Raw genomic sequence first — 60,948 nt, forward strand, 5'->3', positions numbered from 1 at the left:
TGCGAATGGAGTGTTAGCCCTAAAAATTCTGTCAGAAACTTAGAAAAATGGGACATTTTTCTGTGATGAGCATATCTGACACTTTGGAGGTTAGAAGGTATTCCAGGCTAGAATAAAAGTAGCACGTGAAGTGTCATGGAGTCTGCTAACTGGAAGAAATGTTGGATTAAAGGCCTTATGCCACTAGTCCCACCAGTAAGTACACATCATAGCTATGAAATATGGTAATATATTTTTAAATACTTCAAACTGCTCCTTTTGAAAATTTTTTTCAAACAAATCCGTATGTTTGACAAGTCAGTTCATTAGGGGAAGTGGGTCTCTACATTAGGAATGCTAAAGGCTTAAATACAAGAGGCCTTGGCAAGAAGAACCCTTGCAGATGGTTTCAGAAGACTAACACCAAGAAAGAAAAAAAGAACAGATAAGACCATTAACAGCTCTAGTGTCTCCCAGTACATTCCCCTGTATAAACACTGGAAAATAAGCACATGGAAAGAAACAAGGAAATGCTCACAAAGTCTGTGCTAGTTTCACGTCAAGAATGAGAGAGATATTCAGCGGAGATCTGGATTTTCCTGCGTCCTTTAAGTCAGCCCTATGAGACTCCGTTTTCGTTTCTTTTTCAGATTTAATAGGTTTCCGAGGGACAGCCTCGGGAAACCTTCTGTAAAAAATAAGGACTTTGATTACATTACTGTCAATATTTTAGGTTTAAAAGACAGACATGGGAGCTCACTCAACCTTACTACAAATGAATACCACAATTTAAACTGCGCTGTCAACATTGCAATATCCCTTTTAAAAAACTAAACACCAACAGTATAACTTTTTGATCTCTAAGACACATACATATATATACATATTGTATTTAGGATAGGACTTTTTTTTAAATTCAAATCCACTTTAATTCAAAGGTAAAGTTTCATTACTTCAATAAGAGCAAGATCAGATGATCAAACTAGCATTTAATCAAGTTGTGCGTGGTTACATCACTAAGTGCTTCTTTACAGCTGTAGTCTAACGTTACATTGACAGATGAAACAAACCCCATTAACATGCTCTAGAACCAAAGCTACAGCCTGACTGCCTATTCTCAGCAGCTCTAAGACAAGGATGCCCAGAAATCAAACTAAAATCAAGACCCTAAATTTTCATTTTGCAAATTCCTCTGTGAAGACATCAGGCAATGCCTTTGATTTGAGCACCCAACTAACTTTTGAGCACTCAGACTGCAGATTAATCCTGTATCTCAAGTCAGTTTACTTAAGAGCATGAAATGCTTTGGAAGAAAGGCATTTATACCAACACACGCACAGGGTTCCCACAGTCATATCATTGCGCAGTGCCTTGCGTCAGCATGTGTGAAGAAATGCACGTTATATGGGTGTAAACACCTAATGAAATGACACCACTCCTATTTTGTCTATACCAGCAAGGCAGCCACAGGTAACTTTTAACGTAAGTCCTCGCATTCACACAAGTAGCCACCATGGGCTACTTGCTTCTAACACAGCGCCCATTTCCACAGCAAGTATTACAGTAGCACACCTACATCCTGCTGTAGATAAAGTTATGTACAGAGCTCCTGGCACAGCTAAAACAAGCACAGCACAGAGCGGAAATAAAACAATGAGATTTTACAGAGCGTTTCTTATACTCTGGTCTACCTCAATATATTAAATCTGCTTCTTAGTGTTTAAATGGACAGCAACACACCATCCCCCGTGGCCCACGGGAACCAAAGGTCATTTGGTATGTCAGGGAAAAGGCACATTTTGAACATTTACAGTAATTGGGACCTTGAAGCTGCAAGTACTACATTAGTCATCTCCATACTGGAAGACCTTTCCCATGCAGCACGACATTGAAAACACGGAAATGGCAATTAGAGCTAACACTAGGCCAACCTCACAGCATCACGAGGTTTGCAACCACTCTTTACAATGTGCTCCTGTTGATGAGTAAGAGTTTGGCTTTGTTTTCTGTAAATTTAAACATACTTCACCTTCCCCACCTCAACAGTATCAGATTTTAGATTATTTTCAAAACACCTGTCATCTTTTTTAAGCAATGGAGAAATAAGTAAACCTGTGAATTATATGTATCGACTGCCTCTGAAATAGTACTTAGACCTGAAGATAAATATCGACTTTAGAAGCAAAGCATCCCTTTTCCTCCTTTACCTCCCTTTCATCCCTTTTCCTTCCCCTCACCCCTCTCAATTATCCTAAAATGAATACACATTGAATGGATAAAGCAGTTGAATTCATTAACATTTAAGTTAGTTCTTCCAGATAGTTATGCCTTATATAGCACAAGCGATGAAGTGAGAGTATTTCAAATACGAACTGCTACAAGCCTGAGAGTCTTTTTTTTTTTTTGAGAACAGCATAATATGCAAATATGGCATTGCGAAGGACTCCATTTCAGTAAAAAACTCATCACCTTGTGTCAAATCAAAGCTTTTTTCCTCCTCATCCTCTCAGTTCTTCATGTGAACGTGTGATCTAGCTAAAATGTCTTGCATTTTTTACAATAAGGGGTAAAAAAAAAGTTATATAAATGCACTTTAAAGCTGAATAAGGTCTTGTAACACAAAATTAGAGCTGCCAGTGTTCACAGTGCTCAAAACCTACAAAATTTATTGAATCATCAAAACAACCTTCCAATTTGTTATTGCTATTCCTTCACCTTCCCACACTACATTTCACATTATCATCTTTTAAGTGCTTACATTGGTCTGTGGTTTTTTGTAGGACATGAAGGAATCAAGGGGTTATGTTTAAAATTTAATGCAGGGAGGTTGATACTAGAATCACCTGTAGCCTGAAAAAGGTACCAAAATCCAAACTCTGCTCAGCTCTGGACTGCAATCTGACACAGACTTCCTACGTGCAGCTGGGGAAGTCATTGAACCTCTCTGCCCCATTTATGCCACCTACTATTTTACTTCTTTTCTAATGCTGCAAGTTACTGACATTTAAAGGGGAAAATCTGCATTACTGGAAATGTTCAAAGTTAAAAGTACTCCTCCATCTTTCAATTCTCTGAAGAGCTATAAAGTCTGGACTGAAAAAAGGGATATTCCGGAAGCAGTCGAATGAGACTGCCTCTACAGGTGAGACTTCTGCAAATAAATGGGAGTGCTGCGAGAAAAAGAAACCTAGGCAATGGAAGACACCAGACATTAGGTGCAATACATATCCTAAAGATTGCTGTAAAAATAGCAGCTTATCATGCCGTCCCTTTGGGAAGTCGCCACGGTGTTGGTGAAAAAGGCCACTCTGGGACCAGTTTTACCCATAATACACGTCTGTAGTTCCTTTACCTGATGAATCTAAATTATACAGCCTCTCCCCTGTGATCTCAGCCTCTTTCAAGTAATCCTGATTAGTCTTCCCAGCACTTCTTATTTAATGGTTCAGACTGGCAGCACCTAACTCAAGGGGTTAGTAATGGTGTCAAGTCACCCAGTGCATACCTGAGAGAAATAATTAGACACAGTCCCTTGGCACAAAGGCCAGACACTAAGTGAAGCAAACACAGTGACAAAGATAGAGGGGGGGAAAAAAACCCAAAGTCTACTGCTTTCGTGTTAGCATAATTGATAGGAGAAGCTCGCTTGCCAGAATCTAACAGGTAATTCTGGCATGGACAATGGAAATGAAAAACTGCAGAAAAAGACAATATATACCCAGCAACGCTTACAGTACGCAGTTTTATTTGCCAAAGAAATTTAGTGTTCCATAGCAACTGTCTAAAATAATTTCCTTGCACTACTGAAAACGTTAGCTTTCTCATTTGTAATTACAGCACACCAATACTATTTTTAGTTTGATTTGATGATCCCTATATTTCTAGAAAGGACTGCTTTGACCAATAATGCAGATATTTCTTTTTTTTGCAAGAGGTGAAAGGATTGTTTTAAAATAACCCTTTCACACGTAAGTAGACAAAATAATTGAAATAAAAACCAGTTATATAAGACTACTAATTAACCCATTTGTCACCAACCCATCTGTTACCAACCAATTTGGTCAATTCATTAAAACGAATTGCCTCATTACATTTAGCACAAATTATGAGAAGTACGAAGCTTTAACACTGTAAGGCAACAGAAAACCTACCTTCCTTGCGGAAAAGTTCCTTGTTGCCTAGAAAATCAATTAGCAGCACAGGCTGTTCAGTAGATCGTTTACTCCATCTTTTGGCAGAAGAAAGGACTGCAGTGCTATTGGGTTCCCTCTTCCTCCCTGACTCTTACCAACTGTTGGAAACCTAGACTGCTATAGGTACACAAGGCCTTATGGCATTGCTTGTCCCACAAGCTGAAAGCTTATCATTGAACATCTCACATTTAGAAAATAAGATTAGGTGTCCAATAGTGATGCCTCGCATAAAACGATGCTGCTCAAGAGCACCAAGTCTCAGCTAAGAACTTCATGCAATAGTGACCTGGCAGCGACTGCAAGTTTCCTGGCCCCAGCCCAATAGGTCTCCAGAGGTCTCCATCCTTATTGAAGTAGCCAAAAGTTATTGCTGACTTAATTCATTTGAATAACAAGATCCATACCAAAAAGTAAGTCAGAATTGCTTTAAAGGTACCTTGAAAAGAAATGTAAATGAAGTAATACTTTGACAAACATTAAAATGTTATTACAGATGAAGGAAGCAGCCTCTTTCATTATTCACTGATAATATTTCCTGGGGGCAAGAGGGGGAATGTATCTTTTGCTACCAAGTCCTTCAGTAACAGCCACACAAAACCAAAACAATAAACAAAAATGTAGAATTATTAAAAATAAACATGCAACATGCTTTTTCTTTTTAAGCTGTAGAAAAATAAATAGAAGGCTGACTGAACAAGCAAACAGTTAACACAATGTTTTGAACACACGCTTATAAACAGCTTTAAATAATGACAATACCCAGCTGTGTAAACATCCAAAAAGCTACACCATGGATCACCACAGAAGAAAATAAAATCATCTAAGGTAAGTATCATTTCTCTTTGTTATGGGAAATACTCTCATATAACTGTTAACAGGACATTGCTATTATACTGTATCGCTTTAGGCCATATCAACATTATGTGCAGTAATATAACCCATGATTACAGAAAGCAGATAAATGGGCTTACATGGAGTGTTTCCCGGTATTCTTCATTTGAATAACACCCACTTTTTTCAGTTACCGTAAGACAAAAACATTAAGTCTTATTCACAAATCCATTTATGGAAATATAAAAATTGAATGCTTCAGTAAGAAGCTAAATTTTTGTTAAATGTGTTCTCAGAACCCCTGATTCTCTCAATTAAAGCAGCCCTAATTCTGCAATACAGAAACCTGGGACAGAAATACCCAAGACAGGAGGCAGAAGCCTCACCATTTATCTGAATTCCAATATTCACTTGATCCCTGACTACACCTCACACTCCTGACAGGAAGGAAGAATTTGGGGAGGCCAAATTTTGATTAGAGTTTCTAAAATTACGGGTAAACAAAAAGTCTATAGAGAAATTCTTAATTGACTGAAAGCTGTTTATACAAAAACAGTGTGGGGGAGAAGAAATGCTTTGTACTTCACAGCTATATATCAGATCACATAAATGGAAAAAAAATGCACAGCCTCACAGGTATTGCCAGTAAGTAGCAAAGCATACTTTTACAAATGGAGGTCACAAGTAAGAGCTTAGTTCAATCACTCAGCTATGATCACAATTTGAATCAAATAAAAAATTGTATCTTCATACTGAGAAGTAAATGAGATAATGATAAGCAAGTTAATAAACTCTTCATTACTATAAGAAGTCAAACATTAATTAACAAAATTAATTTCACATTTCTATGCTGGAGGACATAGCCAGTAAAATCTTGTACAACTGGAGTAAAAGAGAACCCAGTACCTGGGAGAGAAACATCCAGAGAACAAAGGAATCTAACGGCCAGCAGTCGGGTTCAGTGCCAAGCAAATGCAACTGTTGAAAGGGCAGCATATGCAGGCAGAGATGAGGGGACAGGTATAGAAGACGTGGTGGGGAAAAAAAAGCAGAAATCAATACACTGTGTGGAGAGGAACAAAAGTGTATCAGATTAAAGCCATTAAAAAAACACAACAGTTGTGATAAATGTCACAGAGATGTTACTTGATTACAAACAGGCAAGGAGATACTCTCAAATTCACAGTTCATGAAGTGAAATGCCTCCAGTTGGGAAAGATCAACACAATTTCAAAACACACAGATGCCTAAGGGAAAGTCAGACACCCCACACACACGCACACAAGCGTTGTTTAGTTTTTACTGTTAGGAATCATTGGTCTTTATTAAAAAGGCTGAGCCATGTACTTCACAAAGCCTTTTTGCAGGTTACTTAGGTTAAAAGGAAACTCAGTGAAAGCGTCCCCATTCCACTGTGTGTAGAATCAGAAAGTTCATCTGTTGACTGTGAGAAATACTTCTATCATGCCTCAACTTTGCATTTCATTTCAAATTAGGAGCACCAAAGGGCAGGTTTAATCGGAAAGCCTGAGTGGCAGCATCTGCCAAGACAATACATCTTTATGGAGCCAGTGAATCATCCCTGTCCCTTTTAATTTGGGTTTAAGCATCAGAAGAATTTTGGAGAATATCTATACCATGTTAAAATCCTTCTGGTATTGGCTTCAGCACCTCTTCCATCTTCCATTTTGGGAAAGCAGTGATTGTCATTAGGGATCCTGGATGTGGTCTAGGAAAGCAGAAACACATCTCTTCATCCAAGGACCAAATAATTTCATGTCAGTCAAAAATGTATTAGCTACCTAATACATAGGAGGGAGAAACACACTTTTAGGAAAGCCGGTATACATTACATACAAGGTCCAAAACCATGCCTTTAAGCAGCCAGACTTGCACTAGGGGAAGCAACATGAAGGTGCAGATGTGTAGCCAAACAAGGTGGTAATGAACACAGACTTTTAAAAGAAACAAGACCAGGAAACAAAGCAAACTTCCCCGAGACAGAAGCAGTGATATGTTACAAAAGGGTATCAAACACATAAAAAGAAAAACTAATTTTTTCACCTAGGTTCAAAATCCTTCTTTTATAACTATCTTTTTGTACCTGATGACTGTCAGTTTGGCTCTTCAAATAACAAATATCCTCGGGAAAAGACACTCTTGTCTAATTCATAAATTCTATGAAAATAATAAAAAGTTTGTAGCTGAATTTGAAGATAAGGAACTAATCTTTGTTCCCTAATACATATATACAAAAAAGTATGAAGTCAGTGCAACTGCTCTTAAGTAGTTGTGATACAGCAATAGTCCTGCTTTATAATTTCAAAAAGATTTTAAAAGTTAGAAGAAAGCTGCCAGGGAAAAGAGAAATTATTAAACATTTTGGCATCCACACCCTACTTCTATAACATAAATCAGCCACGAGTCACACTTTCAGAAAGAAAAAAAACTCGAGAGAAACCAAATACTTAATGGGAGAGATACTTTTCATGATGAATGCCCAAGCCATCAAACCAAAGTTCAGAAGAAATATTTTGGGTTGACAACTGGAATTGAATACTGAGCTATATATTCCTTTCCTCTCTACATATATAAATACAAAGTACAGTGAAAGTGCAATTGTGCAAAACAAGGACAAGCTATTCTAAGCGTACAGAAAGTGTCAGGATGATAAACCACATAAGCACAGAATTAAATCAAAGTTAATGGCCACTAGCTGGTATTTAACTTACTTTCATTTCTCTTTTCTTTCCATTTTTCCACCTAGCCTGCTCGGTTAATAAAATTGCCATTATAAGTGAGAAGCAAAGGCACGATTCAATGCTACATCAATTATTATGACTTTATTGTGACATACTGGTATTCAGCTGATCCCAGAAGGCTATACTGATGCCTTGGATGCAATTAATTTTTGATTGATCTAACTCACTCCAGTACTGCATGTAAAATGTTCATAGACATTTGAATAATTCTATTATATGTAGGAGATTACTGCACAGAGATCATTTGAAATTAATTGCCAAGTTATTTTAGAAAATGTAATACACCATCCCAGTCCTATTGTGGTAACAGTTATGTAATTGCTTTACAAAGTAAACTAATGAAATAAATGAACTCTGACTAATATGTGGCACAACAGGGCTGAAAAAGTGAAATCACGCTGTAGATTTCTTATCTACCTCTATAAGGTTGGAGTTGGTGAGTTAACTTTACCATTGCAGAACTGAATACGAGAACGACCTCATAAAAAGGATTTTGTATCACTTGCTGAAGGTGACCCTAAAGGGGGGGCGACTTTTAAAAGAATTGATAGAAGATGACCACTCAATACCTTAAGTGTTTGCAAATCCTGAGGACAAAGAAACCATCATTATCACAAGGGGTTGAAAGAGTTTGGTTTGGTTTGTGTGTGATGAGTTTTTCTCAGGGCTAAGTATCATTTAGCACAATCTGCTACACACAGAAATTGAATTTTACATTGTGAGCTGATGGCTATCACCCAGTTAAGTCACACAACACATGCAGTTTACAGGACAGAGCTGACTGACAGCTGACACTTTCAAGTGAGTCAGTTAATGTAAAGATTGAAGAGTTGGCTCTTAGTGAGCAGGGTAAGAGTCTGAAGCTATGCAAGTCAGGACCTGGGGAAAGCAACAGCAAAGTTAAAGCAAACCAGGCACAAGAGGGGTTTTTACTAGCGCAGGACAAAAGTGCTCATTTCTGGAGGCTGGCTGCAACTGCAGTCTCCGACTCTCCCCTGGGAGCACTGCATCCATATTTCAAATCATTACTCCAAAGAAACCTGATACTGTGATACTTTCAGTAGGGTCCGTAGCCCAGAGAGCCACAGGTGTCAATACAATCATCATAAAACATTTCTCTTAACTCTGAACCTTGCCTCCAAGGATGTTAGAACACCTCCTCTCCGCAGCAAATGTTCACAAGAAATTACAATTTTAAATTGTTATTAAAAATACAAGAAAAGACATAATGGATCGGAAAAGAAATACTTCATATTTATGTATCTTTTTTATTGTAGAGAAATTCTTTTTATAGATTAAGTTACATGATAATGATCTTATAATTTAATATCAAATCCTTTTTCAATGTTAAGAGTGGTTGGATCTGCTGAAGTCCCACGTGACAAACACACACATACTAACTCATAAAGAACAACAGAAGCAATAGAATCTACAAAATGCTGACCTCTACTTTTATGCTTACCAAAGAACAGACAGGTACAGCAAACTGTCTTAGCAACTGCTCCAAGACCTGACAACTTGCACCAGCGTAAGATTGCTTAGGGAATTTATTTCAGCTATACTACAGTAGATTGTATTTTGGAAAGCATAACTAGACTTCTATTTTTTAAAAAAGCAGGAAGAAAAGAAGGAATAAGCAGCAGCACTCTTTGGAGTGGAAAGGAAAAAATGAAGCAACAAAAGGGAAGCAAGTCTCACTTCTGAGATTGTTTTAGCAAAACCCAGGAAAATGAGGATCATCATTTGGATTCTTTATCTAGGCTGGGATACACAGATCACCTCTGTTAAAATCAAACACAGCAGCAGCACTGTGACTCCCAGCAGATGCTACCAGGTAAAAACAAATGAATAGCCTGTTCCCCCATTAACTCTACTCTGGGTTTGCAAGACTAGAACTTACATATTTGCTGTATCATGTACCAGTTTTCAAAAGGAAGGTATTCTTTACATGTTTCTTCTCAAAAACCTTTCTAATGTGAATTAATTTTGGGTAGACAGTGTGAAGATTTTAACCACAATCCAGACCGTGTAATCTACAGGGAACCACTGCTCCCGCAGACTGCCAGAAGCTGTGGTTTGTGTGAAATCAATAGTGCTTACAGCTGATTAACAAACTTGTTATGTTTCATGTGTGACTTATTACTATTTAACACATTTTTAAATTAAAAAACTAGCAGCAAACTATCCACAGGAAAACACCCTTAATATCTTTTCCAAGTCCTCCAACATACCAGGGCTACAGATAAATATCTTTTTTCTTAAAAATGTAAGTTACTAGTTATATTAGGAAGTAAATTTGACTCTGACTCTGCAGCAGGCATGATAGTCTCCATATTCCGGTGGCAAAAGCACTTTTGTCCTGTTTACCCAAAGAACGATAGCTCCAAAGAAACCAGAGTAAAAATGATAACGTACATGGCAGGCTTCTTCAGAGAGTCTGGACTACCTGGAAATGACACTGAAGACCAGGATGGGCAGACAATAATTGTCGTTCTAGGAAAAAAATATTTGTTCAATTGCTTTACTGTTACTGGGGCACTAACATTTTTGTTAGAAAAACCTAGCAAGTGGTGGTGTATCGAGTAAAAATAATGTCATCGGGAAGAATGACAAACCAATCAGCTGTCTGGATACCCACACTGGCCTGTCAGTGATCCGATCTACCAGGTAGCCCAGGGCAAAGCACTATTTTTCTGGCCAATTTTATTCCTATGTAAAATGGGCCACCCCCCTTACAAGCATCAGTGCAGGAAGAATTACCCATGCTGTCATTGTGGCACATTGCATAGAACCATAGAATATCTCAAGTTGGAAGGCACCCAACAATCATCAAGTCCAACTCCCTGCTCCTCACAGGACTACCTAAAACAATCATATGACTAAGAGCGTCATCCAAACACTCCTTGAATTTTGACACGCATATTAAGACTAATAGAAATAAGAACTTCTAGCTAGTAGTTGCTAGCACTTCTTGTTTTATGGGATTTGTAAATTTATAAAAGCCTTTATCTGAGGCTGGAATTCTCTTTGTCTGGCTTTAGAAGATATGAAAAGTTAGTCAGGATCCAAATAGGTAAAGCAAGTGTCCAATCCTGTCAATGCTTTAAACATCCAAGTTAAATATGAGCTTTTCCTACTTATTTGAATGCTTTGTCTGCAAAAAGAATCAGCACAAAGGAACAAATTTGTATTGTGGTACAGTCAAAAAACTGAAAAAACCCAGAGACTCCTGTGTGCGCCACACAAAGAAATCACCCCAAGGAATTGGTAAGAAGTTGTTACCACAGTTACTACTAGCCCAAGGAAGCACGGTACAGGAATCAAAGTCAGTTCAGATTAGCAATAGGGTGAGGGGGATTAACCAAAGCTAAGTACAGAGTGAGACCCCTTAATGTCTCATATGGATTGTATTAGCTAAAAAGGAAAGCTAAGAGCAAATGTAAATCATTACAGGAGTTCAAGGAACCTTAGTCACATGCCTGCAGAATACTGCCTGTAAAATCACCGGCAACACTGAAAACATGGTAAGGAAAAAAAGAAAGAGTGGTGGAGATCGTGAGGTGGAAATTCTATCACAAAGAAACAGCTCCATCGTATGTCTGAGCAGCATGAGTATTTTGTTCAAACTTACCTTCCAAACATACATGTATGGGAAATCCAGCTAACACAATCCATAGAGCCATGGTCAAAAAGGCATCATGACAGCATCTCTGCTCCGGAGTTATTTTTTCCACTCCAGTATTCACAGTATTACTGGTGGTAATAACTATGCTCTCCACAAAACAGATGTTGTGTCATGACCTCTCTACTTTTCCAGACTGAATTCAATGCCAGCAGTGAATTTTCTAGTGACAAAACGACGTTACATTCAGCTGCAGTATTTTTCCACCTAATTCACAGCTGCGGGGGAAAAAAAAAAAAGATATGCAAACAACCAGTCAGAACCCGTCATAAATTGCTTAAAGTTACCAGGGAACTAGTTTTAGGTACTATATTTCAATTCAGGTGACAGAATCCATTTGTTATTGGAAAAGTAGATTTGCTTAACACCTCCTGGCTTTGATCCTTTCTTTTTCAGACTTTACTTCAGCACCAGATGATTTGTAAAACTTATGAACTGAAATTCATGCCCAAAACAGGAAGGTATTTTTACAAGAATTAGTTTTTGCTTTTTCTTTGCTGTGACCAGATGAACACCTCCCTACCTGGAAGACAAACATTTCAGTCCAGAATTAGGTAGTGAAGAGCAATTGACTGTGTCTAAACCTTTGTTTGAACTGTTATACACAGGCTTTGCTCAAATTATATGCTACTCAGCTGAAGGATAAATTGGAACATGCATGTAAACATTTCACAGTTCAGAGCACAAAGAAAGATCCCCTTGGGGTTCCATGGCCCATACAGCAAAAGGACTTGAAGGAAAACGTAGATGGCATCAAGAGAGAGCAGAGTGGGAACAATGAGATATAATACACAGGGGGGTTAATTTTTTTTGTTGTTGTAGTTTTGCCAAGATGATGCTGTTGGCAAGGGTTGGCAGTCAGTGTATCAAAGAACCAGTGTGTACCACTCTGGAGGCAGTCTGGGGGGGGGAAAAAGAAAAAAGGGACATGCAATGAATTATTTCACTGATACAGCAATTAAGAAACCTGTAGCACTCTTTAAAAATCAGTCTCAATTTGCCAAAAACAATACTGTTCAGCAAAGGCACTCTATCTAGAGCCTTATACAATATCTCTAAAAAGAAGCAAGAAAACAGTTAAGTGACTCCATACACATATCAAAGAACAGCACATTTTACATATAACCAGTGTGCCATGGCCATCAGGAGCAGCAGAGCACTATTCCTTTGGCCAAAGGTTACCACAGTGCCTTTGGCTAATCCTGACTTTGTAAAAGTTGTCACAGTCACAAAGATCCTGTGCACCCTGCCACAGAGAACACACAAGGAAACCTAAAATAAACCAAACAGCTTTACAAGTTAGTTCAGAGCTCAATTTGCAAGCTCCCCCTGGCCTTCCACAAGGAATGGTCTCCAGAAGGTTTTTAGCAGAACTGCTACTTTAATAAATATTTATGAATACAGCAGCGCAAACTGGATTTCACTGACATTTAATGCTTGCTGTGTAGTAACAGAAACATTTCCTTTGGTCTGTGATGTTCTAACACATATACATAGTTGTTTGACATACATGCTTACATTCATCTGTGTGAAATGGATTTGGCAGGCATTCCATGTTGTCATGACCTATACAAACATCAGTAGTTTGTGATGGCAACAAATGGTATAGAAACTTTTCAAGGTTTTGACATTTGGAAACAATTATTCTTGTTAGTGGCCAATGTGATTTATTGATAACTGAGATATGGCACCAAAACATTTATTAATTGCAGTGCCAAAGATTAACAGTAATTGCCTGTAATGACTTGCTCAAGTTCTGCATGAGCAACTTACATTTGTACATGTTTTCTTTCTAAGACTGTAAAGCTCATTTAACTTTTTTTTTCTTTTGTAAAGCTTGTTTGTAGCCAAGGGCTAATATTCCATAGCAGTGACATTCTTTAACACTAAGTTTGTATGCCATCACTGTTGCTTGTCACTTCTAATGACAGAGAAATACTATGTTATCATTGAAGAAAAATTAGAGTATTATCCGTATTATTTTTTCATTTGATGAAGTTATCCATTGAGCAAGCCTCCCACCTTTGTAAGGCATTAATCGTATCCAGACAGCAAATGTCTACCTTTTTTTTTGCTGATATTCTAGCCACTAAGCTTGAATAATATTGTGATCTACTTATGTCTGTTCTCCATTTGCCCGATACCCACTGGTTCTACTTTTCACCTTCCAATAAGCAGATAAGCTTTGTATTTAGTACAAATAATTGCTATGGCAGTGTTGTAATACAGCAGGCAATGAACAACAGTAACTAGCAAGAATCCTCATGTTTTCTTGGCACAGACTGCTTGCACAGAAAAATTTTCTTCATGGTTAAGACACCTGATATTGTACTGGACTACAGGCAACTCTACCATGCTTCCCTTTATTCTAAGAAGAGGTATGAGTTTTCCAGTCAGATTTATCAATAGCAATCATGTTTATCAACTGAAATAATGGTTAACATTGAAAATATTACACAGATAAGGGGAGGGAACTTTGGTTACCAGACACATACAAGCCTCCTCTAATACTAATCCGTACAATCTTCCTTTAATGTTACCTCTATCCCAGTTTGATTGCACCGCTTCATTAGTAATTTTTCCTTCATTATGTATGTTACATCCCACAATTCTCTGAACTCCATACTAAAGTACTGTCAGTATTTCATGTTCCTCTGTTTCAAACCTTCTCGCATCTGATTTATTGCCCCCTCCTGGAGTCCCTCTATAGTTACACACTTGCTTGAAGGGACATTAATGAAGTCAACACCAACGCTAAGCTACTTCTCTTCAAGCCAATAATGCTGGTAGCATCATCCTGGAAAATAAACTGTAAGAACTTACAACAGATAGTAAGTTACTGTGTTTTTCATTCACTCTTTCAAAGCTTTAACTGAAATTGATTAAATCACTTCTTCCAAGATTGGTTTATCTTTGTATTTTGGTCTGTTCTTCATTCTATTATTTCTTCCTGATACACTGCACATCCAGCTTTTTCTACAATGACAGCTGGGCTGTGCCCTTTCACGCACAGTCAGTGCTCTATAATCCCTGGGGACTGAGCCACATGTTCCCAAGGTGTGATACACGTTGGTGTTTTACCTTCCCTGAGTGCGTGCCTTTCTTTCCCCATATTGCTCACCAATTAGCAACACCTTGTCAAGCCAATTCCAAATCTGAAAAGTGATTTTTCTCAGTCATCTTCTATTACTTTTTTAATGGCTGAAGTTTAAACTCCTCAAGCAGAAGGGACACCCCTTTTCTTTCATTTCAGTTTCTTCATTTACCCAAATTTCTGTAAATCATATGTGCATCCCCTTGTTTAAAGTAAGTGGATCTGTAAGCAATATTTGCCAATTTCCTTTCTTTGCTCATTCAAGATCGAGTCCATACTTAATAAATCAATTTTTCTACTATTTAAATAGTGAACATTAATACTCATACACTTCTATTTGCAATCCATACATTACTGGTGCAAAAGTCTTGTATTTTTCCACTTCTGTTCCCCAATTCATTAAACCTAGGATCCACTGTACTAACTGCGGGCTTGCTATAGGTCTATTCCAAGTTCCTTCAAGTGTGTGTATCTTGTTGGGGAAAGCATGGTCTGCACCACAACTTGATCCTTCACTGCCATGTACACCCTGTGTCCTATGACCCTTACTAGAGATAAACGTTCTCGTTCACATGGTGTGTGACAGCTGCTTCTGGGAGTGTCAGAGTTTTTGATCTTTCTCCCATTCTTTTGCATTAGGGCTGCCCATGCAGCCTGGTTAGAAGAGAACTGGCCTAAGTCTTGATGCAAAGCACAAGCTGAGGAAAGGAATGTGTTCTCCAGGTAACTAGTATATTTGCATCGGTGGTCTGGATTCTACCAACTGTCTCCACTTCAGTCCCAAGAGTTGAGGTCTTCCAGGCTAAATTCTGCACTGATGAATCCAACCACACCTTGCTCTTCCTGCAATGCTCTTTTCAAAGACCAAGCAAGTCCCCTAGCAAGCTGAATGATCCAATCCACAATATTGCTTCTAACTACCACCCAGAAGATACTTAAGCTTTTTTCAACTGTCTAACTCCTCAGCTCGAGTTTTTATTGTCTAGCCTTTTACATGTCCTTCATCACACGCCGTCTGGATGCACTTCATCACAGACGCCAAACACAGCCTTTTGCAGCACAGGCACGCTACTCTGCACTACTCTTCCTCTGCTCCTCCACTCTGATTCCACTCCCATTCCTTCAATAATTCAATCTCTGATTTCAAATCCACCTTTTCTTATCCTACAGAGACTAATCTTCCTTTTCCTAACTGTAATAGACTAGTCAAATTGGTTGCAGCTCTCCACAAGGCCCATACTGCAGCAACTTCTACATAGCCTTAGATGTAAAGCTCCCCTGACAGATTGTAAATGCTTTTCCAGCCTTCCTCAATGCATCTTCAGCTATGAAAGCTTCCTGCTCCCATACCAGAATATCTTTCAGATGACCTACATCCCTAAATTTTCCTCTGGATGGGGACAAAGTTCTTCCCTCTTCTCCCCACCCAGTGAGCAGTCAGCCCTGGTAGAATCCTAAGTACACTGAATGCCCAGTTACCAAACCTTTACGCTGTCCATTTGTTTTCAGGTTTTCTTATTCTGCCCTCACAGTCTCTGGCTTTCATTCCAGAAAACCTAGTTCACCTGCACTCGCCATCAATTTGCAATCCTCCCTCTGGGGCATTTCATTCAGGCAATGTTTGGCAATTGCAGATAGACTCCACAAGCAGGATATATCCAACTTTGAAAGGATACATCATATATTGGCTTACATGCACAAAAACAGTGGAACTTAACAAGCCACCCAACACTCAGTAAAACTCAGAACATCTCTACTAGCAGACAGTTTGGCAGGGAATCTTTGCAGCTCCCTGAAACGGACCTTTGGTTGCTCTTGAGTTGCCACCTTCCAACTCTATATTTACATTCAGATTGTATACCTGTAGGTGGTTTTCCTCCTGAATCCTTGAGCTGCTACCTCAAGAAAGCAATTCTAGCTTTCTCATCCTGCATTGCTTTACTACAGACTTTTTCACAGCTCTCCCAACTTTTCCTTAGAAACCTGAGCCAAGGTGCTCACAGATGTGTAGCGTGAGACTGAGACCCAGCCCATGGGTCACACCACCTAGTCCCTGCTGAGCAGGGGAGGTTCTGTCCAGCCCTCACCCAGCCTTCCTGTGCTAAGCAGGACTTGAGTGAAGCCCAAGCACTTCCCTGAAGTGCTTCAGTGGACCCACAGATGAACGTGTGTAAAGCTACTGTTTAACAAAGTCATCTGGGGGGGACAGGGGGAATTCTAAAAACCATCAGTTCAATTCTGAAGGAACCACAGAAAAAAACAGTTTCCACAGGATAATATTCAGTCAACCTCAGATAGGAGGACTGTTAGAGAAAGAATATTATTGTACACTATTGCCTGTATTTTCAATGCATAAATGAAAGTCTACTTGACAAGCAAAGCAGAATGACAAGTCTGTAGCAAAGCACAATCTACTTCATGGGCATAGTCTGTTTCTTCCAAGCACGTTCTACTAGTTGCACTAGAGAAGCACTTGTGCAGATACATACCCAAGAGTTTTATCTGCAGTGACCGAAACGCAGAGATGGAAGTAACTCACAGACTAAAGACCTTTCCAAAGAGGGACACTATGTTCCTTGCACATTTCCCTTCTTCCTCATACCGTAACATCTGCCCATCCCTTGAGAGACCGCTAAAAAGCATTACACAAATAAGAGATGGCACATTACTGCATTTTATAGTACTTGTTTTGTAAAATTATTCCCAAACCCCATTGCCATTAGGAAAACATCAGTACTGTCAAGTCAAGCACCCAGAACCGAAGAAAAGTCACAATTAAATTTTTCTGTGCAACCTTAATTTGCTCCCTCCTCACTGTCAGGGCTTGCAAGCAGGCCATAATACAACCTTCAGCCAGATGACCAACACATTCCTCATTCCACCCCAGTGCAGGGCTCTGGTGACCCACCACATTTTTACACTCAGATTGGCTAGGTTGACTTTTTCAGCAAATAAAGGAGAGAGGTATCTACATACAGGAGTTGGTTATGAATGGTTTACTAACACTGAAACTATGTCAGGAATAAAAAAAAAAAAATCAAAAAAAGGAAAGAATTTAAGATAGTCACAAGTGATCACAAGGCTCTTTCTCACATACAGGGCATGACTATGCCTCGGTTGCTCTCTGACACACAAACAAATCTCTTTGGAACAGCATCAGTGCACAGTTTCACACTCCTCCCTCTCCCAAGGAGCAAAGAGGGAGAGCCTGAAATATTCCTGTATTCAATACAGTTATGGCCAAAACTCTGCAGTCTTCTCCCAAGCTGTGTTATGTTTTTCCCTTTTGAAGCGCTCTCTCCAAAGTGTATCACAAAGAACAAGGCATGACTCTTGTTTACTAGCGGATTAGAACTACTCCTATATCTTATCTGGGTTTAAGGACTGCTTTTTTTTTGCGCCCCCCCCCCCCCTTTTTTTTTGTTCTTGACAGTTTTAATTATTTCAGTCGTCTTAAACGGGTCACAGATGTAACATGTCTGTCCACCTGGTTACTTTCCTTTCTGCTTTCTCATTGAGATGGCATAAAACTTTGGAAATAAGTCCTACCGAACACAGATCTATCTGTGAATCAGGAAACCTAGCTAGCACACAGAGTTCTATCAGATGCTCGCTTACCACAACTAAACAGGAAATGTGACAAAACAAAAACCAAAACCTGGAGTTGTTTTATCTTTCCCCACAATTACAAGAGGAAAACCAACTATCCTACCTTAGCTGCACATGAAAGCACACACTCATCAGATTCCATGAATGAATCTCACTATAGCAGTGTACAGCTACAGACGTCTCAACTGAAAAGGATTCATTCCTCCTTCTAGATCACAGCAAGGTAGTGAATGAATGTAGTTCAGATCCATAAACTAAAGAAAACAAACATATTTTTATGGAAGTAATCCAAAATGCAACAGAGATAAGCACTTCCTATCAATGTTTTGTTTAGATTGCCCAGCTGCTAACACTTTTGAGCACGCCTTGCACTTAGTTTCCATGGCCCAGCTGTACATCAGCTGTGGAGAACTTCAAACTTCATTTTAAGCTTATAATGAGAATGAACTCTATTTACATAGCACTGTCAGAATGCAAACGAGTTATGTATTTCGTGTCGAACAAAATCATTACATCTCAGCAGAACTATTGATGCAATGACATGGTTCGAAAGCCTTCAAATCCTCTCTCTTCAGTATGATCTTTAAAATAAAAGGGTGATTAAACCATAAAAAAGTATGATGTTCAAACAGCAAGCAATACGAAATCCACAAAAAGTCATTTCGAAGTTTAGATTTAAGCACTATCTGGAAGCCAGCAAATTAGAATTGGCTCACCTCGAGGTACTCACACTCAGGTAATCCTTCATACCAACAAGTCAACACCTCTTATGGGTGCTAAAGTGTGGTCAACATTCAAGCTTACATCTATTACTTTTCATGCCTAGTAAAGCAGATTAACTATTCAAGTAAAAGCTTTAACTCCTAATTTCTTTTCCTTAAAAAAAAAAAAAAATGCACACATGCACCCCTTCCCCCACCTCTTTACATACAAGGAAAATATTTACAATACTAGAAAAGAACAAACAGTTCAACAATTGGTTAGTACCCAACACAAGTACTGCCATGTGCAGCATAATTCAGCTAACAAACTTCACCAAACATCAAGTTTACTCCTGGCCACTTGAACAGTTTTTATCACAGCAGTACAATGATAAACAGCAAAGGAAAACACCTGCTCATTCCAATCCATGCAAACATACATTTTGAAAAAAGTAAAGAGGGAAAAAAGATGACTATAATGATGCCACTTCTTACAAAAATACTAGTCAATATTCTCAATGTGTTTGTTAGGAAATGGTGTATAAGTTTTTAGGTTGATAAATGAATTTATACATAAAAGATCCTAGAAAATCCAACCAAATTTAAGCATCAACTGTACCAAAGAAAAATAACACTCCAATAAGCCTCAACTGGAAGACAAAAAACAAACCATAAGGGAAATAAATTTTATTCAGTTTTATCCTATTACATAACTATTGTATCTTACAGTTGTTTGAATGTCATTCATCCAACTATTAAAAAACCAAAACAAACCACATCAATACGTATGAAATCATAATGTTTTCTCCAAAGAAAAGTTTAATTCTCCTTTGGCTTGAACTAAAGGCTTTCAGAAGAACACTGCAAAACAGCTTCATGAAATTTATAGAGAAGCATCCCATTGTGCCTTTGACAGACTGACAGAACTGTAAACAAAAGGGAAATTTGTTCAAGTTCAATCTCAACTTTGTCCCTGAGCTCGACAGAGTTTGCTTCTTTATAAAGCCATTAACAGCTTTTACATTAAGGATCACACAGATAAGTAAGAAACCAGGAGACAGCTTTGTAGGTCTGTACTTCCTGTCCCTCCTTGCCATTTCCTGCCACAGAAAATAAATTTAAAAAACAAAATCAACACAAAACCCAGCCAACCATCACTGAGCTGCTTACAGATCAAGTTTAAAAGAGGAACGTATCCTTAATTTGCAAATAAGCAACGATTAAGTCACCTTATATGTCTTCCTGATTCGTATGAAATTGCATTTTCACTTGTTCAGATGCAAGAGATATTTATAAGCCTTTCCAATATGAAATCAAAATTATTTTAAAAATTTAACTTCTCTTTAAATACAAACACAGCATTTATGTTAAAAAAGATTTATGTGAATAGACAGTTCGCTATTTGAACAGTGAGATCTCACATCACCCTATTTATGACAATAGCAGCAGAAGTAATATCACTGTACAGCTGGGATGGTAAAACTACACGAGACAGCATGACTTCAAGCTCATTTTGTATGAAAAGTTCTTCGGTCTCAGAAGCACTGTGAGTGCAGGGCTATACAAAATTTCTCATTCCAAATAGTTATTAAAATTCACTGTACAGATTGAGACATTCCCACAGTAAGGTCCCAAAGTCATACAGAAAGAAACAGACCCTAAAGAGTCCATAAGTTCAACTGTCTTGGTTTTTTTTTTTTAATTACAAACAAGGAAAAGAAACTGTTGACATTGACAATTTATAACAAGTTTCAACCCTCTGCAATATATGCAGCTGTACTTCATAACAAACTCTATAACTGATAGGAACGAGAAAAAAGCTGCAAGAAAGCTCAAAAGAGAAAAATTTAAAGAACTACTAAATTTACTTAACAGGACAGAATAACGTAGAGTTTGTTTTATTTTAATAGATATCATAACAACTTCAGAAGAATCAACAAGCCTCTATCTACTGCCTTCCAGCCATGCAGTGGGGACACCACCACTAGCTGAGGAAGTGCACCTTTCTCTCCCACTGTTACTACATTTGGCTTCTCTGTGATAATTTTTCAATCACCAAATATCTCTGGCAGTATTTTCCAAGCAAAAATTACCAGAGTTTAGAAAATGTCTCTAACAGTACCAAACTGAAGACACCGATACCAGAAAGCATTTCACACTGTGAACTATGGTTACCAGGATGAACTCCACAATGCCATTACAGTGAAGTATTTTTTTAAGTGGTCTGAAGATCTGCGGAGTTGCTACATAATTAAACTAAAAGCTTTCGACTGTGCATGTCTGAGCACACATTTTTCATCACTTGACATTTTTTGGTCCATCCAGACACTGCAAAGGGAACACTGATCATTATAAACCTCCCACTTGTGCATTCTGAAATTGCCAAATTCAGATCTTAGATCACCAATAAAATATACCATTAGTCAACCTAAAACAGCAGCCTAACATCTAATTTTACAACTTCCAAATGTCCAAATTTTCAACAATTAAAAAAATATCAATACAAAGGTTAAGATTGAACAAGTAAAAGAACAAGACATGAGGAAAACTGGTTGTAATAAAATGAAGCATTTTCTACCATAATGAAAGTTTCAATATGCATAAATCCTTGAAAGAAGTCTTAACATTCGATTTCACAGACAAGATAAAATCCTTTTATTGAGACAAATTTGTTTCCACTGGCATTTTAAATCTCAGATAAAAACAAACAATGAAGTGAAAGAAAGAAGTTTTGTGATTAAACATCTGGAACTTCAGCCTCAGTGTGACTGTATTTAACACCTCCTGTAAAACTGCTCAAAAACCCTTTTTTCTTCTAGCTAAGGCTCTGGAGTATTTTTGATGAGTTAATCAATACCCTCATAAATAAATGATGTGCTGAATGAAATAACCTTACATAGCTAGCACGGACACATGCTGTGTGTTCCATTAATTTACTTGTAAACGTCAGAACTTTCTGTTCACCGCTTTACACTTCGAAACACTGACAACTCAATCTCTGCCCTGCATTATGTTTACTTCCGTAACAGTTATATTGCTATTGGTCCTGGCTCTAGGGTTTTCTTCAGCTTTTTTTTTAATGCTTTTTTTTGGGGGGTTGTTGGGTTTTTTTGACAGACCACTTATTTTCTAACCAGTTAAGCAGCCCACCATGCCAAACAAGGGCATTCTTAATTACATCTTAAGATAGAAGCCATATGATGCCTTCATATGTATACTCCTCATAGGTAAGAATGGGAGCTCTCTCCGTGAAGTCTGTCAACTAAGTTATGTCAGAAGGGTGTATCTTAGATCTTCATCCATTACCAAAGAGGCTGTTTGAAGAAAACCTTAGAAAAGAATGATGCACAAAGAGAAAATTTCTTTCAGTGTACTGACCAATTTAAAAGATTAATATTCAGTTGGCTACCTTTTACATTGCCACTCCAATATCAATGCTTCTGATAAACACACATGGAAACCTTTTTCCATACAGATCTTATGCAAAAAAAATACAGCCCTTTACTGTAAGCATGTACAAGAACCATTCTGCACACAAGCATTTCATGTTCCTTTCTTCATATACCGGGAGAGGAACTGGCTTCTGACAAAGTGGATCAGCTTTGTCTCTGTGCAGAACATAGTAATGATGGTTGCTGCAAAGCACAGAGCCCCCATGCTGATGTGAATCAGCCTTCCCATCCAACCCTTATCGCAGCAGAAGAATACCTACAACAAAGGAAACAAGCAATTGCAGGAAAACTAGTCAGCACAAAGTAGATTTACTGTCTGGATAAAAATATAAAGGTCCAACACCTCTCTTCACCATGCTAACACTACCATCAAGCTGAGTGCGGTTTTGCCACATACACAATAAATCACCTTTAGTAGCACTTGCTTTGTTAAGAAAATTCTGTCAGCAAAAAATGAGCATTCAGTAGATACCTGGCAAATGTGGAAGTTATTATCTGGCATGCAGAAATATGTTAACTGAGATACTAGGAAACTTTGCTGGTGTTATCATGCAAATCTGCTACATCACAGCAACATATTAGGCTATATTCTAACAAAATCCCACTGGAAATCTCCCATTCCAAAATACAAAGCTCTCCTAAGGCATGAAGGATTTTCAATCTGTCAAATTTTTGTACATGGAAATGCTACCATCTCTGTCTGTGCAATTACCATTCTATAGTCTGAATAAATGTGATAAATGTGCTCTTGGCAATTTTTGTTTCTGTTCTTGTTTCTGTTCTTGTTTCGTTTTTCCTCTATCACTTTTTCATTACAGAATTTTTAATAACACTTTCTTTGTGCTACTGCATAATTTCAATTATTATTAAGAGCTAAGGACATGGATTTACCTACAGACAGCAGAAATGCGTTAGATTTTATTTTACTTGTCAGATACACCTTCTACAGGTGGCAGAGATAACTTTTTATCAAAGATAAAATCTCTTTGATATTATATCTTGCCCTACTCGTAATGCAAGTTCTGCCAGCCCACCCACATAAACCTTTTTTGCTAATGGTATTTCTCTGCTTGTGGACATGAAAGTCATTTGACACTAACTTTCATAGTGAAAGCAAAGTCTGAGAAAGATGCTTACCTCTGAGAAACCAGTGATTACTCCACTTATGATATAAATGAGTACCAAAAATGGTGAGGGAAGTAAGCCTCTCAAAGGTCTGTAAGTGCTTTCTTTGAAGTAATCATAGATATAGTGGATGCTGTGAGCTATTCGAATACCCATGTTAAAGCAGTTGGCAAGGATAAAGCCTATACTGCCATGCCAGTGGGTCAAGAAATAAGAGATGCATAGAAATGTGAAGGACAAGGCCAGCATAACAAAATTGTACCTAAGGAAAAAAAGAAACAATTTAACAATGTATACAGTTACAGTATTTATTTACTAACTTTATCTTGAAGAAACACCACATTTTCTAAAATGAGCAACAGAAATTCTTTTACCATCTTCTAAACGAAGGAGATAATTTTGAGAACCAAGATGTTAATAAAATTTTTTGAAAGAATTAAACCAAACATTGAACAAATTAAACCAAGAACTACATTATGTGAAGGAAATTCTGTATCACTAGTCAGCTATATACTTATTTCAGAAAGTCAAATTTAGTAACAATGATTAGTGATGTAAAAACTTGTGGATTTTTTTGCTATTTTATTTTAGGTACGTATTAAAGAAAAATAATGCTCAAAAGCAAGATGATGCTTTATTTAGTTTCTGCTCCAAATAGTGGCTTTGAAAACAAGTTCACACTTCAAAGGGGTCATGAAAGCAGCCCATGCTAAGTTAAAGCGTACTATGACTGTGGAAAGTAGACCTCATTGTAATTGATTTGGAAAGCCCTTGTACGGGACAGCTGCTACGCAAGCAAAAAAAGCTTGGTGGTAGCACTGGGAAGGCAACCAGGCTTCCAAGTCAGTAACCCAGGAGGATCACAGAATCACTAAATAAACCAGGCTGGAAGGGATCTCAAGAAGTCATCTAGTCCAGCATCCTACTTGAAGTAGATAAACCACTGAATTCAGACCCATGATTTAGATCATTCAGAAGTGTACCTGATACACAGTAACTGTACATGAAAAATTTTAACATTTGCAAAATTTTCATGAGTAAAATGATAGCCTGTCTTAAAACCTCTAACTTAAAGTGCATACCTAGAGAAAACAAGACTTCACATTTAAATTACTTTTCCAGTTAGTGATGTACCAAAAGTTAATTTAATAATCTTATCATTTCTTAATTTCTGACCTTTTTACTCAAACATTTAAACATTTGCTAAAGCTTCTACGTCTAAATCTACATGCAGACACCTGAATAAAAAGTTGGTTTTCAGTGGGGCAGGATATTTTTATGCTGATTTCAAATGCAACAATTTCTTTATAATGTCATTACAAATAAATTTAAGATCAATGTTTCTCAACAAATACAAGCATGTAAAAACCAAAAACTAGTGCTTCCAGGGACACTATTTCCTACCTGTCTACCTCCTCTTTGCACATCAAAGCAAATGTAAAACATTCTGTTACTCCATTGATAGCAAGAAATAGGACATATAAAGAGTAACATCGGAGGAGATCTGGACCTAAAAAACACATCAGAATGGTAATTAGATTATTATTTCTTTTATAAAACCACATTGTTTTTACACTCACTGATAGTAAGAGATAAAAGTTGTAATTTTATCACTAAAGTTGGAAACTTAAGGTCAACAACTTTCCTGTCTAGAAATCTTGACAAAACTACAAATAAACAAGGCAAAAAAACCCAAAAATAAAACCCAAACCACCCCAGAATAGCATTTATTGTAGTAACAGAAAAGATATCCATCATAAAAAAGGTATTTTATTCAAAGGGATTTCCTAATTAAAAATTAACATTTATCATAACCCAAATCTTCTATTGTACAGAAATTTGTAGAAATTAATCCAACAGTCATGAGGTACTAAAAGCAATAAAATTTATGTTTTGAACACAACAGTAAGAAAAACAGAAAGACTGTTCAATACATTCAAAACTGTGCTAGATAAAAAACTGCAATCGGATTTTTATGGGTCAGAGATAATATATATACATAACTTCAAAATTCTTCATTCACACCTTAATTTTTTTTCTTGTCCTTTCGAAATAACAGCACTGGGAAAAAAAATCCCATGCTTTTTAGTGTGCATTCCTGAATATTCCTTCTTGATGGCATCATGGAGTAGTCAAACAATCCTTTAAAATGTTTCTCTCTAATGATGTGAAATAGCAGGAAGCTAGAGCCCCAAGCCTGATCATACTTATTTAGAGCTCCTCAGTATATTTTATTTTCAAAGTATTGTAACAAAGGCATCAGTTCTGGATTCAGCCAAGCTAAGTCACTGATTTCAATAGGAGTTTACAAAAAAAAATTTCTGCTGATTTACCCAAGAATTCATAATAGCTGCAGTTTCTCTTTTTAAAGAATGGTTTCTTTGCCAGCTCTGTAAATCTTTACCTGTTCCAGAACTGAGCATTGAGCCCCCATAAATATCCAGAGCCAGCTGTGAATAGGCATAGCCAAAAACCGTGATGGTAAGGCCGATCAGAAGCACAAGTTTCAACAGCAATTCTAATACATTTGCAGCCATAGCAACATCATCCTGAAAAAAAGTAGTCGATTACATGAATGAGAATTAATAGTTGTTTTCATGCAGAAAAGCTACTTGACAGAAAAAAAATCAGTTTGCACAGTGTAAAAAGGTGTGAAACTTATCCTTTGTTACTGAATTATCCATGCACATGGTCTTAACTTCCAACAATGTTTAGACACTTATTATTCTATTTTATGTTTTACTCATTACAAATTCTACACAAATATTAGCCATGAACACGTCTGTTCAAGCAAACATGCGAACAGCACTTGCACCTGTTTAACAGTTGGTAAATGGCAAAGAAGAGCACGGCATCTGCCAAAGGCCACAGTCTGAGTCAGGGGGAGGGTCAGATTTTTATTGCTGCATGAGACTACAGGATTTGCCACACCAGAACAAGCAACTTGTCAGTTCTACTACCTCGTTACAAGAAGAATTCTTGTAATGTGATGTAATTTCACATACGGTGAAAACTCATAACCATTTTGCCAGTTTTATATATATATCAGGTACATTACATATACACACACCTTCCTTCGCCCACCAATGACCTGAAGCATGGGATTTGCTTAACAGCATGCCACGGTGCAAGCAGCAGGATTGCTACAAAAAGTTGTCATAGTAGAAGACAAAAGCCCAGGCTGATCGTGACCAATCCAGAATTTCTTACCTAGAGCATGCATGAATATCACTCTGTGGAACAAAGCTCTTGTTTGTTTAGCCACTGACACTCCACATACAATTTAAAAGCTCAAGAAAAACACAATTCTTTTCTTCCCAAAACTGCACTCTTTTGAAACAATACTGTTTAATACTGAATAGCAACTTATATTTTAAAGGAAGTCAAATATTTTCAGACAGCATTTATTTGCTAGAAACAGCATGCTTTCATGATTTAAATAATTGCCTAAATATATCTGGAAATACACAGTACACTAGATTCATGTCACACTGTTTGGAGCGGATGCTGTTAACTTCAGTTATAATGCAAGGCAGTATTATGCCACTGAATATCTTAATTTCTATTTCATTAGCATTTTACCTATTTTCTCTTTGGTCCAGCCTCACTCGACATTTTTGTTCTCCACTTCAACTTTTCAATTTTAACAGCCTTTATACTCAAATTTAAACACACATTTCTGTCAGTCACACTTCTGCGATGCAACTAATCTGTAACAAAAATATCAAGCATTTGACATGTAATTAAACCAAAATAAACATACCTGCTTCTGATCCTTTACATTCTTCCCTCTTTCCAACACTTTAGCAAAAAAGACATAAAAACTCTCCTCAATAGGCAAAAAGATAAACCTGGCCACCAGTGAACCAAGATTATTCACGATATCGTATACACCTTTAAAAAAAACCAAAAAACATAGCAGCAACTTGTCATTTTTTAGACACATTTTAATTCCAAGTCTTTAACAACGACATGGATTCTTATTTAACATTTCCACTGAACAAAGACAAAATAAGCGGAACTTAGTGCAACACTAAAGCAGCATTCCCTAAAAATTCTGAAAGTCACAGCAATCACAGTTCAAAATTACAAGGCTTGCTTATAGGTGGCAAAGCTAGGACAAGAGGATCAACTACAGAGATGTGAATCTAGTAACAGCACCAAGCCACATTTAAAATTCTCACTGTAGAGGAAGTTAAAAGATCCTGATGAATTTCACTGAATGAGAACAGGAATGTAAGGATTTACTGACACAGGAGAAAAGAAAGAGATCTATTTTTAGTGTAAGGTTTTTCTTTCTTTTTACTTTCACTGAAGTGGAAGAGCAATCCTACATGACATTTTACCAGCACTTCCATCCTCAGCAAGATACTGCTCCAAACCTAAGACACCTATGGAGTGTCTGTACACAGAGTACAGTCATTGAAAGTGTATGAAGTCAGGCATACAGATAAGTGTTTTACATGTTCACAGTGATATAACAGAATACAGTTCTGGCTGATATCATAGGACTTGGAACGAATGTTTCTCAACATTATGAGAGTACAGGCATTTTTGTACTCATTGCTTTTTTAAAGACCTTTCAAGTAAGGGGCAGCTCAATTGTTCTGCAGGGGAGGAAGATCAGAAGCAGCTGCAGTTACTGGTGGCAAGCACATACACTCAGTATTTATGGGGGAACATACTACTGCCAGCAATTAAAAGTAATTCAAACTAGCCAAGAAACTTCTAACAGTGGGCCAACAATTGCAGTCTATTTTCCTTCCCCAAGGTGCCGCCAACTCAGTCATCTGAACGGGTACTGCCATACATTACTCTGTAACCACACTGAATTCTTTTACAGAACATAATTCAGATTTGAGATGCAATGCTACAAACAATGATGGTTTTGCTGTAACAGCTAACAGATTCAAAAGGAAGACAGAAAACAGCAGGAAAACAGAATTACAAAAACTGCAGACAGACAACTTTAACGCACCTGATACCAATGAAGTTTAAAAAAACCCCACCAAGATACATGGTATCACATATCCAATTGGAAAGTTTTGATCCAAAGAAAAAATAAAATTAAAATCCAGGATCTTAAATTCTTTTCTATATCTGTATCATTCTCTGAAAAGTATCTCAAAGTCACAAAGGCTTTGAAATCATCTCAGATTTTCAAGTTATCTTCCAATACTTTAAGTCATTTTCAGATCCACCTGAAGAGCAGTGACTAAGAAAACTGTGTCACCATTCCACAAAACCATCACACTTACCCTGATCTCCAAAATTTAACACGTTCAAAAAAGTCATCACATATCGTTCACCTGTAAGTTCAAAATAAAGAACTTCAGAAAAAGTCCTTAAATTTTTCCCAATACTTGTTCAGGCACTTCCAAGGTTTAGTATTCAAGAGACAAAGTCAAACAGGACAGCACTTAGTACAGAATACCCTCAAACACTTCATTCGGGTTGGTAACATCTGCTGGCAACAACCTCTGAAAGTCACATGCCCACACTCCCCCCCCAGCTTTCTCAAGCTTTAAGTCAATTTGGTAAATAGTACTCACTGGCCTTTCTCCATCACAACTATGCATCGAGCCTCACCTTCTGTCAAAATTTGTTTCAAGAACGATTGTTTGAAGAAACTCCAAGTCAACCGTGCTTCCTTCCAGTTAACAAAGGTCTGCATAAAAAAGTAGTATTTAATGTAACAAACATGATTGAAACTACAGAGTAGAAATAGAAAATACAAAGCCAGTACAGTACAGTACTCCAGCTTTAACTGTACTGATGAGGAAAACCCATGATGTCACAGCTATTAACAACTAATCTAAAATATTGCTCAATTCAAGCACCAATTATCACTCTGATCTGGCAAACACTTTTTTCCTTGCCCAAATTTACTGCTGTTGCAGATGAAGTACCCAAACAAGCTTTTTACAGAAAATACTATTCAAAGTTAGACACTGGTGAAAAAAAAAAAAAAAAACATATGCTGTTTTGGCATGCCAACATAACCTTCTCCTTCACTGTAGATATAAATTGTTTACTGCTCTTCAAACTGTCCCCACAAGTCTTGCAACCAAGAATGGCCTTTACCTTTTCTAACCGCAAATCTTTTTCAAAATGTCTTCTTCCTCACTGTGTCTTTTAATTTCTTTCTTGCCTCATTTTCTTTTGAGATCACATCAGAGATATTTGAGTATCTGTAGGATGCTGTGTACCACCATGTTCATATCGTGGAAAAGTATGAGTACCAAAATATGTGGTAAAACGATTTTGGTTTCTATCCTGCCTCAGATCCAACAATAGCTGGTAATTCCCCTGCACACCGCAATGTTCTATCTCCAGTTAATGGTTTGTGCAAAGATACTAAAAGATAAGCCAGCAACAAGCCCATAACAGAGAGGTCAAGTTTCATAACCTTTTTTGACAAGGATTTTTTTGATACAAACCACAAACAGAATTTGTATGTAATTTTTTTTAACCAGTCATTTCTTCTACAGTGCAATGATATCCTCAAAATCACTCAATTAACTCCACTATCTCAAACTAATTTTCATAGCACTCTCAAGAAAAGAAACTTAAAATCAAGAAATGAACTGTGTAACCTACCTCATCTTCCACCAAGTTAGGCAGCAGTGCTTTCATTCTAGTAATGGGAAATGACTTCTTTGTTGCTTCAGGAGACCCCAAAAACATCACAAAGTAAATTACATAGCACATTACCAGAACACTGACATATAAAAGCTGGAAAGATAAGGAAGAAAAAAAACCACCACTGATATAAAATAAACTTACGAATGCAGAATTACATGCTAGAGTTCCAAATTCAGTGAGAAGAAAATGTAATAAGTAGTCCTTATTCCTGTCAAATACTAAACTAGGTAAAGATTTTATTTAACACCTCTCAAGAACGCTGTTGATTTTTTTTTTTTTTTTTAGATCTGTAGGTTACCATAACCATTTGGTAACTTTTACGTTCAATTCAGCATTTTTAGAATGATTATTTAAAGTCCAATTATAAAGCAATTATTCAGTCAAAAATTAAGCTGATAGAGTAGCTACTGTCTACATACAGTATAACATAACCTTATTAGCAAACGTGCCTTCACAGACAGAAAAGATGCTTTTCTTGTACCTCCATTTAACTGCTCGAGGTCAAAGTGCCAAGTCAATAAAGAGTATCAGGAGAATACTAAACACAAATACTAAATCTTAAACCTCCCAGGAGCATTTTCTCCCACCTCCCCAAAGCAGGCTGAATGTCAAAGGCAAATAAAAATTCAGCTGAATCAAGAATTTATAGAAAAAGAGAACACAGGAAACTTACCTGAGCCAAGGAAAAAATGTAGAGGCCCCACTGAGGATAAAGGACCACTAAAATAACCGTCAAAATGCATTTTGACACTACTGAAAGGCTTTCAGCAATTACCTTTAAGAAAGAGAAAATAGAGAAGGTTTACTTTCTGCCAAGAAACTTAAAACACCTTAGTTTCACACACAGAATTTATGTAGGAATATAAAACTTTCAAAGTCAGTGTGGCTTTATCACAGAGTTTCTTTCTGCTGAGCTGGCCAGCTGAGATTGTAATTTCTCTGAAAATTTTCTATTCCTGCATTTCACAATTCCTCCGTTGCACTTTCCCAGTCCTTTGCACAGGACATAAGGGAGAAAATTTTGCTTGAGACAATCTTATGTTTTCAATTGTTGCATCTTACAATTTCATACCAACCATCAACTGAAATGCAAAATTGTCAAAGCGGTGTTCCTCTCCCTTTAACTAAAACTCATTAAGTATTTAATGATCATTAAGGTGATAATTTCTAAATAAACCAATTTTCTTGCTTTAACAGGTACAAATTCATATCTATGTCACAACTATGTCATACAGTACTAAACAGTACACACAGGGGTTTTTTATATGCTTGAATATTCAAAGGTCTAGTTCAGTAATCAGTTCTTTTCAAGAGAGAACGATAATCCCCCCTCACACGCATACACCCCATGTACTTTACTAACCTTAAGTCTCACAAACAAATGAGCTTGTGCTAAAACCCAGAACGGTTCTCCCAGAAGTTCAATAATTGCAGAAAGACCAAATGCCACTACACCAGCCTGATAATGAGGAACCACAGAAGGATCAGGTACTTCAAGCAAGTGTAGCCAGACTAAGCCCAAGCAAATAGACCAAAAAACACCAAGAGGGACTCTAAAAAGTTAACACAAAAAACCAATCAATAGAAATGTTACTTAAGCAAAAAAAAAAAAAATTAGATTGAAATTTCACATATTGCCATAATGATTAAAAAAAAGAGCCCTGAGGAATTAATTTCTATTGTTACAATACCAAGAATACTTTTTTTTGTAATGAAGATTTTTTAAGGCATTCTTTGGAAACACACAGAAAACGTTTTTCTGACTTGTCTATTTTCTACTCAAGGACCTAACATAAGGTAAACTACCTGCATTTCTTATTCCCTAGGACCAAACAATTCTGATCCCATACCAGCCTGCAGAATACTGCAAACCCCTCACTGCTGCAATTTTTATAGCCTATGGTTACCAGGCATTTGGCAGACAAGCTTTGTTGGATCTTGCTGTAACAGATAAAGATGCCACCACTCTAACTGCTAGTCTCACTCTTCCAGACATCACTGGTTCTCCAGAGAGCAACAGCAGAGTGAGCAGAAGAAAATGCATGCCTGCACCTCAGGAATGCCAGTTCACAATGCTCTACGGTAGCTCAGAGCCACTTTGATTTTGATTGTAGCTAAAAAGCCAACCTAGGCACAGGAGTGCAGACGTGTATTACCTTCTGTTGACACTGCTTCAGGAACACGAAGCTTCTGGCAGAGTGCAGGAAGTTTTACATCATTTCAGCAGGATCTATTTGACCCTCTCATTATCAGATCCCTAAGGTATTTGACATCAAGCTCCTAAGGTGTATTTCAGATCCTTCAAGAAAGTTAATCTTCATTTTAAGTTATGCTTCTCTACAAGGAAAAATTTAAAAAGAAAGAGGTGCACACAGTCGTTAACTCTATCGTTTAATGCCCACTTGAAATGTCATCGAATAGCAAAAAACTGATTATAATACAGCAAAGAAAGCAGATCTATTACATTTAAACTACTAGTAATAAACCTATCCTTGAAAGGAATAATCCATCTTTATATCTGGGTGCAGATAACCACGCACAACCCCCCTTTGCTGGGCCAGATCTAATTAACAGCTGTGCAGTTCCAGGGAAAGTCAGTAGGGTGCCCCAACAGAAGAACAGGTGCCCCTACTTTGTTGTGCAGGAGTAGTTTCCCACTGTATCACACAGGTAAACTTACTTGCCAACCCACCTAACTGTGGCTGCACAGCTGCTAGATCTGACAGAGGGGAAGGAGCAGAGGTGTGTCCAGGAACCAGAAGGGAAAAAACAAGTCATAAAATCCACTTAGTTACAATGTGCAATTATAGTCTCTGGCTGTAGCTTTGTACAGACTTTAAGCTGTCCACTTTCTACTATGAAAGGCACTGCAGTTGAAAGTAGTCCTACTTCCTGTTGCTTAATTCCAGCCCTTTCTTTCACCCTTTCACATCCCTCTTATCCAACATAAACGTTTATGTTACCATGCCATTAAACTGCATCAGTGCTCAAGACTTTGAAAAAAGTTAGTTTGAGGGGAAAAAAAAAATCTAAAGCAGCTTCACAAATGCATATCAAGTAATAAAAGAGCAAGACTGAGCAGGCAGAAGAAGAAAAAATAAAGGACTACTTATTTGTGCAACAGGGTTATCCTTTAACAGGTACAACATAAATGAAACTCCAGGCTAAACGACAGAACAAATGGCTCCTGCTAACACCTTTGTCAATGTGCTTCCCCTTGTGCTCCAAAAACAGATCAAGTCCATAAACGCTTCATGCATCAATCCTGCAACATGACTGAGGCTACAACATGCTCAATGCTGAAATAATTACCTCAGTAAATAAATATTTACTCTCATTTTGTGAGCTCTCAGACAAGAATTAGAAATGAATTCTAAAGTAGTAAATTTTTAAAGGTATCTTACGTCAGCCACAGTAGATTAATTGTTTTGGTCCAGTTTCGCTTTGTACTTCCACTCAAACAAGCTCTGCGAAATGCCTCTCTGGCTAGGAAGACAACTGTTGAATACAGTAGAGTTAGCCTAAAGGGGGGGGGGGGGGGGCGGAAAAAAGGAGAGAAATTATTTCTCTACATATTACTTCCGAAATTACTTCATATTACTTGCCTCTGTTTCAGGCCAAAAAAATAAACTCGGAGACATTCAACGATTAAACACTGTAAAATACTTAACAGTAAATTAAACAGGGTTATGAAAAGCGTTATTAACGACACACCCTACGGGCCACAAACCCGGAGATCCTGCGCCAAACACGAACACTTGTGAGAAGCCCCATCACGGCGGGAGCCCTTTTCCTTCCTCGGGAAGCCCCACGCGTGTCGGGCTTCAGCCGCCTCCTCACCTCACGTTGACCACGCCGATCAGCTCTCTGGAGAGGTAGCGCAGAGTGAACGCGTTCAGCCCGAAGGTGACCACCCGGAACAGCACCTGTGAAGGAAGCCGCACGGGAAAAACCTGCGGGCCGAGCGAGGCTGAAGCGGCTCCCGCCAGGCACCGCTGAGGACGAGGAGGAGGAGGGAGACGGCCCGGGGCGGCCCCGCACCTGCAGCAAAGCGCTGGAGGAGGCCAGCCGGGTGGTCTGGCTGAGCGTCTCCTGCGCGGCCATCGGCCCCCGCTCTGCCCCGCCGGGAGGAAATGGCGCCGTCGCGCCGCGATGCCGTCAGGCGGGGCGGTGCCCAGCGCGGCCGGGACCGGCCCGGCCTCCGGGCGGAGAGCGGGCACGAGACCCGCTGGCAAGGGGCCGTGACGTGCTGCTCAGCCCGCTGTTCTTAACCTAACAGCAGGAACGTGCCCATTTTAGTACTGCTTTTGACATAAATGGTTAACTGACAAAATAACTGGGCACTCCAGGCGGCTCAGATGCTAAAACTACCGTTCGGCGCCAGCTTTCTGCTTGGCGAGCAGGTATTCCACCAAAACAACCCCCAAAACTGCACACTGGCTTTTGAGAAGAGATACCATGTTAAATAGCATTTTCCGACAAGTGCTATTTTCCAGAGATTTCTGGAAAGGGTGCAAGTTTCACCAATTCCTTTTTGAGCTGAGGGCAAACACACCAGTCCTTCCCCGACCTAAGGGGAAAGATGACCACACCTGAGGTAAAACACCCTCGCTGCAGGAAGAAGAAAGCATCTCCTCACTTCATTCCGGGTTAAACAAACAAACAAACACCCCGAACAAAAAACCTTCAAATCGCAAAAATGCTAATTAATTGTAACAGACTTAATTTAATAATACACTGACTGGAAGTCTTCCAAACAGATAAGACTTTAGAAACAGTAGTTCCAGACTATTTCGGATTATTATTTAAGCAGCAATATACAAAGAGATTGTATCTTTCTATGTTACAGAACGTTCCCTTGAAAAGCATGGTGCTTCCAGCTCAAAAGTCACGTTTTTCTTAGCAATGCTACAACTGGAACAAAAACTTCTCATGTCTAATAGCAGCTGTTAAAAAGTGTTTTCAGAGTGGGGGGGAAAGTACCTGAGCCCTGCTTGATTTCCACTTCTTAATGACAGAGTATGAACAGCAAGTTTTAAATCAGGATCTGAAGAGAAGCTAGATAGCCAACCACAATTCTTCAAGGTCATGCAAAGAAGCCGTCTCTCCAGCAATTTTGTCTTCTGCATGAAACCCCCTCCTCCTCCTCGGCATTACACCCACCCACCTTATTCTTTACATGTTCAAAGGTTTTCAGACTTCGTCCTTCGGTCATTTTTCCTGATAACATGCTTTAAGCAATCGGGAAGTGATGTATAGATGTGGATGTACATGGCAGAGGAGTATATCCTATGAAATCTTTTAAGTGTGATACTAATATTAGGAACACCTAACTTGTAAAAACCTAACAAAAAGAGAATATTACCCCACTGAAAGATGGGGATAGAGAGAAGCAGCTAATCTGTGCTGGGTAATTGCAGAGACAGGAAGGCATTGCAGAGATTTTGGGTTGTAGAAGAGTGTTCAGCTAGAGGGGAGGAAACATTGCTGCCTCCCCTCTCCTTCTGGCAGTTTTCCAGTTCTCACATGGAAAAGGCAATTAAAAATATTGTCCTAATTCAGGCTCTGGGCTTTTCTTAGTGGCAGTAACATCAAAAGACTTCAAGAATGTTACCGTTTGTGCCGATGTTAATGGAGTGGTTGAACTGTGGGGATTAAAACCCATCACAAATTACCAGATATGCTGCACAGGGAAACAAAAATGCAGTTGAGGAGTGTAAAGCATGCAGCATCTACCAACACTCCAGTAAGGGTTCATGTTATTCTCTCTATATATACACAAACATTTTCATGACAAGAGCAGGGAACATGAAGGAATAAACCAGGAGAAATCAGCATACTACCTGGAGGCAATAGTCCAACCTTGTCAGGCATCTGCCGTGGGCAACAGTAAAGTGACAACTAGTGATGATTTGTTGAACGGTTTGGCTTGTCACCTCATAAAGCTGAAACAGAAACAGCTGCAAAGCATGGGGAGGTAGGAAAAGAAGAGAAACAACTGTAACTTCAACTGTTTTTAACAGGAACCAGCTTTGGCACTTAAACGCTTTCGGCATTAATGCATCTAAGCCACTAGATGGCAAACGGCCTTTGAGGCAGCCAGCAGCAGGACACACTGGTCAGTCGCACGCTTGAGGTTAGCCTGAAAGTATTTTAACTGCAGTAGCATCTTTCAGATTCTACTGCAGGTTATGTCTGAACAATAGTTAGAATAGGCCAAGTCATAATAGTGATGTGGCACAACACAAGTCAAAACCAGAGCAACAGCAGTATTTCAAACTTACAAATTGACCTATTGGCTAACTTGATTTTATTCAGAACCATGTGTGAGCAGGCTTAACAACTGAGTTGACAGAAAAATGCCTTTTTTTTTTTTTTAACATAATTTGAGAATAGGTATAACATAATTTGAAAATGGGTATAACTTAAAGGAAGAGAAGTTACTGAAATGGTATACAGTGTCAAGAAAGCTTCACGAGAATACGCAGTCAAAACAATTGCTCTGCAATTGTCTCCCACAGCAGTCAATGCCCACTTAGAGCATTCCTGCGTCCTCTCACAACATCATATACCCCCTTTTGGTTGTCCTTAGGCAACTGTTTGTGGCAGCATACTCTAAAATAGTTCAGATTCCTTAACAGCAAAGGAGGTAAGATAAACTAACTACTACAAAGGTCTTTACTTCCAGAGTTAGGCTGCATCTGGAACTAAAACTAGGCTGGATGCTCCTCCAGCACAGAACACACACTGCTTGGCTCAGGACAATGGGATAAACCGCTGTTACTATTGGAGGTATGTAGAACCTCTGCAGCAAAGAGAACCTCTTCGATCTACTCCAAAGTTGAACTAGTCCAAAAAGACCAGACAGTTGCATATACAGACTTTAGAATGAGTTGGGATTGTTCCTTCAGACTTTGAAAATGAAGAATCTTAGTGTTTAATGGTGCTCAGTAGCTGTGTTCCACTTGAGAGAACTGTATTTCATTACCCAATTAATAAGGTATTTCAAGAGGAAAGGTGGACTTTGACTTCAAATTACAACCTTTATATAAATTGATAGCAGTCCAGAAAATTTAAAACCTTTTAAGAGCAGTCAGAGACCTTCCATAACATCACTTCCTCAGAAGGGAAATCATCTTCAGCTAAAATATTATAGCTAATTTCCTTAGGGACAAAAAATCCCAAATTAATGACAAACTGAGAGTGGGAAGCAGGAATCGATTAAACCAGCGGTGAGACCTTGAAACAAGCCTCATCAGCTGCAACTTCTCATCAGTTCTAAAACAAAGATCTCATTGCAGAACCAAAATCATATCCAGTATAAAGGATCAACAGCAAATTTGCATTTTTTTAACCCAAATAAATACTGCATTTTATAGTTATTACTGTATATTAATATCCTCATTTTATTTGTGGGTTTCTTTTCCCTTAAAGGTCCATTGAGGAATCAAGTTAGAAAACCAACTGTGCTATGAAATCATAGGCAAAGTTCTCTGCTGCTGCCTGATAACTCCTAGAATAGTGCATGATGTAACACAAAATGACAGACTAGGCTGTGAGCTAAAGACTCTAGATTTCTGCAGCTGCTGAAGCTTTACAGTCAGGACCAATTTTAGAAACGAGCAAAACAAATATTCAAAAACCCTGGTGCTGGCTGAGCAGCCTTCCCCCTCAATGGCATCCTGTCCAGTTGATTCACTGCACAGAGACCAGGCAAGATCCCTGACACCCACATGGAGCAGCCAAACGCTGCTGCTCATGTGCCCAGCCCTGCTCTGCGCCTCTGCAGCTGGAAGGAGAGGCTCCGAGGGCAGCAGGCCCTCCCAATAGCACATCCTGCATTAAAAGATGGATACGCACTCCTCTTCCCATCCCTCTGGCCCACAGTGTGGTTCTGTCTCATGGCTGGACTTGTGGATTCTAGTAAAGGAGACGAGTGGGTACAGAACTGGAGCTGTACAGTACTGGCTCTGCAGAGCTCGTTTATCACAATACTCCCATGCTTGGTAGGGAGTGTGATGCTTAACAGACCCGCTCTGCCTCTGCTACAAGTCCACACTTTGCCATTTCATTAATGAGGACAAAATATTTTATTCCTAGGGTGGCAAAAGATTATTTTCCCTATGCTGCTCAGAAGCCTTGTGCCAGCGCAGGACAAATTATGTTAAGTTTGGTTTTATTTTTGTTTCATTTTTAAAAATAATGCATAGGAGAGGTCCGTCTTTTTGTTCCTGATCACATAAAGCTTGGTCCTTTACAGAAATAACTAGCAGGTTGGGGTCAAAGCAAGGAACCACATGAAGACTTACCAGACTAGGCACAAAAACTCATTAAAAGCTTTCTTCCTTCCTGTGAGCACCTCTCTCAGATCAGGGACCATCTGGGCCTGAGGATGTAAAATTTCCAATTGAGTGCAGAACTGCAGGAAGCAAAAGAGGAGATTCACAGGCCATTCACCAGAAAAGGACCCACTAGGAGTTACTGTGCCAGCTTCTCTTCCCTCCAAAGTGTCCCCAGAGGTCTTTTTAGATTAGTTTCCCCAGTCCTTGTGGACTGAGTTAATCCCTCTGTGCATGTTAAATGGTTAAACAAAAATTTGCATTTCACCCCCTTGCCTGCATTATTAGTTCAGCAAAGATTTAATTTACATCCTTTCTTTGGGATGGAAGAATAAAGGGGCTTTTTGAAGAATGCAGAGTTGTTTTTTCTGGGATATGCTACATTTGAAAAACGTAATTGGCATTCCAGAGTAGCTTTTGGCTTTGTAATGGTAGCGTTAATTTTGCATCACATGTTTTCACAGTGCATTGGCCTTTAATGCACCATTTATATGTAATTTGATCGACTGGTTTTGCTGCCTTATCAGTTTCACTTTTAAATTCAACTTCTATTTATTGAAAGATTTTGTGTATTAAGTATGTAGAAGACTGACACTTTCTTATATGTAAAATTTAATGGAAACCAATGTTCAAAGGAAAAGCAAAAAAAATGCAGCAAATATATGAGTTAAATAGTAAAATATTAATGATGGGATAGTGCTAAGTTTTCAAAAACAGTGTCAAATGATTACACTGCATACTTCACAATATATTAGACAGACTAAGAAATAGCAGATATTGATCAGAAGAGCAAAAATGAGTGTTCTATACCGTGCTGTCTGCTTCAAATAAGCTTTACGCTTTTGTTCTCTTTGCAATTTAAAAATCTAACATTCAACAGACATTGTAAAATCCAAGTTCTTTAATCTGAAGGAAATAATCTACTACAGTAGTTTTATCGCTGTAACTGGCAAGCTCCTTGCTTAAAATTCTTGCAAAACTTCTATATTCCTTAAACATGTACATAATCAAGTCTGCACAATCTTTACTGTCCTGTGTGTTCTCAATACTAAGCATTTCCTTTGTATGTATTTATATATGTTTAACTGAAGATGATTTCTGCCTTGCCTTCCTCAAGGCTAGAAATTCCAGCCATTTTCACTATGATCTAACAGTCTCTGTCTTACCTGTCTCTTACCCAGCTTAGGAAACTTTGTATCGGCCCCTCACTTTGAACACTGAATAGACAGTTTATCTAATTGCAGCATGCTTTGGAAGCCTATCAATATATAAAATGAGAAAACTATAATGGAACATCTCTTGATCTTTTTGGAAAGTTTATAATGTGAGCAATAAATGAGAAGTTCTCTCGTGGGTTGTTTCCTTTACCTTGTAAAATATTAACTGCCTTCATTTATTGTTTGTGTCAGATATATGCAACTTCAATCATCACTATGGTAAGTACTTCTTCTGGGGGTAGCACATCTCAAATTCTAACCTACAAACTAGAATTATAAGTGTGGTGATGAGTAGGTGCTGAGGCAAAACGTGTACATTTTTCCTACTTCCTATGCATTCTGTGAGATTAACTTCAGTTATACTTGCTGCTGCAGGCTTGGTGTTGACTAATGCATTACTAGTGAACATACAGAAATGTTTTCTGGAGCATAATAGCTATAGTAAAGTTACAGAAACAGATTTTGCAGCTGTGAGCTCTTGCACTTGAAAAATCTCTGCTAGCTAGTGCTTGGCATCTTTGCACTAAAATCATTCCATAAGCTCCAGACTACCTCCCTTGAGGAAAAATGTACTTGAAAGATACAGAGGTGCAGAAAGCCTGCAAAAGAGACTTCTATTTGCTATACAAACACATATGTTCACAAACACTATTTGCTTTCATATTCATATAGAAATAAGGCTCTGTTCATTAAAACAATTCACAGCTGCTGAGTACTCATGCAGAATTATCCTCCTATACTTTAGAATTCTACAAGAAGTGTTATTAATCTTGTTTTGACCTCAGCATGACTTGTTTGTGCATGAAATGGCCTTAAGGCTTTTAAAATCAACAGTGACAATAACTCAGTGAACACTAAAATGTACACAGTGGAAGGACTTGACTGGCAAGTGCTTCTGAAATACACATTAGAGGAGTCTGGATTCTGAAAATGCACTGTGTACAAGATATTCCTGTAAAATATTCTAGTCTCTCTTTCCATTTCTCCTTTGAGTCATCTAGAAACTTACTTCTGAAGTAGATGGAGACATGCAGGAGTTATACTTAACAACCAGGAGGATATCTGACACAAAACGGAATAGGTGGTTTTGCTACTTTAAGTAATTCAGCATCTAAGAGGTGAAGAATCACTTAATGGAATGCCTTATAAAGGCTGAGAATACAGAATTTGTGAGTCACCATACACTGCCTTCAAATTACATTTGTACGATATTATATAATATTGTGCATAATCACCTGTGGAACAGAATTAATTATGAGTCAGGTATCTCTTCATGTCATTCATTTATATCTCCCTTGAGAGCTGACTTCTATTCTTCACTGAAATAACCCCTCTGAGCAAGACAGTGATTAGTGTGACAAATTGATGAATAAAATATCTCCATCCCCCTTATGGGACCTCCTCCAGCGTTCATGACAGTTATGGCTAAGTGAAATACATTTTTTGGATTCTTCTTATTCCTTAGTGGCAAGCAAGGAATCTCTTAAATAAAACAGTCCCAGCATATGTTTATCTATTCAGTTTCTGAAACTCACATTATCCTTCAACAGTTAAACTTCACTTTCAGTACAAAAACCTGAAATTCAATTAGGAAAAAACAACTCACTAGCAATATGGGAAGTAGAACTTTGCACTGTACCCAGCAGACCTCTCTCAATTACAGATAAGGGGAAAGGAGAGCTCCCAAAAGGCCTAGTTACCTTTTAGTGGGTTGTCACCTAAAAACAACTTTTCAATACAGGGGAACAATATTCAGAGTCAAAATCATCTCTGCCTCTAATCCAAATGTCCACATAATCAAGTAACTGAGATTCATTGCCTCCATTTGAACTGAAAACATGACTTCGTTGCACGTCATTCTCTCCAGACAAAAGTACAATTATTGTCTCCTAGCTTGAGGCGGCCCAAGGTCATATGACAACTCACCTTGACAAGTCCTACTCTTCTCAGTTCATTAGGAACAAGACTCTACTCTTCAAGTTCAGCTTCACTGCCATCCTAGCTGGCTCAGGCTGTAGGCTTATATGGAACACACACACGATGGCTTAGGTCTAAGGACACCAGCTGTCCCCAAACATCACACTTCTGCTGATGGACAAATAGAAAAGACAACTGAGATTAGACAAGTGAGACACCTTTCTGCAAGTCTTCAAACACAAGATCTTGCATCACACTAACAACATTAGGGGATTTCCCCAACCTTGTCCCTTAAGGAGATTGTAAAGTAAAACTCCCCTCTTGCTTCCCTACTAAATAAGCTGTTCTGTTGTATTTCCTCTTACAGACGTACTTTTTTTCAGCTTTGCCAATCACTCTGAGTTTGTGTGCTAAGCAGTCAGGTAGAAAAAAATACTTCCCTTTGTTCAGCCAAGTTGTAACTGTATTACAATTGAACCATGATGTGTCAACAGTTCATCTGTAACTTGAAAAAAAACCCAGAAATTAACATATCCACTCTTACTACTAAGATTTGGTTGGAGGAGATGACAGTTTGGGTTGGTTTTTTTTTTAATCAACAGGTATATTGGGCTAATAAACCCCCAAAGATAACAGCAGCAATCAATGCTTACCTCAGATGGACTATGCATTTTTGCGTCCTCTCTCCCTCTGCAGGTTCATGGTTTAATTGCAGAGGGTAAAAATTTGCTTATTACAACAGAAGATGCTGTCACCCTTTAATGCATTCCTGACCATGCCTACGTCCTGGTGAGAAGATTGGTTGTAGTACTGTCAAGACACCTGGGCATAAATTATTAGGCCGCTTACCCCTAAATACGGGAGGTATAACTTTAACATAACTAGGAAGGCACTCTGGACACATTTAATGGGCTCTGTTTCCTTTACCTGATAACCATATCAGGGCCTCATGGGCACCTTGATGCAGGTATCTCTATAGTCTCTATACTTCCTGTGATACTATGAATTTATGCTATTAAAAGAGATATACATCTTAGCAGATATTCTATTTTACTACAAAGTCTGCATCCCTACCAAGAGTCACAGTTTGACTTCTTGCCCAGTGGAAGAGAGGCTGAAAATGAACACAGTCAAGTCTATAGCCCATAAGAGGGCAAAAGTAACCCATTCAAAAACCAAAAGTAGGCCTTCCCAAGTTTAAGTTCAAAATTCTTGAGAAAACTTATTGTCCTTACCAAAGGGGAGAAACTCTGAATGAGCAGTAAACAGAACTGCTCATACCAGAGCAAAGGAGCTGGATAACCCTCTCACAAACACTGGTGTCCACAAACAGCAGTGTGTGTGCCTGGTAAGGAGAGCCGTACCCTGGCTCTCGTGTTCTGCTGTTGCATCTATGACTATTACTTGCATCAGAAGAGAAATACCACTAAATGGAAGAAATTTCATCTTCCTAACTTCATAAGCATTGTTAGAAAGCTAAAGGCACAGAATACAATGCGCTATTAATCTGGAGCCATAATCTGTTACTATTACCTTTACTCATTGTTCTGCAGCTTGCAGGTCATGGTTCAAACTACAGTTCTTTCATTAGCAGATTTCAAAAGCACTGTGTACCTCACCAGGCATTTTTAGCTCTCCGTGTCCATCCTACCTAAACATAAATTTAAAATTCTTTTCTTAGAAACCAATAATATCAGAGGCTCATCGTAAGAGGACTCACGGGAGTCACTTAAGGTTTTCATGTATGGTAGAATACTCCCACTCACATCCTGAAGAACATGGGGAGGTTCAAGCAAAAGGATCTGACCACATGTCTCAGACTAAACCAGCAATGCATATCATCAGCTACCCACACCATACTCCTAAAACTTAATGTCTATTATGAAGCAAGTTCCTTTCCATCTGCATGAAAAACTTGCTATTTTGTTATCAGTTTATCAGTCTTGCTAAGAGTCCAATAGAAAAAGCAAGAAATTATCAGTGGCAAACCAACTGTTGAAATGCTTTCCACCAAAGACACACAGAGAACCTTGCAACATTCCTATGTAAACATTTAGGAACATGTGCCCCTTCTGACTACTCCACTGGCACTGCATCCTCAGACTTTAACTTTGATCACTTCATCCTCTCTCAGATACTAAATGGTACTAGGCTTCGTTCTGTAATGTCGTGACAATGTTTTTGAATGCTCTACGCAGGTTTACTGCGCCCTGGGAAAGTGCTAGTCAGGAAATTATGTAAGAAATCAGCCCTCTTTTGTTACTGCAATTCTGGCAGTTTTCCAGATCTTTATGTCACTAATTGCATGCGATTATTGACAAAGAAAAGAGAGTTCTTCTAACCATGATACTAAACAATGTAATGAATGCCATTATACAGAATACATAATTTGTAACAATATAGGCCCCAAATCGGAGGTGCCTTGGTAATCTGTAATGATAGAAAATAAATAATCCTTTTCATTATGTAATTCCAGATTTTTCACCAGTCTATTCCAAATTCCTCTTGTCCTTGCATGTTGGTTTTTCAAACGTGCTTTGAGTTATAAAAGAACATTTATATTAGCAGGATGGAACTGTTGAGTCTGACTGAAAAAAATCGGCAATTTTAAAAAAACTTTATATATTCGTATCTTCCCCCCCACTGCCCATGAAGAACTGTCTGCTTTTTAAAGACCATCATCAATTGTGACTGCTAGTTGCAGACTTGTATAATTGCTTCCCTTTATGAATAAAGCTGTTTGCTTTAAAGTGCCATTTACTGGTTTCCTTCCCTAATGTGACATTATATATTCTTTCCTGTATCAAAAGTAGAGTGGTTTGGGGGTGTTACAGGCCACTAAAACTGAAATCTACACTGGTGGAATTGCTCCTGTATAGTTATGTAATAAGTAAGTGTAAATATGACAATGGAAAACACTGCCAAAGCAGTGAAAACTGTTCAAAACCTCAGATTTTGTTATAAGCATATTACTAAAATCACAGGCTGTTTCCTGCTTTTGGTGTAGATAAACACACTAAGATTCACAAATCAAACTCATTCACTTCATTGTTTTTTCACAATCCAGACTCATATTCAGTCACTTTTGAGCCAAAATCTTGCACCATTAAAAGGAGAGAATGCTAAATCATTCATTTAAAGGTAATTCCATTTGATCACCTTAATGTAGAGGCACATAAGGAGGTTACGGCTGGGTAGTGTGGTGGAAAAGACAAAAGTAATTTGCTCAATATTCATCTAAGAAAACAGTAAGTTTGCTCTTTGCTAATGCCATCATCACTGCTTTTGTTCTACACATGCTAACAAAGTAACAAGCATAGCTGCATGAAAAACAATAGCGGGGCACAGGCTACTCTTCCATTGGTAAAGCGCTCTTTGCTATTGTGCTCTTTGTTTTAAACCTGAAAAGGAGATACTTCCCAATATACAGTAAAACAAAAAAAAAGAATAAAGTTACTTCAAAAGTGACTATGTAAAATGTACATTAGAAGAAGGCCCAATACTTCATTATATTGCAAAAGGAGAAAGGTCGGTCTTGAAAACAAATGAGGCTTTGCGCATCAATCATTTTTAAAAGAATTATGATTCTATATTTAGAAAAGAAGTCAGACACTGGATTTCACAACCATATGTGGAAAACATTAAAGGGAAAACTGGGTGGGATTGCCAAGGCAGTGTGGGGCCAAGAATTGCTATTTTTTTAAACCCACCCCAGAACACTGTAGGGGGAAGTTTCACACGACTCTCCTCTGCAACTATTGCTAAAGTAAATTTGACTACTAATATGCAAAAGCTGGCAGCCCTGGACTGCTCCAGAGACTGAGTTATGTTGACAGCACCAGAACTAGTCAGGCAGTTCTGGGACAGTTTCCCATGGTACTGCCCATCCTCTGCTAGGCTGTGAATAAATAGGAAATTTCAGTCTAATATTCCAATGCAATTTATGAGATGAATAGACAGTAGATGGAACAGCAAGACTTCCCAATCCTCCTTTGGAAGTGCATGAGAGGATTTTTACAGTCAATAAGCAGTGCATGTTAGCCAGAATTTTACTGTGAACAGTAGAAAATTTGTGACTATATTGTCAACATAGATAAAAATGAATGGCCTGAATATGCATTGTTACCACTTTCTTCTGAATAAGTGTACCAAGCATAGCAAAAAGGGTCTTGCTCATAGCCCTCAAAATATTACTTATTAGTTCCTTCCTTTTTGATAAAAGGTTACGCCTAGTGAAAATTTGTACAACTTAAAAAGCCAAACATTAGGGGTTTTGAGCCCATCCAGTTCTGCCAAAAGACATATACGGTCATGCTGGCATTTAGTCTATCCAATCTTTTGCACATTCAGAGCATCATATCAATATTAATTGTCAGTATGCTCATACAAGGCAAGCAAATAGAAATATGACGGGCAGATGCTACAAACAGCACCGTGTTCAATTACATCATCTTATTGATATCGTTGCTTTTCCCTAGTATTTTCAGCCTGGATAGCGTAAATTAACTTGCATATTCTCAATAAGCTGTACACATCTCCATAACTAACTAGAAGTTGCAAAGTAAATGAATTGTCAGTGGGAGGGGAATGGAGCGGACCATTCCTTTGCAAGATTAAAAAACATCTTAAGATTTTCATTTGAAAACTATGCCCTGCAATTCCTAAACTTCCTTTTCATCCTAATGTTTCCCAGATACTTCGTCCTTTACAAGACTGTTTGCCTCTGGGGAAAACACAGTATTTCCACTGTTCAAGCATTACAGCTTGGCAGGGTAGAAGAGGAAATAAAGCATATTTAATTAAGTGAAAAGTGCAAGTTGCATTTAAAGACTGAAATAATACAGAGAGCCTAAGAGTGAATGTCCTCCTCTTTTAAAAACGGCATAGAGGTTTTAAGAGCCACAGCTTGTCAGCAGTCTTCCTTTTCATCAGTGAAGGAGCACAGTGGCTCCTTAAAAGGATGTCTGTGTGATCCTTCCATTCTCTAAGGCAAAATATGAGAGGGGTCAAATGACTCATTACGCATCAAGACCTCACAGGACCCGCTAACACTGCATCCCCAAGCAAAGAGTTAGCACATGTAGAACTCCTCACAATACTCCCATGGGATGATACACACTGAAGGAACCAAGAAGAAATTGGGAAACAGGCTGAAAACTGGAACCCTGGGAAAGAGACTGAAAAGGCATAGACTCTAAGAGAACAAAATATATGGGTTTAGTTTACTGTTTTGCCTTCTCAGCAAAACAGCAATCAAGTTGTCCAGAACTAAAAGCAGTTCTGGTAGTAAGTCATACTCCCACTACCTGGAATGAGGGTGTTGTTGCTTAGTGACGTGTGTTCATACAATCTTGAAGAAATGGGGAACAATTCTGCATGTCAGAACACCAATGGAGATTTCACAATTAATATCTTTATATTCTTCTTCTCAAAATCAGCCAGAACGGTCACATTTCAAAGATGACAGCTGTCTTGACTGACGGATTTTTAGACTAACTACTCATGCAGTTACTCTTTAGCTCTTTTCTGTCACATTATAAAACTGCAAGCATTAGAGATCTTGTGTACACCTGCACAGAGAAAGTACTTCCCATTTACTTAAGACATACCAATACAGGATGTACTCCAAATAAGGTATTATTTAACCACTTCTGAAGGCACTGGCTTCATTACATAGTATGCTCCTCCCCCTACATAAACGTAGCATTTATCTGGGTACTGGGATTTGTTCTAGACTCTGTTGCTTGCAAACTGTTATTCTGGGAGACAGATAATGTAAATAATTAACAGGCAGTATATTCTTCCAGCTGCTAATGCTGTAAAATAATTTCTCAGAACTTATCCCAGAATTAGATTTAATACTGATTATTAAGCACTTGATAATGTGTGATAAAAGACAGACAACTGTAACAGAACGAACAGTGCACAGGAAGTGCTGATTTTTATCTTACTGGCTTTCTGCCTCTATTTTCATAAATACTTCACGAGTGATGACAGTAGATTAAAAAGCATTTTTTGCATGCAGACGGTAGTTCTCTAGCCCTCCTTCCTGCACTTCTATCACATCTCTGTTAATAGCAATATGTTTTCATTAGTGATGGGCACCAGTAGCTATTGCCATAAGCTGAGTCACATTCAGGTGTGCACTGCTGTTGAGAAACAGATGTTTCCCTCTTACAGCTAACCACACAGGCTGGCTGTTCCACACAAAAACTGTCCACATCCGGCTTGGCAAGCCAAAGAGACAGTCATCAGTACACTCAGATCCATTCCTTGTACATTGGGCATTTTTATGAGCCACCACATATTTCTGAGGTGGAATCCACCAGGTTTTGATTTTTACACTTACTTGTCAGAACCAGTGGATCCTACCCTGAGGTTTTCTCGGGCCTGAGAGCTGCAGAAGAGTCCACTGTCACTGCTCATGACAGAAGCTTTTTTAACCCTTGCAAGAGCCAACAACTTCATATAGGCTTCTAAGCAGATATTGATACTAGTGATGTTCCTAATATGGACACAAACTTACCCATATCCGGAAAAACAAGCCTTCCACAAATGTTTAACCATCAGGCACTCTGCAAGGATCTGCATCTCATCATCACTTGCAGCTTGCCCAGCATCTGGAATTAGTGAATCCAAGTTAATGAAGACTCACTACTTCAGAAAGAGATCAGTTCACAATTAAAACTATACATCTAAAATGGGAGTTTAAAATTAGTGTGTCTGTAGGGTTTTTTTAAGCTGGAGCACGCAGAAGTTGTAGTATATATGGATTGGAGCACGTTCTAGTAATTTATGTAATTAACAAAGTTCTTTAAAGAAGTTAAAACTACAGCCCCATATACTATCTCAAACTTCGTCCAGTCACCCAAGCAATCAGTCATCCTAGTATATTTGTGGACTTCAACTTTAAAAGCATTAAACAGATTCTAATCTAGTGAGAAACTATGTTGACTTTGTTGAGAGCACAATTAGGCTACTGCTACTTGAAATCTTCACCAAAACCTCTCTAAGTTTGTTTTAATGTTACTAGCGGCACACTGACAAATCCAAAAATATCCATTACTCTGTAAGAGTTAAGCGTTGTGGATATAGCAGATCTTAAGAGCTGAAGGCACTCAGTACTTGGATGCAATTCCTGGAAAAGCTTCAGGAAGCTCCTTCGTTAACAGTGTTAAATCAGTGGATATCATACCTTTTCAGTTACATAGTTAGCTGATTTTTCAGTACCTGCAGAGGTTTCAAATGTCTAGAAAATATTTTTGGTAAAACTGACCATTTTAAGATTACTAGATTATATTTTGCTTGTATGGGAACAGGTGCATTGTGTTCTGAGTATCTGTACTATTGCTGCAAAATCAACCTGGAGACTGCACTGACCTCTACTGAAGTTCAACGCTGCATGGTAGTATATAAAAGTACTGTGCTGGGGCAACCGTTTAAAGACGAGGTAACTCATGTCTGGACTTGACATATTAGATGGCACACGAGTCAGTAGCCTGAAAATGTCAGTAGGTAGCAGTTAAACTTGCTTTCCTATCAGATGACCTCTCATTCCTAGCTGGAAGAATCCCAGATGAAAGTTTAGTCCTAGGATCTGAAAGATTGTAATTTTCTTTAAAGACTGTATTTTTATTGTAACACCACTACCATGGGGCTGCTGAAAGTTATAAAATTTATAATTCTTTCCTAAACAGAAGCTGAGGGATGGCAACAATAGGAGTCCTTCAGTATGATCGATGTTCTATTGACAGAGGTGGGGGGAAAAAAAAATCCAAGTGAAAGAGTTTGTTAGAACATGAGAGACCATGAACTTTGGAGACTTACCCAGGCTACAAACTATGCAGTAGTGCCTTGCCTTTGTAGGCTTTCTCTGTACAACCCCATAATGTTAAAACAAACAAACAAAAAACCCTTGAAAAAAACCACACTAAAACAAAAGTGAGGGGAAAAAGACTCATACCCACTCCTGAGTGAAAAGCAGCAGTTGTTCACAAACACTGCAAGGAACAAAAATCTCCTTCCATGAAGCAAACAGGCCTGCCTTGAGATTGGAAGAAGCAGATGATATTTTGCACATGATTAAACCTGAATCTCAGTCTACAACCATCAGAACTCAGTGTGTTTTCAAAGATGTTCTGATTAATCAAACTGCCTAATTAAGAGTTTTGAGTGTCTCTGCTGTAGTAATTAAGTGCCTTTACTATTGCCTTGTAACACGGTTAATTTTAAACTGTGACTGGATAGAAGCCTGACTGCACTGATAATCCAGTTATGCTTTGGGAATTACTGTGTACCAGTTGATTAGATTAAGAGATGAAGGCAGAATTAGGTACCACTTGCCATAGCCACATCATTGTAGGCTTCTGTAAGTGTCACAGGGTTTGCTGAAACAGACTATGCAGACAAATTCTGAAGAGATATGTGATATAGGCGAGAGCATTCCTTTGCTGTTTAGGTTAATCTGTGAACAAGCAAGGCAGAAATTTAAGGGAGAGGTATTATATTCTCTTTGATTAACATCAAGAAACAAGCTGGCCTAATAAAAATACACACAAATTCCACTTTCAAAATTTTGTTCTGCTTCTGTCATCATTGGATGAACCAAAATAAGCCACAACATCGGGAATATTTCTTTTTCTACTCTAACTACACAAAATAAGCTGTGTACTTACTTTCACCAGCCATAACTATACCATCCATGCTTAAGAGTACATCAAAACAAAAAGCAGCAAAAGGATGTGACCATGCATGGGATTGCCCATGCATACTACCACACTACCAGACATTGCATTTGCAGTTTTCATAATTAAATAAACCACAGGTAAATGTCTAGACCATTTCTTTATCCCTATCACTATAAAAATTGCAACTGGTCTGTAAAATTTACAAGGGGGAAATTATATGCATTAATTATTATCTTTAAAAAAGATACTTTTTGGTGGTAGGGACAGATATTTGCAGCTAATTTGCTTCACATCACTGTGCATTCTTCAGACGTTTCTCCCAAGTATTTTAAGAGTGATTCAGCAGTAATTCCAAAACAATTCTCAGAAATTCTTTACCATGTATGGACATAGACACTTCCCCTCCCCCCCCCTTTTTTTTTTGAGAATACTCTGCAACTTACCAAATGAGTATAAGATTTCTGATGCAATTTGAAATTAGACTGTGTTCTAGATTTGCAAATGATCCATTATTTCAGTTTGGGTTTAGTAGTTCACCATTCAAGAAGAAATATTACTTACCAGTTAGAGCGAGGGCTGTGAGTCAAGACACAAGGCTCAATTCCCACTAGTGTTCAAGACCTGTGGATTCAAGCACTTATCTACATTAAATGCCTTATTTTCCATTATATACAAAATATTTCATAAAGATAATATAGCACAGGACAAAATGTACTGTATACATACACAAAAATAAACCAGTTAATAGTAAAAACTTTGAGACTTGCTGTTAAATATTAAGAACTACTTATGCTTCTATTCTATAAATCATTCATAAATATGCATGGGTTTGTTTTGGGAAACGAAAGAAATGTTGCTGAAATGAAAGCTCAGGACACACAGCTCTTCACTGATGGATGAAGATAAGATGCAATTTGTTTTTAGGCAAATTATAAAATGCCTGATTACTAAATTATGAATTAGTGCAATTCTCACATATTTCATACATTGCTGTTAAATAGCTTACTCTAAGGTGATACAGGATCTATTTGTAACCAACCTCCAGTCCTGATATTTCTACAAGGTTTATAAAAATTGATTAAATTGGGTTAGTAATATGAAAATTGTAGTTTAATATAGAGTCTATTACAGACTTTAAAAAAAACAAACTTGTGATTGTTACTGTTGGGAGACTGATTTTAAAACATAAACCGTGGAACACTCTGCTTGGTTTTGCCAAAGGAACGCTCCTGCCTATTCACTACCTGGGTAATATTTTCTTGAGATGTGTATGGGTAAATGCCTCAAGGAACGTTTGCACAAGCGACAGTTACAGATTTTAGTTGCTGTAACCCGTACACAATACAGAACAAGCAGAAAATCACATATTTCTCTAAGTCACTGACCTCCCCAGATTCAGACAGAGGTAGTAAATTAACAGATGGCCTTAAGGCCACAAGAATCAATAAAAGACATAAACCACGGATACTATTAAATGCTGGACTTTGGGACCAGGCATTGATTTTTATTGTCTATATTACTGCTGCACGCACAAGATTCACTACAGACTTCTGTTCTGTATTGATTTTGTTGAACAGCAATCAAGAGTTCAGTGTTTAATGGCATGCAGCTCAAACTGAAGTTCCCGCTTACTGCGCAGAGGTTTTAATCAATTAAATCCTCCCATCACATATTCTCATTCACTCTGTGTAACTGCCTTGCATAAAAACATAAAAGAACGATAATGTCATTGTTATCGTTAATACTCCATGAAATTCCCTTTACTTATTAATTTAGTAACATTTATAGATCTTCAGTATGCAAGGCTTTAGAAGCAGTCTAAAAATTGTCACAGATTTTCTGCATGACTTCTCATCTTTGCAACTTGGAATTGCACAACTGTAATGAAAGACAAATTGACGTACTGGAGAGAATAATTCCTTCAGTTACACAGCACTGACAGTCAACTTGACCTTATTACATGGTGTCCAATTAAGATTCCTTTGCCATCTAGAGTTTTAAATGGCCTCTATTAATCACAGCTACAGCATCGACGATAATAAACCCTTTCCCTGTACAAATGAAGTATACTTTATCTTTGGCAAAGATGGCAAAGTCACCAAAATAAATCCAACATGAAGCTGAAAAATGACTAACAATTACTGACTTTGCTTTATATAATCTCTTCAAATCGTGCATGACTACTCTTGTACAGGTAATTATATGTACAGAAAGTCAATCTGTTTTTACCTTTGAAATCTCTTCATAAGGATGACTTCTAAGCAAGACAATGTTACTACCATAAGAGGTGAGTAACAAAAGCCTGAATCAGTTCTCATACACTTGCTGCATCCACTGCAAAAGTAGAGCGAGATATAGAGTATATTTATGTGGAGGGTTAGATTTTGAGGAGACATTTAAGTAATTAAGAATTCCCGTTGATAATATGAAATGGAGGGAACTATTAAAATCCATTTGTGTGAAAAGCAACCTGGAGAATGGTTAAAATATAAAAATATGAGATTATTCCTCACAAATAATATGAAGCAAAATATAATAAATCATGACATAACTTGAAATGTTAAAAGGAAGGAAATCAAAGAGACTAAGGCTTGCAGGCAACAGATGATGATTGTAAAAATGAAGTGACAGCATAGTCTGAAAGAATTTAGATACATCGCTAGCAGATAGTACTACAACAGGAAAGTAGCTCCCTTGATACAACGTGAAAAGTATGAAAATTAGCTAACTAGATTAGGTGTAAATAGTTTTTCATGCCTTCCTATTAAAAGTAAGGGCAATTGGGATCACTTTACAAAAATAGCTGCCGATTAAAAAAACAACTAGTGGACTCGCTGGGTAGTTCTCAGATTAGTCAGTCTGAATGTTAGCACATAAGATGTGAGAGTAGAGTTTTGATCATATAAAAGTAAAAATTATTTCTGAAAAATGAAGGATGACTAGAAATTAAGAAAATAGGAACAAATGACCACCAAAAAAAGAATGGTGCTGTCCCTCAGGTCTGCAACCTCTGAAGAATTAGAAAAGTGAACAATAAATAGCAAGGCGCTTCCTTAAGTGACAAACACTTTTTAATGCTGAGAAAACTAGGAAACAAACTAAAGCAGATATAATACATTTTCTATTTAAAAATGAAAACCTGTTTTCCAACACTGTTGAAACCATTTAGCTCTTTCTCCTCCGAGAAGAATGTTCTGTACAATGTATGCCATGAAGTATTCTTTGAAATTGTAGGTGGCAGAGATATGAAGGAAAACACAGTAAGTTTCTGATAAGAAGTGATAATTGGCCACAGTACTGAGGCAAACTCCTACCCAATGTTGTGTGTTAGCTACTAGTACTTATCACCTCTGTAAACAAAGTTTAAACTTTTAACAAAAGACACATTCAGTTGTTTTACTGTGCTGAAATTACTGTCAATGTAGTTAAAGCAGGAAAAACTATTACCAAGAAGTGATATCTGCAAAGAGCAGAAGACAATACATTTCTGGAAAACAAGACAAGAAAAAAAAAGTTAAAATAAAGATGAGAAGGAAATGCAAGAAGTAGAGAGAGCTATTTGTTGCTTTTCCCACCCTTCTCACTGAGCTGCGTGCTATATACACGGTGCCATTGATTCTATTGATCATCTACAGTACAAAGTAGAAAACGCTTTCGTAAAGTCAATTTACTTGTAACACAGATTGTATGTTCACATGAAACGGCAAATGGTAACAACTGAGAGCCCAGGCAGGAGGTCATTCATTCACAGTACCTTTCCTCAGCTTCAGCTGGCTGGGAAGCAGGGTAGATTGCTGCAGACACAGCAATTGGCTGCAGCAGACGATACCCAGGTAACCTAAGTCAGTGCAGATTCTTCTGTCTGGGTACCTGCCAATACCTTCAAGAAGCTTCTGTTATTCAATTATGAGCAACTCCAGCCAATAAACACAATAATACAGAAGTTTAAGTGTACTCTATTGGTTTCCTATCCAGGACAGTTTGTCAAAATCCTTTATGAAGTGACATTCCAGTGAGAACTACAGGCTACTGGAGCCACAGGTATCAGGAACCTTCACACCACCAAGGACTCCTTGGCTAACAAACATTGAGAGTAACCACTGTCTGGATGATTTGGGTTATTAGTCCATTTAGTGATAGATAATAATAAACATCTCTTCACAACTACATTGCTTTCTTATTCAAGACACGTCACAATGGACAACTATAACACAGGGAGAAAAGCTCAACTATAAAAAATTTGCATGCCTATGAATTTAAGAAAAGATATGAAACACTGTGAATCCCTCCCCTGATGCCCTAAGGTGTCTGTGCTTAAATAGTGGATCATAAGTGCATCTGAACACATGGCTAAATTGATCAAATTCTATAATTGCTGAACAAATTATATACTCCACACAAAGCACATACTCTCCCCACAGCCCTCACTCAGAAAATGCTTCAAATTAAGCTGCCAGAAAGATGAAAATAATCATTCTGCTCACACTTTACAAGGTCTGAATGGCAACAAACACTTCATTTATAATGTGGCAGTATCTTCTGGAGGCAGACTAAGATACTCTAAAGAGTAATGATTTTAAGTTAACATTCAACTGCATGTTCCTTTGCCACAGCCTGAGCTATCTACCAGTGAAGGGATTCAGAGATTGCAAATTTCTGTGTTTCACCGAGAGGAGTTTGTTCATGCAAACCATCAAGGTCAGGCACCAGAACTGGTTAGCTGTGGCAGTTCAGAACTCAGCATGGCCCAATAGGCTTTAACAGGTAAGAAATATTACTAATATGAGCAGACAGCATGCCACACATTAAGATTCATTAGGAATTTACTGAGGAAGCCCAACACTATTAGTTTTGTAATTACCATCAGCATGACCTGGATTTTGCTAATGCCCCACAAACTGACTTGCGCATGGTGCTCCCCATGTTTCCTATTTTATATCGCTAAAACAAACATGAGACACTATGCACCTCAAGCACATGGAGCCAAGCAAATATTTTAAGGGAAAAACCAACACCATGGGTCTATCAGGTTATTCAACAGCAATAAATGTTTCTAGATGTAATGAAGCATGAATATTATACTAGCCATACAAGGCAGCTGTTTCCCCCTTGTGTCACTAAGCAGCACAAAGGGAATCTAATCCAGTGTGCTAGGGTGATGATCAAAACCAACCTGAAAGTACCAGGGGAAACCCAAGCTGCACACGATCCTTCAAGCTTCATAGAAGAGTGATTTGTTCTTAAAAGAATTTAATTAAACAAACAGGTTTTGGCAGATGATCAAGTGTAATACATTCACAAAGGATGGAAAAGAATTGTACAACCGATAGGGCTAAGAGGAAAGCAACACCGCCTTTCTAAAAAGATTTAGCTGCTCATACCATCAGCAAGAAAAAGCCATCAAAATTTGGCTGCTCTGTCAGATGCATTCCACTTCTTTTCATCTTGAGTGAGCTCTCCTCAGGCTCCCATGGAAAAGCAGCTTTTTATTGGACAGCAATAAAAACAAATAAACTGTGAAGCTAATATAAAATTCAGGTCCTTTTAAAATCTCAAAATAAGACCTATTCCCTTCCTCCACCCACCAAACCTTGCCAGATAAGAGCTAAGTAGTACTGGGTAATACCAAGCTAGAAGAATGAGCTTTTCAGGGAAGAACATCTTTGCTCTTATTTTCCAGAGCCATATTTAAAAAAAAAAAAAAAAAAAGTCAGCTTCTTGCAGCCAAATTGAAGGACACTGAAAGGTCAGTCTAGAGACTCTGTGCCCAAGTCATAAGCAAACCAGGACTTCACTAGCCTTTATGTTTTATAGCACAGCATGGAAATTATCTGCACTGTACACGTTAAATTAGTGTCTCTGTTATTGTATACAATTGTGCTTTATAAATGAAAATTTAGACTCAGAACACAAAAGATCTGTGTGATTCTACCACAAAGAGTACTTTTTATAAAAACAAAGTCCCCAAAACAGCATCCATACTCTCTGTAAAAAAATAAAAAATATCTGTAGGATCACCCAAAATCTCACATCTTTTCTGGAGTTGCTTCTGTTGCTTTTTTCTTATCAAGATTGTTCCCTATTGTACTAGAATTCATTTACAGTTATAAATATTTTTTCCTACTGTACTCCTTCTGTGAACAAAGGCACCATTACTCAGCACCATTTGCTACCTTTCACTACTCTCTGCAGAGACTTCCCTCTTCATTCAGGCATCTACCTCCACAAGAGGACATGTTGTTCTCTATCCCTTTGTTTCTCTAAAACAACAGCAGCAACAACAAAAACATCCACATCACCAGAGATGTGGCAGTGCAGCTCTGAGGAAAAAAATCCATGTCAATAAGCAAGGACTAAACATACTTACCTCTGGGCTAGAAAAAAAATGCCAAAGCATCCCTGACACAAAGAAAATGAGCCACATTTTCAGATGCTGCTATGCCTCCATTTGACTATGGAACATAGAGGAGCGTGCTCCATCATCACTGATATTTATTTCCAATCGTGGGAGTGAAATGATAACTGACACCCAGTGGGAAATGAAGCACAAAGTGTTTAATTGCCCACCTGTGCTCATACCTACATCATGCTAAAAATGCTAAAGGACATGACAGCCTTGTCTACATTCCTATTATAATCCCCAAAATCCTGCAGTCAGCAAGGACAAGCTTGCTGAGAAATTAATTTAGCCAAGTCAAATGTCTTTCCTGGTATGGATGTGGCCATATGGTTTCCCATGTTATACATTTATAGCTACTGTAAGACACAAAGAAATAAATACATGCATTTTCTCACTGATGTGCCTGAAAGATTCTATCATTATCAGTAATATTATTGTCCTCAACAAATAACTGTTACCTTCTTATATATACATTTGTAAATTAATTTCTAAACTAACAAAGAAAAATCTGATGCAGAACTCAGGCTCCGCATAAAGCATTTCCTGTAAAGGAAACTTGCGGAAGCATCACTAGTCTGACTGGTCTGTTACAGCACAGCAAGATTCTGGACTTGATCACTTACTGCTGAGGATTTTTTCCGGCACCTTAGGGCTCTGCAGTCTGTGCAGAGCATTAACAAACCACAACACTCTTTGTTTAAACCAGAGTAACATTTAAGACCTAATTTACCCTTTCTTTACATACATGTAAGTGACAGTAAGATGTGTATCACCTGAAAATCAGACCCAAGAGTGAACTGTGGAAATAGACTTAGGAAGGAAGAACTGCTGAAAAATAGTAGGAAGGAGTGATGACACTAGGGAGGGTCTTGTTGGCTTTCAAGAAGCAAGGAGGATATTGAGAAGGAAAGAAAACAAGAGTCAGGTAGAAAAGCAATGCTGAGAGCACTTGACAGTGAGGAGTAGGTATTGGATACGCACTGTATTTGATATTGAAGGACCATATTTGCTCCGTGAAGAACATGAACACCACAACAGATGTGAATCAATTTAGTTTAAACAGACATCATTACGACAGGTGCTGAAATAAATTGCAAAGTGCATAAAGTCAGTACTAATACAGAACACATGCATTCAATCAATGTCACCTATCTCAGCACCAAGACTTGTAGCAGGGGATTTTGTGAAGGCTGGAGCAAGAGAACTTCAAATTGTCTAATCTCAGCTGCAGCCCTCAAGCATTCTTCTCCTATAATCATGGTTTGCTGTGGGAGGATGTGGGGGCTGTAATTGTCCCACTGAGGGCTTTTGATGGATGATTGTATTTCAAATATCTGGGTCTGTGATTCTGTAAAGTTTACTTTGACTTAGTATTACATTAAAAATAAAACAAAGCACTCAGACCACTGCCAAAAAATTGTGAAAATGGCTGCTCCTAAAAAGATGCACTGCAGAAGGAAAGGCTTTTTACTTTCTTCATGTAATTTTAAATAAAATTAAAGATAACAAGTAAATACAGTGAATTTTACAGAAGTCTTGGATGCAGGGAATCATCTGCTATGAAAATTAAGCAGAAAATTCAGTAGAGTCTCTTTGACAGAAGAAGTGACTAAGAGTCCAGGAAGTCTCTCTCCTACATCACCTTTCTTAGGTGGACTTTGCTGAAATGATTGAAAAAAGAATTGTCCCAAGAGATTCACATTAGGCCTTTGCCAGAGTTTATAAACAGAGTAGCAAAACCAAACACACACCTATGCCTCAGCTGCTGTTGTACAAAGCCTCGTACACAAAAAGAAATGGGTTTGTTTTCACCTAAAGCTTTGAATGGTTTGGCCAAGATACAATGAGGAGCAGAACTCAGTTACAAAGTTTTAAACAAGTACATCTAGTAGAGTTTTTCTCTCTGAGGCCTTGGTCTAACCTAAGCACTTAGATAATAAGCAGCAGGTCCACAACCACTTGATTTTGCTCTTCGTGTCATAGAGTTATCTAATCTGTTCTTAAATTGTATTTAACCACCTTAAAGGAAAAAAAATAATCACAGGCTCAGAAACTATTTTGTTTACACGGTTAACTCCATAGAAATCAATAACGTTACTCCTTATTTTCAAACAAAATCAGTCCCAAGCTATTTAAAGTTCACGCGATGTGCACAATTGAGCACTTTGCTTTGAGAGATAAACACATCAATAGATGACCTGAAAATGGTATTCAGGAATAGAAATCTTACTTGCAAAGCTGTCCTATTGTAAGTCTCTTCCTTCACTAACATTATAGAGCACACTGACTACTTACTGTTTACATTTAACTTTCTACATTAAATGCTGAAGTCACAAATCCACCTACTTACCATATGTAATTGTAGCATACAAATGCCAAGCCACTTAAGGTGCTATTGTTTTTTCAGTAAGTGACATTTTTATGGCATCTCCACAACAGCACAAAGATCACTTCACCAGAACTCAGTGGTTATCATTTGCCAAAAGAGTAAGTGGCAATGGTTTGCAATCAGAGCACAAGAACTGTGCTCACTAGCAGTAGGATGTATGACACTGATGCCTACCCAGTGGTACAGGAAAATATGCTTGTTTATAACAGTATTTCAAATGCACAGGAGACTGACTGTATTTTAAGCTTTCACATGCTTATATTATACACTATACACAAAGGTGATGTGAATATTCATATAGTCCAGGCCTCCATTTTAAAGTCACTACTCTGGCTACTTCTCTTAACAGAGACTACTGTTACAAAATTGAAACCAACCAGCTCTGGATGCAAATTCATACCAGTCAGTACAGTCACCCATACATACCTTGAAGTTATTGGTTTATTTTGTTCCAACCGTTTTGATGAGCATCAGGTAACTATTTGATGATGTTACATATGTCATACATATGTGCTCCAAATTAAATCTGTACAAAAAAGCAAATAAATTTTTTAGATTATACTTCAGAAGAGGAAATGAAGTTGCATTCTTGGCCTTCTTCGATATAAGACTTGTTCTTTTTGGAAATGCTCATAAAGCAGTCAGTTAGCTCAAGATAATGCCATATGTTCAAAGCGAAAAAAACACTTCTTCCCCAAAGAGGCATGTTAGGACTACTGGTGCTGGAGAAGGAAGAAATGCCTGATTCACTGCCAGTGTCTGAACTCTCTGAATACTGCTGATCAGGGCTGCGAGAATTGAGCTCAACACCAGAGCAGCTATTTATTTTTGTTAACTTGTTCATAGTTTCCCAACTTTGTAACTTAAATCGCTATTATGAAATTTTAGTCTTCCCATCTTTCACAGTCTGGCTACACCTTTTCCCCCACCAGAAGTGGCATATGAGTGATATTCGTAGTTTTACTGCACATTCATAATGCTCATTTTGCAGCATTAGCTTGAGTATCAGCATCCATGAGCAAGCATGCACTTACGTTTAAGGAATGAGGTAAGTTTCTTATTTATAATTCATTAACTCTCTAAAACATTTCAGTGCATATTTTTCATGAATTTAGGGATCCCAGATGGACGCCTTTAAACATCTTTAATCTTTCAACCCAATATTGTGATCCATAAGGCTCCTTTTTCATCCAAAACTTCTATTACCTTCCTCTGACATCCTGACATGCTAGTTCCAGCCACTGCCAATACTTGAGGGGCATGGAATTGACCGCTGTACTCTGTTAAGGCAGGAAGAATTTAGACTGCAGTTCATGAGAATGAATGGTTTTCTAAATAAATAATCACATAGTGAAATTTTTATTGTTTTTTTCCCCCCTCCAGTTGCAATCCTTCTCCACCCGCTTCTGCTACTGGCTGGTAGAACACCATAGCAAGGCTCCTCACATTTTTCATCTGTTCTTCTTTGTGGTATCTTAAAGCTCTGAGGACTGGTCTACTTTTAAAGACTGTATAGCTCTAAGTCAGTTAAGAGCCTAACTTCTTTTATCCTAACGATAGAATATAAACCATAAGTAGATGCTCTCACATTGTAAAAAGCACCTAACGCTGGTTGCTTACTTGGCTTGCCAACATGGACTATCAATATGGCACTTGACAGCTTAGTTTGTGATCAAAGAACAGAAGGCATTGAATTAACTCTAGGCATACAGCAGGCTACGTTACTTTAAGATTTCTCAAATGGCAGACTGAAATTCCCCCATTTACAGAGCATAGAGTCGAAATTAACAGGCAATACTTTCACTTAGCAGATAGCACATTTTCATAACCAAAGTCACACACTCATTTGTAAAGGTACCAGCAACAGTACCATTTGTGGAGCCCTCTATCAAAGTATTGTTCCTAGTATCATACACAGATCCATCA

At 38.1% G+C, this 60,948-nt stretch overlaps 1 protein-coding gene and 2 long non-coding RNA genes across 3 annotated transcripts; all 3 read right to left on the minus strand.

The window, feature by feature from the left end:
* Nucleotides 1-19,523: 19,523 nt before the first annotated feature.
* RFT1 (RFT1 homolog) lies at nt 19,524-34,225 on the minus strand. Its single transcript, XM_054838281.1, has 13 exons — nt 34,115-34,225; nt 33,914-33,999; nt 33,478-33,594; nt 31,437-31,626; nt 30,747-30,848; nt 30,029-30,163; nt 29,018-29,096; nt 28,687-28,737; nt 27,192-27,322; nt 25,833-25,977; nt 24,833-24,938; nt 23,441-23,690; nt 19,524-22,559 (listed from the first exon to the last, which is right to left on the minus strand). Exons 1-13 carry the CDS (start codon nt 34,175-34,177, stop codon nt 22,395-22,397), a joined length of 1,620 nt encoding a protein of 539 aa, XP_054694256.1. The 5' UTR covers nt 34,178-34,225; the 3' UTR covers nt 19,524-22,394.
* A 4,176-nt stretch (nt 34,226-38,401) lies between these two features.
* On the minus strand, nt 38,402-48,154 carry LOC129211580 (uncharacterized). The gene is made up of 3 exons (XR_008578878.1): nt 48,073-48,154; nt 41,556-41,717; nt 38,402-38,492 (listed from the first exon to the last, which is right to left on the minus strand). It is a non-coding gene; the product is annotated as an uncharacterized LOC129211580 (long non-coding RNA).
* A 1,735-nt stretch (nt 48,155-49,889) lies between these two features.
* On the minus strand, nt 49,890-59,548 carry LOC129211583 (uncharacterized). The gene is made up of 5 exons (XR_008578879.1): nt 59,449-59,548; nt 57,615-57,714; nt 52,463-52,567; nt 50,795-50,854; nt 49,890-50,010 (listed from the first exon to the last, which is right to left on the minus strand). It is a non-coding gene; the product is annotated as an uncharacterized LOC129211583 (long non-coding RNA).
* Nucleotides 59,549-60,948: the final 1,400 nt, after the last annotated feature.

The sequence above is a fragment of the Grus americana genome, chromosome 11 (genome assembly GCF_028858705.1).
Source record: "Grus americana isolate bGruAme1 chromosome 11, bGruAme1.mat, whole genome shotgun sequence".
In the NCBI taxonomy this organism is placed as follows: Eukaryota; Metazoa; Chordata; class Aves; order Gruiformes; family Gruidae; genus Grus; species Grus americana.

Excerpts from the sequence above, each read along its gene's own strand:
- RFT1 (XM_054838281.1), bottom strand. The coding sequence starts at position 34,177 with ATGGCCGCGCAGGAGACGCTCAGCCAGACCACCCGGCTGGCCTCCTCC. Across the intron at positions 31,627-33,477 it reads ATTAATCTACTGTGGCTGAC|AGTCCCTCTTGGTGTTTTTT; the intron begins GTAAGATACCTT and ends TTAACTTTTTAG. Across the intron at positions 30,849-31,436 it reads ATTTGTTTGTGAGACTTAAG|GTAATTGCTGAAAGCCTTTC; the intron begins GTTAGTAAAGTA and ends TCTTTCTTAAAG.